The sequence below is a fragment of the Sapajus apella genome, unplaced genomic scaffold, assembly GCF_009761245.1.
Source record: "Sapajus apella isolate SASKATOON/1434 unplaced genomic scaffold, GSC_monkey_1.0 scaffold2, whole genome shotgun sequence".
In the NCBI taxonomy this organism is placed as follows: Eukaryota; Metazoa; Chordata; class Mammalia; order Primates; family Cebidae; genus Sapajus; species Sapajus apella.
This window is the reverse complement of record NW_022436942.1, coordinates 21,792,704-21,863,910: the sequence shown is the minus strand read 5'-3', so window position 1 is coordinate 21,863,910 and position 71,207 is coordinate 21,792,704. Positions and strand designations below refer to the sequence as shown.

The 71,207-nt window shown below is 43.4% G+C and overlaps 2 protein-coding genes across 2 annotated transcripts; both read right to left on the bottom strand.

The window, feature by feature from the left end:
• Window positions 1-21,030: 21,030 nt before the first annotated feature.
• Window positions 21,031-24,829, bottom strand: LACRT (lacritin). The gene is made up of 5 exons (XM_032291697.1): window positions 24,708-24,829; window positions 23,414-23,467; window positions 22,466-22,603; window positions 21,961-22,062; window positions 21,031-21,173 (listed from the first exon to the last, which is right to left on the bottom strand). The coding sequence occupies exons 1-5, from the start codon at window positions 24,763-24,765 to the stop codon at window positions 21,112-21,114; spliced, it is 414 nt and encodes a 137-aa protein (XP_032147588.1). The 5' UTR covers window positions 24,766-24,829; the 3' UTR covers window positions 21,031-21,111.
• A 9,106-nt stretch (window positions 24,830-33,935) lies between these two features.
• On the bottom strand, window positions 33,936-37,605 carry DCD (dermcidin). The gene is made up of 4 exons (XM_032244565.1): window positions 36,946-37,605; window positions 36,083-36,121; window positions 34,571-34,672; window positions 33,936-34,210 (listed from the first exon to the last, which is right to left on the bottom strand). The coding sequence occupies exons 1-4, from the start codon at window positions 37,094-37,096 to the stop codon at window positions 33,936-33,938; spliced, it is 567 nt and encodes a 188-aa protein (XP_032100456.1). The 5' UTR covers window positions 37,097-37,605.
• Window positions 37,606-71,207: the final 33,602 nt, after the last annotated feature.

The window sequence follows — 71,207 nt, the reverse complement described above, 5'->3', positions numbered from 1 at the left end:
GAGGGGAGCACTACACACTGGGGTCAGTGGGGGGGAAATAGGGGAGGGATGGTGGGGGGTGGGGAGTTGGGGAGAGATAGTAAGGGGAGAGATGCCAGATGTAGGTGATGGGGAGGAGGGCAGCAAATCACACTGCCATGTGTGTACCTATGCAACAATCTTGCATGTTCTTCACATGTACCCCGAAACCTAAAATGCAATAAAATAAATAAATGGAAAAAAAAAAAAAAGAAGCAGGCGAGGCTTTCCACATCCATCCTCCCTGATCTGTCCCTCCCAGAGCGCAGTCTCATCTTGGGTACTCAGTTATGGGAACCATGTCCTGGAGAGGTGACCACTTGTCTGCCACACCTATACCTCCCTTCTGAGAAATGAGGTCACGGTGGTTCTTTGGACACAAGATGCCAGACTTTGGGTCTGGTGTCTTTGTTACCCTAACCACTTCTATTTGTGAGGAAGTCTGGGCTTTATTCAGAGGTAACAATCGACAGTCTGGACACAAGGGAGTCCATGGCCACTCAGGAGGCCTGGGTGAGACCTGCCCATTTCTGGGGCTTTCTACTGGATGGTTCCTAACCAAGCTGATGAGGGGCTTCTCAGTGACATTTGAGCCAGAGAGACAGAAAGAAAACTCAGAGATATAAAAACAGTAACAGAAGAGAGAGACCAGGGTAGAGGCAGGGAGAGGTGAAGACTCCTGTCTAAGGGAGCCCATGGGCCTGAAGCTATGACAAAGTGACTGTCCTCAGAGCGGCTGGAGGGGCTCACAGCCCAGCTGGTCTCTGCTTGGTACTCTGTGAGGCCTGCTGAGATGGCTTCCTGATCTTCCTTCCTTCCTTCTGTCACTTAATGGAACCTGAGTGAGTCTTGTAAACTTGAAAAAGCCTATTTTAAGCTCCACCCACCCTACCTCAAGCATCATTAGCTTTTAGTCAGGACACCTGGGTCCAAGATTCAGCTCTGCCAGGGACTCACTCTGTGGTCTTCAATCAGCAACCCCTGCCCCTCCCCTTCCTGGCCACCCCTCTGGGCCTCATCCTTTTTCTCAGCCGGGAGAGGGAGAGTCCAGATGGATCTCCAAGGATCTCTAGGACTCCTGTTCCAGGAGCTGACACCCTCTTGGAACAGAGTTGGAAAACTTCTTGGGAGATTTTTATTTCAAGAAGAACAGCATCAGGCTGCTTGTTCTCAAACTTCACAACCAGCTGGGGAGTGCATTTGAATCCCCTTTCCTCTCCGTTTAGTAGGCCTGGGATGCAGCCCAGGAACCCACATTTAAAACCAGCATCCAGGGCAGTTCCGATGCAGAGGTGCCAAGAACAGGACTACCCTAGGCAGACAGAATGGCTTCTACACAAAAGCTCAAACTTCTTTGCTGGTAAGGATTTTGGGAGGTAGAGAGTCTACCGTTTTGCTTGTGTGAGTGTGTGAGTGTATGTGTGTATGTGTGTGTGTGTCTGTGAGTGTGTGTGAGTGTGAGAGTGTGTGACAGAGTGAGAGAGAGAAAGATGGGGGGACATCACCATGGAGGCTCCTGCCCTAGGGCAGTGGGGCTGGAGAAGAGAAGGGGAAAAAGGAGACCAACATCCTGTGATGTCTGACTTTGAGCCAGGTGCCGGATTATTTAATTCTCATAATAATCTACAGGGTAGTATTGATAGTCTCTGACAGATTGGGAAAACTGAGGCTCAGAAAGGTTAAGTAAATTTACCAGTGACATAATGGCAACTGGCATGGCTGGGATTTGAACCTGGAACTACTTGGCTTTGATTCCCATGTTCTTCCCATAATGTCCCACCCACACCAAGCATCACTAGAGTCAACGTCACAGTACAGCAGCCATAAAATCCTTGGCGTCCCGGTGGAACTCCATTTCACACATTCTGTGCAGTTTCCCACATAGCCATTGACTATTCTAGGAAATCAATGTTTCTGCCTCCAACCACTTCCCAAACTTCATTTCATCCCGTTACTAGAATAGGGAGGAAAAAAAGCCATCAACAGGGGAGCTCAGTAGGTAACACAGCCAGAGGGAGCAGGTCCACATTAGACATGGAAGAGTCATTAGAGAAGGGGGTCAGGAGAGAGCCAGCAGAGGGGAGATAACTGCAGAGAGGTTCCACTGCCGTGGGACCCTGGTGCAGGTGGGGAGGGCAAGCAGCTTCTGTCTTGTTCCCAGTCCGGATCTAGTAGTTCTGAGTGAGTCTCTCTTCCCTTCTTCAGGGTCCATTGCTGTCATGTCCGTTCCAGCTATATTCAGTTTCTCTGAAGGAAGCTCTGAGCCAGACTTGGCTCAGCCTGGATAGTCTGTGGAAACACTCTCTCCATCTGGAAGATGGGGCCTTGGGAGTGTTACCCACGTGGGCCGGCTGCTCAGTGTCCCACATACAGCCCCGTGAGCCGGTTGGAAGTGGGTGAGTGGCCGTGGGTATGGAGCTGGATGGGCTGCAGTTCCTGGCATTCCTCATGATCACTCACCCATCCATGGGTAGGCTTTTTCCTTTCCTCTTAAAGCCCTTAGGAGCCACCCGTCAAATTACATAAGCAATTCTCAAATTGAATGCTTTGTGTCAAGAGCTAGCTCTGGTCTGCGGGGTTATATTCCAGTGTGAGGACTGCAAGCTGTGAGAAGGGGCCACAGAAAATCAGGATGGTTGGATGGTAGACACCCTGAAGGTCAAGGCGCCGTCCTTCCCACTTGCACATCAGGAGATGAAATGCAAATGGCAGACACACAGTCAGAGTTTGGAGGTTGTTCTTGGGGAAGACTGGAGATCAAAACATTTTGGAATTCTGAATCTGGAAGGAATCATGTGACTTGCGAATCCACAGAGAGGACTCTAAGTAAGGGAAAACCATTACAGGTTGTGGTTGTGAGCCATCATGGTCACATCTATGTGTTAGGGAGACTTGTATTCCCACGAATTCTCTCGTGGGGGTGGAGAGGAGGGTTTAACACTGGGGGCCCTTGTTTAGGGATGTACTGACTTCATAACATAGATTTCAAATGCAACCCAGAGCACCCAGTTTCCTACATAGCCTCAGGTAGGATGCTTTTACTTGGGAATAATGAACCATCCAATTCAGTTGGCTCAAACAATAAAAAAGGCATTATCTCATGATGGAAGAACATTAGAGGCAGGCTTGGTTAATGCAGCAGCTCAATGAATTCCCAAAGGATTTAGATTCTTTCCATTTCTCCATCTTACTCTTCTCTGTCCAAGAGCCTGTTCTTCTGGCTACCTCTCTTCAGGTAGCAAGCTGGCTGCTGCCACACCAGGTATCACATCCACACAATCTCCAGAGGCAGAAAAATGACCCTTCTCCTCCTGTGTGTGTTACCTTTTAAGATCCAGGGAGTCCTTTCTTGGGAGTCTTGATAGTATACTCTCTCTGTCTCATTAGCCAGAATAGCATCAAGTGTCTTTGCATGACATGTCAACTAGGCTTTGGCAAAGGCAGTGGGACCACTTTGATTGGCTCTGGCTGATTGTGATTCATCTCCTGATGGGGCCTCCCTGCCCAGAAACACACGGCCATGAGAAAGGGGCATAGGGAATAAAATCAATCTGTCCACAAGGAGGAAGGGAGGTGTGGTTGTTAAAAAGGCCAACCAACAGCGCTTAATGGGCATATTCAACAATCTGAACCCTGGCTTCAAATATGTAGTGGTTTTATTTTCCTTTAATTTCTGCCTTAAAAATGCTCCAGGGAACCTCCCTTTCTAATCCTTTGATAATATCTCAGGTATATTCTATGGGTAAGTCCAATTTAACATTTCAATTTCACATCCAATTCAACACTCACTTTCTCCACTTCCTTTTTCTTCCTTCTGGTCCATTCTCTGCTCCTCTCAGCATGTTTAAGTAAGGAGAGACAATCAATAAAAAGAAATAAACATCCTTATCTGATTGCTCTCAGACTCCTCTCGGCTTGCTTCTCAGGCCAAGACTGGCTGATCACGTCCTCTGTGTGGCAAGAGGCCAAATGATGGCCATCTCAAGGAAAGGGTGCATATGTGAGTTTTTGGGGCAACTGTGGTACCTCCCTACTGAACAGTTTTCTCTTTCAACGACCCTAAAAGGCCATTTGGCAGTCCACCCTATATCTTCTCAAATCAGGGGTCCACTTGTCAAACGACTGCCTCTTTTGGGTGGGATGCCAACAAGATGGCTGAAGCCACAAGATCCGTTTAATCTGAAGGAAGCTCCTACCTGCTTTCCATACCAACCGGTATGAAAGGCTGCTCATCACGCTCCCTGCCCCCCTCTAGTTCTCTGTATTTTCCCTCTGTTCCAGCAGGCACAGAGGGCAGATCAGCAAGTCTGCTGTGCAAGCAGGTGTTGAATTTGGAATGAGATTTCATTCTTCCTTTTGGCAGGCACCAAGCCCTTGCTACTTGGCTTGAGGGTGGAGGGAAGGCATGACAACTCATGACCCTGATAAATCTCCTATGTTTTCATCCTCATTCCTGTTCTTAAAACATGCTGGGGAGTAGGAGGATGGTGACAGGACCAATTCTATGACTTCTGAATCAATCCTGGGTGATGCCTCTGGTGTCTCCTTGTTGGCTTTCTGTAGGTTACAGAGCACTCAGCACTTACTGTTTGCAACTTGTAGCTATAATTACAACAGCGATTTTATTCAGCATATTTCCAAGTCACTCCCCCACCCCAGCCTTTCAAGTAGCTGGGAATAAAGGTGTATACCACCATGCCTAACTAATTAAAAACATGTTTTTTGGGGGTAGCGACAGGTTTCTTCATGTTTTCCAGGCTGGTCTTGAACTCCCAAAAACACATGGCCATGAGGCCTCCAGCTACCCTCTCACCTTGGCCTCCCAAAGCATTGGGATTAGAAGTGTGATGCCTATGCCTGGCTTCATTCAGCATCTTATTTTAGGTGTCTGCTACAGTTTCACTTTTGGCTGTCCATCATTTATAAACACTGTTCATCACATATACATATTTAAAATTTTTTGTGCTAGATAAAACACATTGCCTCCTTCTCTAAAAGAAGATACCCAAAGCTTCTCATCTATTTGCTGTGCCTAATTGCAGATCCAATCTCAAGTCGAGTTGTAATTCCTCGATGTCCTATGACCTATGTTTAAAAGATTCTGAAACATCCAGTATACAATAGTGGAGAAGGAAGACTGTAACTAATTGAAAAGTTCCATCAAAAAAGGAATGATGGGAAATTTCTCCAGTAGCCAGTGATTCAAATAGATATTCTGCTGGGCAGAAATAGTAAGGATGCCCTGCCTGGCATTGAATTAGTACCCTTCGTTGGCCAATTTGGCAGCCCTCATCTGTTTTCTGGGAGGATCTACTTTGTCTATTGTCCTTGAGGGCCCTTATCTCTAGGGTGGACATTGAACAGAATGCCTTTAAGGAGACTTACTTCACTTTACAGCCAAGCCTATTAAAGGATTGGTTGGATTTGTTTAGGCCAATTCCTACCAAACTCACTCTATCTAAATCAGGCTTTCACCTAAGCCATCCCACGGAAATTGCTCTTGTCAAGATAGCCATATTGCTAATTCTACTAGTCAGTCCTTAGATCTCTTTACCTATCGGGAGCATTTGACACAGTTCATCACCTCATCTCCTTGGAAATACATTTTTTCCCTTTGGCTTCAAGGATACCACATTTTTCTGGCTTTCTACATCACCGGCTGCTGTTGCTTTGCTGTTTTTTTTTTTTTTTTTTTTCTGACTTTCTCCAACCTCTAGGTATTGAAGGAAACATTGTTCTCTTTCTATTTATAGTTCTTTGAACATTTCATTCAATTTCATAACTTTAAATCCTACCTGTGTATTAATTGGTCTTAAATGTGTAACTTCCAGCCTAAACCTCTCCCTTCAACACCAGCAAAGCAAGTGGAAAAAATTGCTGAAATACTGGTGGGAATGCCCCATATCTGTCTTTCTTCTCTAAAAAGACAAGCACCTCATGTTGCTGTGTCCCTTTGGTATTCTTCCTCCACATCTTGTCATGTTAATATTTTCTAGAATTTTAGTTTTGTGATGTTATAGATTTAGTTCAATGATATTCTCTTCTTCCTTTTTCCTTTCTTTCATTTTTTAGATAATTATTATTGTCATTTCCCATATCTTTTGAGGCATCTTTCTAGATTGATTTATCTGAATACTTCTATGGTTGTTTTTTAAGAAAAACTTTTTGTGGCAAACTTTTTGAGTGTGGTTTTATTACCACTACCATTTAAATGATAATATCATCTTTAAAAATATGAATGTTGAATTATTGCCAAAGTCCTTTGGAGCATTGTGAGGATATAACATATGCTTTTTATTTGCTAAATATATATGCACACACATACACACACACACACACATATATAATGTGCATACACATATATATTTGTTAACCATATATATAGTATATACAATTATATTTATACATTTCCTAATAACAAACTGTTCCTTCACTCCTGGCATGGATTCTACTTGCTGCTAGATTTTATTGATAGTATCTCATTTAGAATTTTGCCTTAGTGTTTGATCTGTTGACTTCAATATGTATTTGGAAGGGTTCCTCCCCTCTGTATTCTGGAACAGTTTAGTGAAATTGGGTTCCTTAAAGGGACAGAGAATTCACTTGTAAAATTCTCTGAGTCTGTTACTTTCTGGTGTGATAGTGCTTGATATTTTCTGTGTCTTGTATCGTAACTTACCTGTTTGTAGTTTATCTTGTCCAGGGTCAGTTTTCTTGGATATTTTTTCTAGAAAATAATTCAATTCACACATGCTTAAAAATTGACTTACTCAAGTTTAAGCAAAATAATCTTTTCATTATTTGAATTTCCTTTTTACCTTTGTAATGTCCCCGTTCTCAGTTCTTACCCTGGTTTCTCCCATGCCTACCTTTTTTAGCTGTTTTTTAAAGTTAGATAATAGCTTTTACTTTACATAAATAATTAGCTCTGGATATTTTAAATTTAGATTCTATAATTTTCCTGTTTAGTTATTTTCTGCTTTCACTAATTTATTGTTTATGATTTTATTAAATTTAGTTCATTCTTTTGAGTTGGGTGTTTAAGTAATTTTTAAACTTTTTTGATTAATGTTAATATTTAAGACTGAAATTTCTTATGCACATTGTTTTAGCTGTATCTCATAGATTTTAATACATAGTATTTTCATTATTGCTATATTTTAGATAGCAATTTCGGTTTTGTTTTTTTCTTTGAATCAATAATTAAGAAGGTTATAAATTCTCACGTGGATAAGATTTTAAAATTACCTAGTTCTGCTCTTAATTTCTAGTTTTATTGTGTTATTATTGGGGAATGTTCATTTGTATCACTTTTGCACTTTTGAGTTTATTCAAGTATTAGTTGAGAGTGTAGACTCTGGATATAGACTGCCTGTGTTCAAATCCTGGTTTTACCATGTATCAGCTGCACGACCTCAGGCATCTTGTTCAACCTCTCTGTGTCTCAAGTTTTATCGTGGGGTTGTTATGGGGATTAAAAGAATTAAGATCTACAAAGTACTTATGAATAGTACCTGGTACATTTTAAAGTTTCATAGATATGTTAACCATTATTCTTATAGTTGTTTATCATATAATTTTTGATGCATTTTTCACAAGTTTCTGAAATGAAAGGATATTCTTGTTTTTCAGGAGTATTAAATTAATTCTATTTTGCTGTTTAGGTTACTGGGATACTCTGCAGTCAAACTTTTCTTGTTTATTTGACCGTTATGGCCTGAGACAGGTGAATTAGAGCCTGTCCATCTATGAATCTCTTTGCATTTCCTGAAGTTTTGGTGCTCTTTAAAAGGTGCAGAAATCTTTGTGTCTGTTTTTAGTGTGGAGTGCAACCTTTATTCTTATAAATACTCTTCCTCATCTCATGTAATATGTTTACTCTGAAATAAATATTGACTGATATTAAGATCAATATTCTGCTTTTTTCATTTGCTTAGTGGGTTTTTGCTCATCTTTTGACTTTTAATCTTTCTGAGTTACTTAAATATTCTTTTTCTATTGACTTTTTTGGTAATTCCTACCAACAAGGAGATTTCATCATAACCTCAATGCAATCATTAGAATTAGGAAATTAATATTTGATACACTACTGATACCTTATAACCATCTCAATCACACACTCCATTTAGCTAGTTCCCGTTGTTTCAATAATGACCCCATGACAGAAGGATCCAGTCCCAGGTTATGCATAGCATTTAGTTGTCACAGTTCCTCAGTCTTTCCATGATTTTCATGACATTGCCACTTTTGAGGATTATAGACCAGTTATTGTGTAGAGTGTCCCCAATTTGGGTTCGTGTTATGTTCCTCAGGATTAAATTTCAGGGTCTTCACTTTTGGAGGGAATATCAAGAAGCCATGCTGCATTCTCCGCATTACATTCTGTCACGTGATGCATGATTTTGATTTATCCAGTTTCTGTGCTGTTACTGACTAAGGCGATGTCTGCCAGGTGTCTCCACTGTGATGTTACTCTTTTTCTTCTAGTGTAATTAATAAATATTTTGTGGAAAGTTACTTTGAAACTATGTGAGTATCCTTTTCCTTATCAAATTTTTACCAATTAGTTTTAGTGCTCATTGATACTTCCTGGTTGAATTATTACCCTGATGGTTGCTGAATTGTGATTTTCCACTTCAATCATTCCTTCTGAATTCATTAGTTTCCATTCTACTGTAAGAAAAACCTTTCTCACATTCCCATTTATTTATCCATTCATTTTTGTTTAATCAATATGGACTCATGGCTTCCTATTTATTCAATGATTTATAATCTTCCTTTCTTTTCCTTCCTTTTTTCTTTTCCTTTTTTCCTCCTTTTTCTTTTCCTCTCTCCCTCTCCTCTCCTCTCCTCTCCTCTCCTCTCCTCTCCTCTCCTCTCCTCTCCTCTTCTCTCCTCGCCTCTCCTCTCCTCTCCTCTCCCCTCCTCTCCTTCTCTCTCTCTCTCTCTCTTCTGTTATGATCTTTTTCCTTCCCACTGAATTTTGTTAGCCTGGGATAATTCAATATTGGGATTAAGGTAAACCTTCTATTAGATTTTGTATTCTTTTGATATGTCTCCATCATTTTCGGAGCATTTTATTACTTTCTGGCACAACAAGTTGTTCCAGCCTTATCATGTACTTTCTCTGCCCTACCCCTGGTATTAGCCATTTCTCCAAAGATCCCTGTTCTCTTAATAGTTTTTGGAAAAGAAGATATAGGCTCTACATATGCTCATTGTTCTTAGGCTGTTACTGCTTCCAGGTCTCCCAGTGGTCAAGCTAGGAAATATATCTATGTATTTATATATGTATGTATGTATGTATGTATCTATGTATCTATGTATCTATGTGCATTCCTATGAATAAATTATATATGTCCATTTACATTTATATGTATTTCTACATCTATTTATATATCAAAGGCCATGAGTTCTTACCATTACCTCCAGTTCCAATATAGCACCACATTGTTCAGGCTCAGTCAACCTACACCACCAAGACCCCCTCACCCTGTTTGAGCTGCAACCCCCATATCAGGCTGGATGAGTGCCCTTCTCATCCTGCTCAGGCCCTGACGCCCCATGCCAGGTCACCACTCCCTTTCACCCCCTGTGCCCCTGGTAGATGCCCTCCTCATCTCCTGTTCCAGCACCCTGTTCTGGCTTCCCTGTAATCCCCTACTCCCTGCTCATGCAGATGCCTGCCTTGCTCAGCTCTGCCTACTGGCTTTTAAGCTGAATTATTCAAAAAGTAAGGCAAGAATATAGGCAGGCAGGAAGGGAGGCAAAGTAAAGCAGTTCCATTGTTCTTGGTGTATAATATTTTTGAATCCATTGTTTATAGTTTGGTTTTGCTTTATGATCTGATCTGAGACTCTTGCTTTTTATGACATGAATCTGTCCTGTTTTTGTTTGTTCATATGAAAGGCATGTTTGTACTAGTTACATCTTCTTAATGCCATCCTTTTATTTTAACAATTTGAAGTTTATATTTTGGTATATGATATGTGTTTTTTTCTTTTTATATATAGTTCTGATAATATGAAAGATTTATAGTTTGTTTATAGTCCTATTGATTATATTCATAGTCATAACTTCAAATTATGTACGCAAATCTTTATTTATTCAGAGTGGACTCCTTCTACTACCAACTATTAAAATAGTAAACTTCTACTTTCTCCTTTCCCTCTCCTTTTCATCTGGTTTTCATGGATTATATTATTATGAATTCTTCTAGTGATATACTTTATGTATTGATTATTTGATTTAGCACATTAAAATATTTTTTGATCCTTCAACTATAAAAGTTGTAAAGTCTACCTATTTATATGAATTCCCTCTTTCTCTTCCATTTGTATGCTGATTTTTTGTTACATTCTCATAGTTTATAACATTTACCCCCTGCTCTGTAACCATAATTTCTGCAGCAGTTTTAGCTTTGTCCTGCATTAAAATGGATTTAGCAGTCATCGCTAATACTTTTACCTCATTTTCTCCATTTATCTCTTGGCTGGCTGAAGTTTATCTTCTAATGGTTTTTAAAAAGGGCTCATAGAATGGCGTTTCTTCAATTGCTGCATGCTTGAAAGTATCTGTCTATTGTCTTAGCCTGGCAAAATAGTTTGACTTAAGACAAAATGCTTGGATATCACCTTTCTTTTACCAGAGGGCTCTGTGGGAATTTCTCCATGGTCTTTTGATGTTGAAGTCAGAAGCCAGCCTGATTTAATTTTTTTTTTCCTTCAATCCGTGTGTTGATAGTTTTGCCTGGTTGCCCAGGTGATTCTTTCTTTATCTTTGAAGATCAGGAACTCTATTAGGCCAGTTCTTACAACTGATCTTTTTGAATCAGTCTTTTCTTCCAATCGGCAGATTCAAGTTATTTTTTTAAATTAAAATTTTTGGTTGTGGTAAAATACACATAACAGAAAATCTAGCAGCTTAACCATTAAGTGTACAGTTCAATGGTGTTAAATATAATCATGTTGTTGTATAACCAATCTCCAGAACTTTTGCATCCTGAAAAACTGAAATTACATTTATTAAACAGTAAGTGTTTAATAAATGTAATTTATTAAATTACATTTTTTCCTTGTAAAAAAATGGATGTTTTTTCCTTGTTTTCCCCTGCCCTTTGCTAGATTCAAGTTTTCTTCCATCTCTTTCCCTCCCTCCTTCCCTTCTTCCCTTCCTTCCTTCCCCCCCTCCCTCCCCCTTCCTTCTTTCCATCCATCTTTCCTTCCTTCCTTTTCTTTTTCTTTCTTTCTATTGAAACAGAGTCACACTATGTGCAGGCTGGTATCGAACTCCTGGACTGAAGCGATCCTCCTGCCTCAGCCTTCAGAGTCGCTGGGATTACAGGCGTGTGCCACTGCTTCTGTCTAAAATTTTATTTTTAAGGAATCTTTTTTTGCTTAAGTTCCCTGTTCCGTGAGTTTAGTTCTTTTTCAGAGGAGTCATTATACATATGGTTGCTCTGGTTACAAACAAGGTGACCTTGCTTTTGGTCTGCTGGGTGTGTCATGTACTTTAGAGAAGTCTGCGTATTGCCAGTTCTGCCCATGGTCTGTTATTATGGGATACTGTGTCAGCATCCTCCCTCCACTGGGTTCCAGTTTCACTGGAATTGGCAGAATTTCTTCAAAGAAAGTGTTATTTGGGGTTGTAAGGGCTTTCTATTTTCATCTAAGATGGAATTTACATATCTGCATTTATTTTCCTTGTAAATTCAGTTGGTTTCAGAGATAAAAAAAATTAGTAGATATATCTTTATTTCTTTAACTTACATTTAGAACTGTGTTACTGAATGTTTTCCATATTAATTTGTATATAATTTATTTAGAATGTCATCGATATCTGAATGTTAAAACTTCCGTAACCTCAGAAAGCAGGAAAACAACTGTGAACCCAGAATTAGCCCGTTTTTCATTAAATCAGTATTTTCAGTCATTTCATGAAACATTGAGTGGGAAGGGAGGTAGAAGGCTGTGCTCAGCCTTCCATCTGGTACAGATGTGTTTGTGTATGCCTTGAGTAGTTCATTCCAGTGTCCACCCTCTCCTCACAATAAAGTCACACAGTCTACAGGCCTGTGCCACAAGGGGGAGCTATCTGCTCCTTGTTTCTCATAGGCCCTTTGGATTGCTCCCATTGTCCCTGGTGTGGGAAGGGATTTCACTGGGACCGGGGTTTTCTCTGAAACAGTAGCTGAGGTTAGCTCTTGCCCCTTCATCAGGCTTTGTCATAATCACTGTGTGTCCAAAGTTACCGATTTGTGAATGTGAGATGGTTGAAGTTTTCTTTCCTTTGAGGAGGATGGACCTGGGGAATGTTGAGGGTGCTGTAGGCAGGTAATACCAGAGCCTGCATCTCCTTCATTCAGTACACAGACAACTTGTTAACCTCCTGTTACCTGCCAAGTGGTAGGCATTCTGAGATGAATTCCACCTGGACCTACTTCTGAAGCGTTGCTCTCTGGCGAAGTATTATAGCAGACATGCAGATGCATATTCTGAGAACAGAGAGGATGGAAACATTCATCTCACAGAACACAAATGAAGAGGTGGGTGGAAGTGAGTGAAGTCATTCAACATTGAACCAATGTTTCTTGGGTGCCTTCTATGTTCCAGGCACTATTCTAGGCACTGGGGATACAGAAGTAAACAAACAGACAGAAATCCCTTCAGATTTCCCCACCCAATCTCATTTTGAATTTCCGCTTGTTGTGGGAGGGGCCCGGTGGGAGGTAATTCTATCATAGGGGCAGGCCTTTCCTGTGCTGTTCTGATAATAGTGAATAAATCTTATGACATCTGAGGGTTTTAAAAAGGGAAGTTTCCCTGCACAAGCTGTCTTCTCTTCTCTGCCACCATGTGAGATGTGCCTTTCACCTCCTGCCATGATTGTTAGGCCTTCCCAGCCAAGTGGAGCTGTAAGTCCAATAAACCTCTTTCTTTTGTAAATTGCCCAGTCTCAGGTATCTCTTTAACAGCATCATGAAAATGAACCAATACAGTAAGTTGGTACTGTATTAGCACTGATTAATGCAGTAGAGTGGGGTGTTGCTGAAAAAGATACCTGAAAATGTGGAAGTGACTTTGGAACTGGGTAGCAGACAGAGGTTGGCTGTCCTGCTGGTTTTCAGACTTGCGTGTGGCCTGTAGTCCCTTTGTTTTGGCCAGTATCTCCCATTTGGAATGGCTGTATTTACCCAATGCCTGTACCCACACTGTATCTAGCAAGTAACTAACTTGCTTTTGATTTTACAAACTCATAGGTGGAAGGGACTTGCCTTGTCTCGGTTGAGACCCTGGATTGTGGACTTTTGAGTTAATGCTGAAATGAGTTAAGACTTTGGGGGACTGTTGGGGAGGCATGATTTGTTTTGAAATGCAAGGACATGAGATTTGGGAGGGGCCAGGGGCAGAATGATGTGGCTTGGTTGTGTCCCCACCCAAATCTCATCCTGAATTCCCATATGTTGTGGGAGGGACCCGGTGGGATGTAATTCAATCATGGGGGCAGATTTTTCCTGCACTGTTCTCATGATCATGAATAAATCTCATGAGATCTGATGGTTTTAAAAAGGGGAGCTTCCCCGTACAAGCTCTCTTCTCTTGTCTGCCACCATGTGAGACATGCCTTTTACCTTCTACCATGATTGTGGGGTCTTCCCAGCCATGTGGAATTGTAAGTCAAATAAACATCTTTTTATTTTTTGTAAATTGTCCAGTCTCAGGTATGTCTTTATCAGCAGTGTGAAAATGGACTAATACACCTGCCTTCCTGGCACATGCCTTCTAGTGAAGAAAACAGGCAATAAATAGTAAATTACATAGTGTATCGCATAGTGGGAAATGCTAATGATGAAAATAAAGCAGGAAAAATGCAGAGGGAAGTTGTAATTTTTGAAAGGCTGACCAGGAAAGGCCTCCCTGAAAAGGTGGCATTTGAGCAAAGATCCGAAGGAAGTGAAGGAATGAGCCATATCATTACCTGGGGAAGAGTGTTCCAGGAAGGAAAAACAAAGTCCCTGAGGCAGGAACACAACTAATGTGTTTAAGGAACAGCAAGGAGACTAGTGCAAATGGAGCAGAGTGAAAGGGGACAGTACTGGGGAGGGGTCCAGAGAAGAAATGGTAGGTAGATTCAAGAGGGTCTTGCAGGTCATGGTAAAGACCATCTTTTTCTCTGAGTGACATGGGAAGCCTTTGGAGGGTTCTCAGCAGAGTGGGGTTATGAAGTAACATGAACTGTCATTTTATAAGGGCTGCTGTGTTGGGAAGAGACTGGGGGGAGGGGCACGGATGGAGGCAGGGAGGCTGGGTAAGAGGAAATTACAGAAATCCAGGTGGAAGGTGATGGTGGCTTGGGTGAGCGGGGAATGGTAAAGAGCAGGAGGGAGAGTACACTTCAGAAAAGGTGAGGAAGGTGGAAGGGTTATTCCAGGGTGGGAAGTACCAGTAACAACCAGGAGAGGAAACTATTGTGAAACAGGAAATTGTTCATTGTGACTTGTGGAGAGGGTGCATGAAGGGAACAGGACAAAGGAATTTAGAAAGCAGATTGGGGCCGGGCGCAGTGGCTCAGGTTTGTAATCCCAGCACTTTGGGAGGCTGAGGTGGGTGGATCACAAGGTCAAGAGATTGAGTCTACCCTGGCTAACATGGTGAAAACCCATCTCTACTAAAAATACAAAAATTAGCTGGGCGTGGTGGCGCATGTCTGTAGTCCCAGCTACTTGGGAGGCTGAGGCAGGAGAATTGCTTGAACCCAGGAGGTAGAGGTTGCAGTGAGCCAAGATCACACCACTGCACTCCAGCCTCGGGACAGAATGAGACTCCATCTCAAAAAAAAAAAAAAAGAAAAAAGAAAGCAGACTGGAGCAGGTCATTTGGAATGCAGTTGCCTACGAGGTTTATTCCTAATTCTTAGCTCATGAGATCTTTACATGCCTGAGATAGGATGAGCACTTCCTAATTTTACCTCCCAGTTCACTTCATTCATTAGGAACTTTCTTACCAGCATTCCTATTGGCCCTTCCCTCATAGTCCAGGCATTTATTACCGAAATGTTCTTTACTGTCTGGTCCTGGATCCTCTCTGCTCCATACTTCCCTGTCTTGGAAATCCCCTAAATCCTGTTCCCTTTGTAATTTGTCTTTTTTTTTTTTTCACTCCCTTCTCCTATTCCAGCCTCTGCAGCTAAGCTCTTCCCTCTGGTGTTCAGGAAGGAGGGAGTGAAGGATGCGTGGTCCACAGGCTCCAGGCAGGAGCAGCCTCTGTGGGTCATGGAAACTATCTTCTACAAAGAAGACACAGATACCAAGTCATGAAGTGGGGTAGAGAGATGCTGGGTTCATACGGGGCTCCCCAGGAAATGCTGGAGCTCAACGCCTCAGCTCTGGTGGAGCCAACGGGAGCTGCAGTTGGGAGTGTCCCCTGCTGGTACCCAGGCAGCCACTCCTCACATGCCCTCCTTGGTCCCAGGATTGCCCATCCCATCTGCTTTACTTAAAGGTGGGTCTGATGTCAGGTAGAGTGAGAGGACTGCAGCCTTTAGATGGCTTTCTTGATCCGGATGGATTTCTGTTTCCTGAGCTTTACTTATCTATCCTTCTGCCTTGGAGCAGATCCTGTGTCTGTCAAATTGATTGGAGGGCTTAGAGCACTTTCCCAGAGTGGCCTGAGCCCAGCCCAGGAAACTCTGCTCCCTCGAGATATGAGAGATTCTTGTTCTTTGCAGTGGGATTATTGTCTTCTGTTGGGGCTCAGAAACCGGTGCCCCAGAATATGACACTCTGACACGCTGAACTGAAGAAGCCTCAAGGACTCCCTGACCTCCCCTGTGCCCCCTGCTCCACCCAGCGCCTTCTGTCTCTCAATCTTCTGTCTTTCCTAAAGCACAGGATGAAGTTGTTCTTTGAAGCTCCTTATCTGCCTAAAGTCTGGACCAGCCAAAGGAGAAAACAGTGACCTATGGCCCCTTCTCTGTCTTTCTTCTTGAGATATGAATTTAGTAACTGAATTCCTATCTCAGGAAGAAAGACTGAAGTCTGTCAGTACAGCCAGACAGACTTTTGCCACAAACCACTGTCTGCTTTGCTTAACAGACTTTGTCCCAGGCCACATTGTATGTTACCCAAGCCCATTGAATTTCCCTAAAAATCATTTATTACTCCCCTAAAATTATCTATACTTTCCCATCTCCTTTTCCTTTAAGAAAAAGGTTATATAAGCATCTCTATTCCATTGGGTTGGAGGGAAATCACTTCCCCCCTGCACATGTTACTAAAAATTTGTTTTTTCTCCTATGAATTTGCCTTTTGTCAGTTGATTTTCAGCTAACCTTCAACGAGTGAAGGGGAAGTTTTCTCTCTACCCGTACACTGAGAAATGTCTGGTCCAGCCAGTGCTAAAGGGAGTCTGGTGTTCCTGAGCCCACGTAAACTGGGAATTAGGAGAAGCCGTAGTTTGCTGAGAAAGTGAATTTGGGAGTGAGGAGGGTTATTAGTTTCTTGGGGCTACCATAACAAAGCACCACAAACTGGGTGGCTTAAAACAGCATAAACATATCCTGTCACAGTTCTAGAGGCTAGAAGTCCAAAATCCAGGTGTCAGCAGGCCATTTCTTCCTGAAGCCTACAGACGAGAATGCTTCCTTGCATCTTTTAGCTTCTTCTGTTTGCTGGAAGTTCTTGGCATTCCTCGTTTTATAGATGTGTCATTTCAGTCTCTGCCTCTATGGTCATGTGGCAATCTATCCTTGTGAATCTTCATATTTTCTCCCCTCTGTGTCTTTGTGTCCAAATGTTTCTCTTTTTGTAAAGATAACAGTTATATTGAATCAGGGGCTTACACTACTCCAGTTAGATCTCAACTAATTACATACGCAATGACCCTATTTTCAAACAAGGTCACATTTTGAGGTACTGGGGATTAGGATGTCAGCATACCTTTTTGGGGGACAAAATCCAACCCATAGCAGTGTGAATATGAAATGTGCTCTTTACTCAGTACTGACTATGATCTGTGCTCGGAAGGGATTTGTTCCTGAGAGTTCCTTTTGTTTCCTTGGCACTGTTCTCAGAAATGGAGACGTGGTGGAGGTGGTGGGAGGTAAGTAGGGATATCATTCTTCATTCATTTAAAACAGAGTCCAGACTGAAAGCTCCCCACACCCAGGATAGGGGAGAGGAATCAGATGGGATGTGCTGTGGTTCGAATGTTTGTTCCCTCCAAAACTCATCTTAAAACTTAATCCCCAATGAGCCAGTATTGAAAAGTGGGGCCCTTAAGAGGTGATTGGTACTAGGACTGGGGCTGTTGCTGATAACAAATACCTGAAAATATGAAAGTGGCTTTGGAACTGGGTGATGGAGAGGCTGGAAGAATTCTGAGGAGCAGGCTAGAAAAAGACTAGATACTGGTGAGGGCCTAGAAATCAAAAAAACTATGGAAAGTTTGAAACTCCTTAGAGATTAGTGAAGTGATTGTGACCAGAATTCTAGTTGAAATATGGAGCATAAGGCCATTCTGATGAGATTGCAGATGCAACTGAGGAATAAGATATTGGAAACTGGAATAAAGACCATTCTTGTTGTAAATTGTCAAGAACTTGGCTGAACCGTGCCTACGCTCGAGGGCTTTGTGGAAGGCCAAACTTGAGAGTGACAAGCTAGAGTATCTGAAGAAGAAATTTCCAAGCAAAATGTACAAGGAGATGCATGCTTACTTTTGGCCACTTATGCTGAGATTTGGGAGCAAAGAAATAATTCAAAGACAGTTATAAAGAAAATTTACATTACTAGGAAAGCAGAGTGTAAGGATTTGGAAAACTGTCAGCATGGCCACATGAAGAATGAAAAGTGCATTCAGAAGAGGAATGTGGCCAAGAAGATTAGCACAGATGGAAGGGAGCCAGGTGCTATCCCTCAAGACAATGAAGAAAGACCCCAGATGCATTTCAGAGATCTTTGAGGGTGCCCCTCCTATTATAGGCCCAGAGGTCTAGAAGGGCAGAAGGGTGTCTTGGGGCTCTGTTCCTGGAGCCCCAGTGCAGAGCTTCACGGTTGCCCTAGCCAAGCCTCAAGTGACCCTAGTCGTAGCTTGTGCTGCAGTCGTGGAAGGTACAAGCCATAAACCTTGGCAGTGTCCAGGTGGTGCTGATTCTACAGGCTTGTAGACAGCAAAAGCTGTGGCAGCTTGGCAGCCTCCACTCAGATTTCCGAGGATATCATCAAGAGTCTAGGGGCCCAGGCAAAGATTTGTCACAGGGGCAGAGCCACTGCAGAGTCCTTACCTAGTGGAGCCATGAAAGTGATGCCACCATAGAGAGTCTCCATTAGGGTAATTCCTAGTGGAGCTGTGGGAGTGGGACCACTGCTGGGACCCCAGAAGTGTGCAGTCACTGGCAGCATGCAACACCCACCTGGGAAAGCTTCAGGCACCAGACTCCAACCCCTCCGAGCAGTCACATGGGCTATACCCAGCAAAGCCATAAGGGATAGGCTGCCTGAAGTTTTGGGGGCCCAGCCCACACCCCTTTGTGGGTGGGAGGCCACACACAGAGTCAAAAGAGGTTATTTTCCAGCTTTAAGATTTAGTGTCTGCCCTACTGGGTTTCAGATGTGCTGAAAGGGACCTGTTACTCCTTTCTTTTTGCCTATTTCTCCATTTCAAAATGGGAGTGTCTGTTTTGTGCTTCTACCACAACTGTATCTTAGCAGTAGGTAACTTGTTTGTATTTCACAGGCTCACAGATGAGACTCTGGACTCTGGACCTGTGAGTTGGTGCTGGAGTGAGCTAAGATTTTAGGGCTATGGAGTTGGAATGAATATGTTTATATTTAAGCAGGACATGAGTTTCAGAGGGCCAGGAGTAGAATGCTATAGTTTGAGTGTTTGTCGCCTCCAAAACTTATGTTGAAACTTAATCCCTAAAGTAACAATATTGAAAGGCAGGGCTATTAGAAGTGACTGGGTTATGCTGGGTGACTGGGTTACACCTGTAATCCCAGCACTCTGGGAGGCTGACGGGGAGTGGATTGCCTGAGCTCAGGATTTCGAGACCAGCCTGGCCAACATGGTGAAATCCCATCTCTACTAAAAATACAAAAAATTATCCAGGTGTGGTGGCAGGTGCCTGTAATTCCAGCTACTTGGGAGGCTGAGGCAGGAGAATTGCTTGAACCTGGGAGGCAGAGGTTATAGTGTGATATTGTGCTGACCTGGAGCCAGAACCTGAGCAACGCCGTTTTATAAGATAAAGCTGTGTTTGGCTTCTGTAAATAAAGCTGCTAGCTTGCTCTGAAAAATGCCCACTATGTAAAGCTGCTTAAACTTTGCTTATCGGTAACTGCTCTCTGTGGCCCTAATGTGACAGGCAAGCAGTCCTAACCCATGCCATCTTGGCTCCTGTGACTTGTAATAAGTAACTAAGATCTGTGACTTCCACCAGTATCCAGACAATGTGTAAACTAACTTCTATAAGCCACTTAGGTAACAATCGAAGTGACAACATGTCCTCTAGCCCTTGGAATGTCTGGAGACCCCGACCCTCATCTCTGTCCAGGAGGTGATTTACAGAATCCACTAGCCCTCGGAATGTCTGAAGCCTTTTCATCCCCATCCTCGCTCCTTACCCCCACTCCCAAGGTGGTTTTTTGGGTATAAAAAGTCTTGGCACCCTCCTTTCGACGCCACAGGTTGGAGAGACGTGAGTCCTCTGTGGTGGCCAGCATAATAAATGACCCTGCAATCTGGCATACTTTTGTCTTGGTGCTAACTTTCTACGCTTGGTCCAGTATAACAATAGCGAGCTGAGATTGAGCCATTGCACTCCAGCCTGGGTGACAGAGCAAGACTCTGCCTCAAAAAAAAGAAAAAAAAATGATTGGGTCATGAAGTCTTTGCCCTTATGAATCGATTAATCCATTCATAGATTAACGAATTAGTGGGTTAATGGATTTAACCCACAGGAGTGAGACTGGGGGCTTTCTAAGAAGAGGAAGAGAGACCTGAGCTAGCATGGACAGCCACCTCACTATGCGATTCCCTGTTCCAGCTTGGGACCCTGCAGAGATTCCCTGCCAGCAAGAAAGCTCTTGCCAGATGTGCTCCCTTGACTTTGGACTTCCCAGCTCTAGAACTGTAAGAAATACATTTTGCTTCTTATAAATTATCCAGTTTTAGATATTCTGTTATAAGCAGCAGAAAATAAACTAAGACGGGGTGGGAAGCACAGTCTAGAATCAATGACTTCGGGCATGTTAAACAGCAGAAGACCGTGTGCCTGCCCTGGGGAGGGGTCTGGCAGGAGATCTGATTGCTTTCTTTGCTCCTCAAAGTCATGAGTGATGTTCCCTCGTTCATCTGTGTGCTGTGGTGGAGGGAAACAAAGGATGCAAGTGGAGGAAGAGGTGACCGAGACCCCTTGGAGAGACTTTAGTCCTTTGGGGAAGATAATTCACACATCTAAAACACAGTCGGTCATAAGTGGTTTCTATGCATCGCATCACAAGAATAATGGATTCAATTGGTCTTTTTAGTCAAGTGCCAGTTATCACTGTAGTGGCTCATTGCTTTATTGTCTGACCTAATTAGCCATTTCCAGCCACTGTGGCCCAATGTAGAATGTACGAATAGAAGGCAGGAGAGATGAGTTTCTAATAAAGGTACCAGAAGGTGGCTTTAGTATCAATGGCTCAGGCTTTATTTTCAAGGTGATAAATCCTGGTTCTTTGGAAGTCGATTTAATTTTTGGAAATGCTCAAATGTCACTAGGAGTAATGTGTGAAGAATAAGAGGTGGACGAGAACTGGAGTGACATTTGGACTCAAAGGAGGCTGAGCACATGTGGATGTGGCTCAATGTGAATAAAAGGGCTTGTTAGAGGTTCCGCCTTCTAGGCAGGCTGTGACTGGCCACGGACCCGGGCCAGAACATCCTGTGCCTTGTGTTGGTCCAGGGAGGGCTTTTCTCCCTGCCCTTCCTCAAGGGCCCATCCCACAGAGCACAGGCACACAGCAAGTTGGATGCTTTCATTTTAATAGCTCTGGGCTACAAGGGTATTTAAAGCTTTAAGTCCAGTGATCGCATTCTTTTCAGCTTCTCAGTTCCACAGTTTTGTTAGACCAAATCTCTTCAGCAATTTTTGTGCAGCTTCACTTCCACCTGGAAAGAAAGATGAGATAAATGAGGCTTTTAGGGCTGCAGGCTCCAGCTCCACCACTTCCATTTCTCCTCAACTCCATCTTCTGTATTACAAACTTACTGAGACCCTGGAGAGGCTTACACAGAAGTTGGAGGGATAGAGGTTAGACTAACCAGAGCCTGAAGGACCTACCCTTTTCCCCACCTTGGCAGCGGCAGGGAGCAGGAAGACTAGAAACAAGCAGGCTCCACTGTGGGGAGGCTGGGGGTTAGACGCCAAGGGAATCAATATCAGACAACATGGCACATTGAATTTGTTCTTTTTCTTTTTGAGACAGGGTCTCGCTCTGTCACCCAGGATAGAGTGGAGTGGCATGATCTTGGCTCACTGCAACCTCTGCCTCCTGGGCTCAGGTGATCCTCCTGTCTTAGCCTCCCAAGTAGCTGGCACTAAAGGCATATGCCATCAGGCCTGACTAATTTTTGTATTTTTTTGTAGAGATGGAGCATTGCCATGTTGCCCAGATGGTCTTGAACTCCTGGGCTCAAGCAATCCACTTGCTTTGGCCTCCCAAAGTGCTGGGATTACAGGTGTGAACCACTATACCCAGCGGGCAATTTGAACCTGCATGAGAAATTGGAAACATATGAAAGCACAAAGTGAGGGGGTCTTCAACAGCAGGGACCGTGGCAATTCCAAGTCTCATATGGGAGGGCGGAAATGGGGGCAGGCTCTCTCCCATCTCCCACTCCTGGATGGTGGGTGGTATTCTCATTCCCACAAAGCCTTGCCTTGGGATGCACTCACCTTCAAAGAATTGTTTTCCACTTTCCACGCCTCCATGCACTCCTTTTCCTGCTCTTTGAAAGGCTTGTTCTGTTAGTAAGAGACTTTTCTCCACTAAGGATTCTAATTTTGGAGCAGAACAATCACATTAGCAGAAAAGTCACCTCATTTAAAGAGAACTCTGCACCACCCCACCTGCCACCCGCCCCCACTCCACCCCCCGCAACAGGACATCATCCCTATACAAAGTCCTAAAGTGCAGAAGTTTTGCTGAGGGCCTCAGCACTTCTCTCATAGGCAGGTGTGTGAGCCAGGACAGAAACCATGTATAGTGCAGGCCGCAACATCTGCTGTTGCAGAAGCCTTGTGTGTGGGCGCAGTCTGCAGTCCCATTTGTGCCTTTGTGTTCAGGTGTTTGAGTCTATCTGCTTCTTACCAGGCTTATCGCTGTGTGTGGAGGTGTAATATGGACCTGCAGCCAGAGACTTCTCTAGGTTGTTGATATGGCATAGAGACAGAGACTTACTTAGGCGGTTTAGTCCCTGGCTGTTTGAGGTGACCTTGGCTGTCCCCTGAACTGCTGCCGAAGTCTCCTGGGCTGCTGTGGTTATCTCTTGGGGTGAAGCAGATTGTGATGGATCTGAGGTCTCCTTATCAGGCTTAGCTATGAATGCACAAATTGACTGATTTTAGCAAAGTTGAATTGTGTCTTTGTTTTGGAGTGGGTAGCAGGGCCCCAGGGTACCTAATGTGTGCTGGGTGCCAGGATACAGAAATGATATGGCTTAAACCCTGCCCTTTTAAAGGAGACAGGATTTCTGCACACTGTGTGTCTCTTGGAAGGCAGTGGGCAGGGTTGGGGAAGGATTTGGGCCAGGGGATGTTGAGAATCTGGGAGCACTTCATAGAGAAACTGATCTTGAAGGCGGGACGTTAACAGGAGAGGATGTTCCAAAGGGGCTTCCCTGGGGGCAGGCAGTGAGTGAATAAGAGCTCGGGCGGAGGCATGTGTGGGATAGGTGTGGGGAGTGGAAGCAAGTTCAGTTTAGCGGATGTTGGTGGGACATAAAAGAAAGTCATGGAAAATGGGGTTGGAAAATGAGGTTAGAGGCCAGATAATGGGTACCTTGCTAAGGAATTGGGAGTAATGGGAGGTGTTTGCGGGTGAAGGTATGAATGCCATGTGAGACCTTGCCCTTACCATTTAGCATCCTGTTTCTCTCCCTTTTATTCACAACAACCTTTCCCCCATGCTCCCTACTGGCCTTGCTGTCTGGGTCATCCTCTTTTGTCCTTAGCCTTGTGCCATTCCAACCCATGCTACCTTGTTTATAACATTACCTGCCCCTCCCCATTATCACCAAGCACAAAATCCAGATCTCCTCCCACTGGCTTCTTCTCCAGCCTCCACTCACACCCCTAACTGTTAAACCCTCCCAAGGAGGGCTGGAGAAGGTGGGAGAGGAGCACTCACAGGTCCCAGCTTCCTGTGCAGGATCAACATCTGTCGAGTCAGAGGAGGCATCTTCTGCAATGGAGGAAACATGCCAGATGAGAGCAAGGACTGAACCAGACCCGCCCAAGCCACCCTCCCCTCCCATTCCCAAAGCTTAGCTATCAGGAATGCTCATGGATAGAAGGGAATCAATTTCCCTTTTGGTTGGACATGCTCTTCCACCATATCAGTGGGTCTACCCGGGCACTCTCTCTGATGTTTAACTCCTGCGGCTTTTGAAACAGGTTCTTCTCTGAGAAGTGTAATGTCTCTTGGAACACTGCCTTCCTCCTGACTTGCCCCTGGCTTGGGAGGCTTCCTGAGATGTCTGTCATGGAGCTGGCCATGGTCACAGGGGCTCAAGCTCCTCTGTGGTGGAGGAGGACAGTGTGTGGGGGCCATGGAGGCACATTTCGAGTGATTTCTGGGGTTGAGACCCCAGCTTTTATTCCCTTTATTCTTTCAATACAAAATTTAGGCAAAGCCCTGTGCTAAGAGATGGAGGTGCAGTGCTGAAGAGGGCAGACAAGACCCTTGCCCTGACAGAGCTTACATCTGTCATTTTACGTAATTATTGAATGACTGGTGTGACAGCGCTGGAAGGGAACGTGCAGCCTGGTGTGAGAAGGGCACATGGGATCTGATTTGTTCCGCATGTGCCTGGAAGGCCTTTTTGGGGAATTATATATCTAAACTGAGATTTTGTAGATGAAAAATCATTGGCCAGGTGACATTAGAGTTGGTTGGGGGAAGACCCAGGGAGAGGGAAAGCATTCCAGATGAGGAGAGAGCAAGAAGGAAGGTCCTGATGTTCACGGAACAGCAGGATCATCATGGCCCAAATAGTGCTTTTGTGTGATTAAAAAAGGCATCCCCTCCCTCTAAGAGACACAGCCAGAGGCCAGGCTCTCTGCTTGGCAAGTGGAGTGTGGACCAGATTTTAGCTTCTACCACCCCGTGCCTGGGCACCCTTGTGCATGGGACACCCTGCTCAACTATATGCAGTGGCCCAGGGGAACTGCAAGAAGCCAGTGTAGCTGGGGCATAGTGGGTAAACGATGGGGTGTGAGGAGATGAGCTGGGAGGGCAGGCAGGGGCCAGAGAGTTTCAGGTTCCCCTGGCCAGTGGGGTGCAGAGGCTATGTGCGGAGAACTGGGAGAGGAGTCACTTGCAGAGGTAAGGAAGCCAGAATAGCACAGAGAGAGGAGCAGAGGGGTGAAGGCAGGCGTGAGGGCATCCTTGTGGGGTGGGGCAGAGGAAAGGCCATACTCACCAGCATAGACCAGGGTCCCAGCCAGAGCTGCCAAGAGGAGGAGAGTGGTGAATTTCATTCTTTGGGGTGAGGAGTGACTATAACCACAGAATCCACAGAGGGTCCAGGGAATAAGGATGCTGAAACTGCTGGGCCCTTTTAAGGATATCAAGGGCCAATGAGAACCAAGCTTGGAGGGGTGTGACTTCCGCATCCTCCTCCTCTTCTTCGCCGGACTGTCACCTGCTAAGTCAACAAGGGCTAGCTGGGGCTGGCTGTTACCTGGAATCCTTACAGGCAGGTCCTGGATAGGAGCCTTTCTCTAGTAACTCCCAGCCATCCCTTCCTTTCTCTTTCCTCCTTTCCCCACTGCACCTGCCCTCTGGGTTCACATCCCTGGGATCTTAGGGATGATAGGTAGGGCACATCTCCCTTGGGTAGATTCTGGGATGTGTCTGTTGAGGGTTCTGGTAGTCATCTCTTCAGGAGGAGATGGAGGGCCCAGGAGATTACATTGTCCACCTTCTGTCCCACGTAATTCTGTCCCAGTCTACAGTCTACATAGGACTATAGACTGTACTTCTGTCCCAGTCTACATAGGACTCAGTAGAGTGTTTGAAGGTTTCCCCAGGCTACACAGGACTCAGTGCAGGGTTTGAAGGTTTTCCCTGGGAAAGGGGCTCACTTGAGGCCTGAGTTCCTGGCTGCTTTCTCCCCTTGAGGGGATGGGTTTGAAGGTGTGTGTACCTTCTCTGGAGTTGTTCCCTGTTCTTGACATTATCCAGCCCCTAAAAAGAACTCCTCCAGTCCCACATAGGCCTATCAATCTCTGTCTTCAGGTGTAATCATTGGGACCCCACATTGCTGACAGAATCTCCTCGTTAAAGCGTGATGGTGGTTCACTGAAATTGGAGCTTGGTTCTCACTTCAAGTAGGGAGCTGACCCATGGTGTGAATAATCCAGAAAAACAGATTATTCTGAAGAAGCTTCTCTTTGATTTGGGGTTTCTTTCTCTCCTGATCTGGGACTCGAGAGGTCTGGGTTTTGAGTTCTGACTTTGTCATGTGAAAATGTTAGGCTGTGAAAAGTGTTAGGCTTTTTAATTTGTTGTCTAGGAGCTGTGGTTCCTCTGTACAGTGTAGTGGTGGAGGTTAAGTGAGATAATATACGGCAAAGAATTTTTTTAGATGGCAAAGTTCTATGGAGTTGTGTGGGGTTCTTGTACCATCTTTCCAGGTAGGTTTTTGTCCAGGCTGGTGCGAAATACTAGATATTAATAGAATGGGCAGAGGAGAAGCAGGAGCCAGCTGGGGGGCTGAAGGGTGGAGAACAAGGACCTGAATGCCAGTTTGTGACTCTCCCTTGCTTGGTGTTGGCATTCACCCAGCCCCACGCGGGCTGGCTCCAGAGGCTTCTCTGCCTCATGGCGACTCTGAAGACAAGTGTGAGAAGCGGGCATTGGGGAGTTTTTGACATGAGTGTTTTGGGTGCCAGGGTTTAGAGCATTAATCTTTTCAGGAGATAAAGGAAGATAAAATTAATGGGGTGGGACATTAAAGCCTTAGCAATTACTACCTGCCTGAGGGTCTGGGCCTGGGAGCCTCGCAGATGGTGGCCTTACCTGGAATGGGAAGGCTGAGGAACAAGAGAAAGTTTTGATGGCACCAGTGCCCTGGGTATGTGCACATACATGTGTGCACGTATGTGTACACTGCAGAAGAAGTCTTGCAGGTCCCAAACAAATCTAGATCCCAAACAGGCGCCATGAGCACATTAAAAGAGTCAACAGGAGCAAATTACGCTATTTGCACAAGGCTTTTCTAAGAGGAAATAGGAACTTTGGTGTCAACACTAGAACTGTCACAGAGCAGGGTCTTTCCAAATGTCACTGCATAGCCCTTTCCTCTCCCACATCTTCCTCCTGGCCTGAGTAATTAAAGAGGCAAGTATTACATAAATAGGGATGAGGTGAAATGTAGGGACATTTGTTGGCCGGATGTAGTGGCTCATGCCTGTAATGCCTGTCCCTTGAGGGGCCGAGGCAGGCAAATCATGAGGTCGGGAGTTTGAGACCAACCTGGCCAACATGGTGAAACCCTGTCCCTACTTAAAATACAAAAAATTAGCTAGGCATGGTGGCAGACACCTGTAATCCCAGCTACTCGGGAGGCCGAGGCAGGAGAATAGGTTGAACCTGGGAGGTGGAGGTTGCAGTGAGCCAGTATCACGCCACTGCACTCCAGCCTGGGAGACAGTGTGAGACTGTCTCAAAAAAAAAAAAAAATTACTCTATGACAGGGTCCAGGAGGAATGTTACCCCAAATTATAGAGCCTGGAAAAGAATTGGATGCATAGATTAGAGGAAAGAGACAGACCTCATGGATATGGGTGAGGGGCAGCTCTGTGCGATGTCTTGTCTTCTAGGGTATCTGACCTCCATGATGACTGTCAGCTCGCTGATCTGTGTCTTGTCTCATGTGCTGCTCGTTGTACCTCTCTCCCCTGTGCCTCAGTCTATTCTCTTTCGTCTCTGCACTGGTCTGGAAGGACGCCTAGGGACTGTATCTCTTGGGCTCCCATGCCCTCTAGCTTCGAGTTGAGTTTGGCCAACAAGAGACACAGGTGGGAGATGGGAGGATGGGAAGAGGGAGAGGTCAAGGCATTTGTTCCTCCTGCTCCCTTCCTTGCTTTGGTATGTGTGGTAGGATGACTTCAGAGATAGCTCCTCGTGATGCCCACGTCTTGGCATTGGTGCCCTGCTGTAATTTCCTCTGCTTAACTGGGCTGGGTCTTGAGATTCACTCCTAACAAATAGAAGATGGTGAAGTAATGAGGTAGTCACTTCTGAGACTATGTGGCGCAATCTCGGCTCACCACAACTTCTACCTCCCAGATTTAAGCGATTCTCCTGTCTCAGCCTCCCGAGTAGCTGGAACTACAGGCACCCGCCACCATGCCCAGCTAGTTTTTTTTTTTTTTTTTTTTTTAATCTCTAGTAGAGACAGGGTTTCACTATGTTGGCCAAGCTGGTCTCAAACCCATGACCTTGTGATCTGCCTGCCTTGGCCTTTCAAAGTGCTGGGATTATAGGTATGAGCCATTGCGCCTGGCCATCTTTAGTCTTGTTTACACACACTATGTCTCTAGATCTTCTCAGCTTGCTCTGATGAAGCGAGTGGCCGTGGTCTGCAGCGTCCGGTGGAGAGGCCGACATGGCAAGAAACCGAGGGCAGCCCCCAGCCCGTAGCCAGTGAGGGACTGAGGCCCTCAGTTCAATTATCTGTGAGGAATTGAACCCTGCCAGCTACCATGTGATGGAGCTTGGAAGTGGATCCTTCCTCAGCTGAGTTTTGAGGTGACAGCAGTCTCGATGATACCTTGACTGTAGCCTCAGCAGAGATTCTGAGTCTGAGGGCACATCTGTACCTGGACTGCTGACCCACAGCAACTGTGGCTAAGAAATAATGTGTGAAGCCACCAAATGTTTGAATAATTTTTGCAGCCACAGATACTTAATGCAGCATGGTGTGGTGATAGCTGTGTTTCTCTCTGACTGCAGCTTCTGTCTGGTTCTTGTTGCAGAGCGCCATCTCTTGGTGTCAGGTAACATTATTCCCCCACCCCCCAGCCACCCTGCTGCTTCAGGCTTCCTGCTGTTGCTAGTCCTTACTTGAATCTCTATAAATAATAGATATATTTTTCTTTAAGGAGTCTTTTTAAAAAGCCCTCCTGAGTGTGCTGTTTTCTGCCAGCACTCCTCCACTGATACACCAGTTCCCGTCTGACCCATGATGAATATCTTTTCCTCATTCCCCTCCTTGTGTGTTAAGCCCTGTTCTGGGGGCTGGTGGGGAAGCAGACTCCAAAGGGAGGAAGTGACATAGACTGTTTCGGGTAGACAGCTCCTACATTGAAGACACAGGCATATGCTGATCTCGGAGGACCACTCTGGCTGCTGTGCTCGACATGGCTGGCCTTCTCTGCCAAGCCCTGTGGCCTGCACAAGCTCTGCCACACTCCTCTCATGCCCCTGATCTTCCATCTTGGCCACTGGGGAGGTGTAAAGACAAAGCAATAGAGTGAAATTTTTAAAAATGCGAATTCTGATTCTTTAACATACATACAGCATGTAGCATGTGCCAAGCACTATTCTCAGAGCTTTATACATTTTAATCTCATTTAATCCGCCTAACAACCCAATGAGATGAAGTACTATGAATACTCTTACTTTCTAGATAAGCAGACTAAGGCAAAGGCAGCTGAAGACGCTGGCCCACGATGACACAGCTAGTGAGTGGCAGGGTTGGATTTCAACGTGGGCTTCCTAGCTTCAGAGTCTCTGCTGGCAACCACAACTCCTAGCTGGAATATTAAATTCCATTTTAAAATAAATATGAAGCCTCTGTAACATTAAGTTTCTCTAGTTTTAACTAATCAGCACCTGTATTCGTTAGGGTTCTCCAAGGAAATAGTACCAATTGGATATGTGTGTATTTGTATCTATGTGTATTTATATATTTAGTATCAATAGTAATATATAAATAGTATATCAATATAAAATATATAGTATGAATATTTATAGACACACAGGCACACACACACACACATATATAGAGAGATTGAGACAGAGAGAGAGAAAGAGAGATTGAGACACAGAGAGAAAGAGAGAGAGAGGGGTGATTTATTTTAAAAAATTAGTTCATGTGACGATGGAGGCAGGCAAGTCCAAAATCTGTAGTTCAGGTCTGAAGGAGGTCGGGCTGAAGACCCAGGAAATAGCTGATGCTGTGGTTCAAGTCTGAAGGCCACCTGCTGGCAGAAGGTTTTCTTGCTCAGGGGAGGTCAATCTTTTGTTCTATTCAGGCCCCAATTGATTGGATGAGGCCCACCCACAGTTATGAAGGGCAATCTGCCTTACTCAAGGTCTACCAATTTAAACGTTAATCTCTTCCAAGAACACTCTCACAAAAACATCAGAATAATGTTTGACCATATATCTGGGCATTGTGGTCCAGCCAAGTTGACATATAAAATTAACTAGGACAGTACCCTTTAGCATTTTGATTTTGGAAGGGTTGGTGGACACCAACTGGGCCCAGAGAAGAAGAAGACATGTTATATGCAGAAAAGAAAAGCTTCTTCTTCTTTTTTTTTTTTTTTTTTTAAATAAAAGAAAGCTTTTACTAGACCTTAAGGTGAAGGATTTCTTTTCTGTCTTGGTTTCACAGGTGAAGGGGTAAGATTCAGGAAGCTGTGGAACGGTCCACAAAGCAGACATGAACGGGCCCTCTTCCTGCCTGTGGTCTAAGCAAAAAGGATTCTCATGACTCACATGGGGTCTAGCTACGTCATCTGGCAATATCTAGAAAGGGACTTGGAGTCAAAGGCCAGGGCTAGGGATTGCAAATTTCAACGCTTACAGGAATCAAGCAGGGACCATTAATGAGCGAGGCAGTCCAGGTACAAGGCAAACAGCAGCACAGGTGCGATGATAAGTAGTAATTGTCCTTCCCTTTCAGGTGGAGGAAATCAGGAGGGAGTGGCAGAGCTGGAGCAGATTGGAGTGTGCCCGCCCTTTGTAAAGTGGCCAGCTGCTCCTGCCTTGAGCTGATGGCTGCCAAGGAAAATTAGAAATCTGGATTTTCTTGTGAAATCTGATTTTCTATTTCTAAACATTTTGTGTAATATTTTTATTATTTTAAAATTAATTAAAAGTTGACAAATGAAAATTGTATATATTTATCATGTACAATGTGATGTTTTGAAATATGTGTGCATTGTGGAATGGCTAAATCCAGCTAATTAACATATTTATTACCTACTTTTTGTTTTGAAATAACTTCAGACTTACAAAGGATTTGTAAAAGTCGTACAAAGAATTTTTACATCCTCTTTCTAGATCCACTGGGGACTCGAGCTCCCAAATGTCAACATTTAATCTCTCTTGCTTTATCATGCTCTGCCTTTGTTTCTGTTTCTCTCTTTGCTTTTTCCTTAACATCTTGAGAATTAGATTTGAAATTTTAGTTTACATAACAGAAGACCCCTTTAGAAATGGCTGTCCTTTTTTTTGAAATAGAGTCTTGCTCTGTTACCCAGTCTGGAGTGCAATGGAGCAATCTCCGCTCACTGCAACCTCCACCTCCCAGGTTCAAGCAATTCTCCTGCCTCAGTCTCCTGAGTAGCTGGGATTACAGGCATGTGGCACCATGCCCGGCTAATTTTTTTTTGGTATTTTTAGTAGAGACGGGGTTTCAGCATGTTGGCCAGGCTGATCTCAAACTCCTGAGCTCAGGCAATCCACCTGCCTCGGCCTCCCACAGTGCTGGGATTACAGGCGTGAGCCACCGTGCTTGGCCCCTTGATCATCGTTATGACAAATCCTGATGCTTGTGGGTTTATTTTTAGAAATAATCATTTCTTGAATAGGCAGGACTTGGTGGAGTGTGTTTTTCCTCAAACAATGCTCCCAAATACAGATAGTCCCTGACTTACAATTTTTTGACTTTATGTCAGTGAGAAAACAACACACATTCAGTAGAACCCATACTTCTAGTACCCATAAAAGCATTCTGTTTTCTACTGTCATTATGGTGTTCAATAAATAACATGAGCTATTCAACACTAAAAAATAAAATAGGGTTTTATTATATAAATAGGGTTTGTGTTAGATGATTTTGCCCAGTTTTAGGTGTATGTAACTGTTTTGAGCACATGTAAGATAGCCAACACTAGGCTATGATGTTCAGTAGCTTAGGTACATTAAATTTACTTTTAACTTACATTTTCAACTTACAACGGGCTTATCAGGATGTAACCCCAACCTAAAGTGAGGGGCATCTTGTATGTGTTGTCAAATCTCCCTTTTCCATTTTTTCATGACATGTTGAGAGGATTCCATGCGTCCTAGTTCCTTGTGGTTGTTGAGAGTCCATCCAGCTTAAAATCTTACCTCCTTTCCCCTCCCTAGCATATGCTTCACTGGAGAGACATGAAAAGGGGTCAGGTCTGGTTCTGGATCTCAGGGGAGGTGGGACGAGGCAGACAGAGATCTTTCAAGGTCACTGGTCACAGTCAATGAGGGAGAAATCCTGATCTCTTCTCGGCTTGGTCTCCATTCTTCTGCTTCTCTGGAGGCCTCCACAGAAGCAGGCTGTGATGGTCACCAGATAGGTGGTGGTTAGCTTCACCACAGCCCTGCCATTGTGTGGAGCCCCTCAAAGAGTGGCAGTTCCCTTAGGCCAGTGGCCCACACTGTCAACCCTCTCACCAAGTGCTGCCTCCTCCCATCCAGCCTGGAAGCCCCTCATGCTGGTTCTTGTCTGTTGACCCTCTTTAAATGTACTCATGAGAGCAATGGGAATCCTAAGTTCTCTTCCTTGCCCTTCAGTGGCCTCAGGAGCCTGGGAAAAGAGTGTCTTCTTGCATCTCTTCCATGGGCTACCATGAAAAACTTCTTGCCTCTAGAAATGTCAGATGATAAACAGGTACCTGCTTTTTTGTTCACTTTGCCCTGTGGCAGAAGTTGCTATAGGGACACAAACATTCACTCTGATCATCTTCCTGCTAGGCATTTCCAGTCCTTGCAGTTAGGTGTGGCCACTGGGAGTGGGCTCTTGTATTACTTGCTGGTATAGCTCATACACACCTCCAAGAAATCTGTTCCATGCTCCTCCCTGCTTCTGTGATTGGAAAGGTGATGAAGATGATAGAATGATCTTGAAGCCAGGTATTGAAGATGGCAGGGCTATTGACATCCTTGTATCCTTAAATGACTTTGTGGAGAAGACAGACTATTGCCTCTTGCCCCCAAATCTGGAGCAAACCAACTTGACTTGTACATGAGCTGGTGTTTGTGCAATTGTATCTTGGATCGCTGTTTATAGTAGGTTAGCCTTCCCTAGTTAATATACTCTTGATGCCTGGGGACATGGCTTTCTCAAGAGCTGACCTACTGTGCTCCAGTCTGGGCAGCTTCAGGTCAGTCTAGAGGGTGCATTCATCTGGGGGGTGGGAGGTTGGAGGGGAGATGCCTGTCTCCTCCTGGACGGGAACCTTCAATCTTGGAGTGATTTCCACAGCCCTTCACCTGAAGGGTAGAAGAAGCATCTCCCTCCCTTCTTCCATGGAGCTGTTCGGGAAAAATCTCTTTGCCATGAACACTGCATTCACCACAGAGCCAGTGACCCGGATGATTCCATTTTTTTATCCTTCTCCACAGGGCAGAGAATGATAATCCTGTGGCTGATTGGGGTTGGGCTGGCTTTTCTAGCTCCAAGAAAGTCCCAGGATGGTGGGCAGGCTCCAGATGTCAGTTCTTCATGGAATGTGGGGTGCTTGGGGGTCTATGATTCTAGCTGTGGGTCCTAGAGCCAATTCCAGGGCAATGGGAAAAGTCCCCCTCAACACTGATGCAGGGTAAAACACTGTTGGGCAGGCAGAGTGAGGGATAAGGAGGCCACCGGTTTGGGACTTGAGGCTTAGCCCTTGCAAATATGGGTGAGAGGCTGGGTATGAATCAAAGAACTTGCTGCAGCTTTGCTCTCTGGGAAGGTTGGGTCTGGAAGCTGTGGTTCAGGAAGCTGTAAGGGCCAGGGTGCCAACTGAAGCCTCATGGGGTGCTCCTCCAGCCTCGTGGGCTCCTGGCCAAGTTTCTTACCCCACCTCTTCTTAAGGAAAACACACACATACTCCAAGTATTACAGATGCTTTCAATTTAATAGCTGTTTAAAATTTTTTTTTTTTTTTTTAGGTTTTGGGCTGAAGACTTAAAGCCCGCTGCTCCTGGGCATCATTTCTCAGCTTCTCCTTACAGCCGTAGTGCTGAGTCAAGGATGTCTTTAGCATCATGAATAGTTTCTAGGACAGCCATAGAAAAAATGGGGGAAAGAGGTAGGAAGACAAAAGGAAGGGAAAGAGAGCAAGGGAGTTGGGGAAGGAGAGGGAGGGGGAAGGGAAGGGAGAAAGGGGAAGGGGGAGGAGGAAAGGCGGAAGGGGAAGGGAAGGGAGAGAGGGTTGGGGGTAGGGGGAAGGAAGAGAATATGAGTAAGGATTCCAGGGTCCCAGGTGCCAGCTCCACCCCTTCCATTCCTCCTCAACTCTGTCTTTTGCTTTCCAAACTCACTGAGGCCTGGAAGGGCTTACACAGAAGTCAGAGGGATGGAGGTTAGATTCAATGGAGCCCCAAGGACCCACCCTCTTCCCCGCGTTAGCAGGGACAGGGGGTAAGAGCAATAAAATGAAGCAAGTTAGATCGCAGGGAGAATCAATATCAGACAAGAATGGCCATTTAAATCCGCATGAGATATTGGAGACATTTGAAAGCACAGTGAGGGGTCTTCAGTGTCAATGGCGGGGGCTGTGGCAGTTTCAGGTCTCATGCAAGGGGTGGAGGCTGAGGCTGGTCCTGAGGGAGCAGTGGGGACGTACTTACCTTTACCTATATTTTCTAGATCGTCAACTGCGTCTTTTGCTAGGTTTTCAACTCCTCCCAAAGCTTTTTTTGCTGCCTCTAGGCCTTTTTCTAGGGTGGATTCAGAAAAGAAGAGGTCATGCAAGCAGAAAAACTGCTTCCTTTATAGGAGAACTACCTTCCCTTCTACCTTCCTAGGCAACACGGTCACCCCTAGGGTGAAGTGACTTTGCTGAGGGAACCAACTTCTCTGTCATGGGAAGGTTGGTGGTCCAGTATAAGCTGCAAAACCTATGGCCCAGAAACTCTGTGTGTAGAAGCAGGTGTGCACCCCCCAACCCCTCCCTAGGAGTATAGATGTAGCTGTGTCCCTGTGCTTGACTTGTGCCTGTGAGTGCAGACTGGCCCCCAGATAGATCCTGCTGTTGCATGCATCAGAATTCTATGCCAGGCATTGGCAAAGAGGCTTACCCAGAAGGCTGGATCTCTGCCTCCTTAGCTTTGGTGGCTGTCTGGCTAACCTTGGGTCTTCACCTGCATTTTCCTCTTGAGCTGCTGATACCTTATGGGAAGCTGCAAGGGGGAGGGGTGAGAGGAATGATAGCTCCCTCCGCTCTTCCCCGGGGGCACGGGTGGTGCTTACTCCCTCAAGGTCTGGCTTGAGGGTAGCTCCTTGTCTTCAATTCCTCTAGAGCTTGACTTTCACGATGTGCTAGGTTTTTTAGCATCCCTCAAGCTTTTTTCCTGCTGTCTCCAGGACTTTTCCTGCTCTTCCAGGGCCTTTTTCTAGAGTGGATTATGGCTTAGGGAAAGTAAAGTCATGTTGGCAGAAAGATCACCTTAAAGAGACTCCCCCTAGTTTTCATCCCTTATACCAGCCTCTTAGTGTGCAGAGGTTTTGCAGAGGGCACTAGCTTCTCTCTTCTGGGCAGGCTGGTGGATGAGGACAGAAATTTGACAGTCTCTGAAGGGGGCTTCTGCAGCTATAAACAATCCATTTGTTTATGTGGAGAATCAAAACTTCTCTTATCGCATTGGTGTGAGACATACCAGGGGCGTCTGAGAAGAGATCAAGGTGCCCGGTGTTCCCTCTGGGTTGTGTGTGAGAAGGCGGGGGGGAGTGCAGGTGTGTGCTGTGGTTGGGGCTCACAGTGCAGTGAAGGTGTAAGGAAATACAGTTTATCTTTCTGCTGTTAAGTATCCTGAGTGTGTACACGGCTGGGGAAGCAGAAATGAATGAGAATTAGATCCCTCTCTCAAGGGTTTATTGTCTAGGAAAGGAGACAAAACTGCTACATATGGAAAGCCCAGAGGAGGGAGGGATGAAAGGAGAGATGGGGACAGAAAGAGGCACCACACCCACCGGGCAGGGAAGGCCTCAGAGAGCAGCTGGGGCTTGAAGCTTGATAGAGCATGGACAGGGAGGGGTTGAAAGGCGCCTGGGGAGGAGGAATGTTGGGTAATAGAAAGTTACTCATTTTGCCGGATGAGACAAATGTGTAACATTTGATGTGGGGAATACAAGCAGTGGAGTCTGGGGAAATTATATTTGAAAAGTATCCTGGATCTAGGTCATGAATACCCTCACTGTCAGACTAGGAGGTAAGAGTTTTGTGATGGGAAATGGGGAACCACATGAAAGGTTTTTGAATTGAAATTGGTGGTGAGGGTGGGACATGATGAAAACTTCTGAACCTATCTAGTGTTAAGTTCCTCCTCTTGCTCAAGGCAAGTTTTCCTTTCTTTCCCTTTTTTCTTACTCAACTTCTACATCCATACAGGGCTACCCGTTCCCCCGGGCTCTGTCCTTCTCCCATGTGTGAGTCTCGCAGGAAGTCTCCCTTTTCAGTATCTCCAAAAAGCCAGCCTCCCAACTCTCCTTCCTCTGGACCCCTCTTCTGCTTCTATGACTTCCTCCACTCATACACCCCGTCATTAGCCCTCCCACCCAGGACTGGGGCAGGAGGAAGAGGAAGGACTCACGGTTCCCTGCTCCTGGGGCAGAGGCAGCCTCTTCGTCATCTGCAAAGGAGGAAACAGTGACCATGTCAATTAGGGTGCAGTTGCATGAACCATATCCAGCCAGGGCTGCCTAGAGTCCCCATTTCTTTATTCTTCCAACAGGATGAATGAAGCACACATTATCACCAGACAAGTTAGCCAGAGTATGAAGTCAGTTCCCAGTTTGCCCTTCAGATAGGGGTGGGAAGCCAGTGGTGTTAGAGGCTGGAGATACAGCTATGAGGAAGACAGATAGCGTTTGCTCAGGGAAGCTGACAGTCAGTGGGGGATTTGGAGGAATTAACATAATTACACAAACAATTATTTAATTACATTTGTGATAGTGCTAGGAAGGAAAAATACAGGAGGCAATAAAATGAAAAACAGGGACCTAAATGATTCTGGGGCTTCAGTAAGGCTTCTGTGAGGAAATACATGGAGACAGAGAACCAGAGGGGCAGACTTGGAAGTTGAATAGGAGGGAGGTTGACATGAGTGGGTGAAAGAATGGGCAGGGGGAAAGACAGAGGTTGTGCAGAAGTCTTGGCGGTAGGAAATGGCATGGTTCATTGAGGGGAAAAAGAGTGCCCGAGTGGCTGGAGCAGAGGGCCGACCACAGACTGAGAGGAGAGGCGTGCAGAGCTGTGTTGGGGCCAGGGGGCTCCCGGCTTCCTCTGACCAGTGGGCACAGGGCCTCTGTGTGGAGAACCCAGTGGGAGGCAAGAGTGGGCTACAGAGACAGACATGGGAGAACTGCCTCTGCCGACGAGGGGAAGGGAAAATGAAGGCAGGGGCCAGTCTTCCGGGGACGATATGGTTGGGTGTAGGGGAAGAGCCATACTCACAGGCACAGACCAGGGCTTCTGCCAGAGCTGCCAGGAAGAGGAGAGTCATGAACCTCATGCCTCTGTGTGCTGGAGTGGGTATGCCACCAAATCCTTGGAGATCCTGGGATCTGAGGTGTCCAGACTGCCTCTCTGGGCCTCTTTTAAGCATGACAGGGACCAATGGGAACCAGTTTTCCAGTGGTGTGTTCTCCTCCTCCTCTTCTCCCACCTCAGAGCCACCTGTTAAGTCAACAATGGCTGGTTGGGGCCGGCTGGTACCCGCCTTCCCTGCAGGTAGGTCCTGGACAGCAGCTCCAGAGCTGGCACTGTCCTGACTGGCATCCTTTGCCTGCCTCTCCCTTCCCCAACTTACTTGTCCCTGGGCTCCCAAATCTGATCACATCTGGGGTCCTGGGGAGACTGTGAGAGGTTTCTGGAGAGGGCCCTGGCAGGGAGCTGTGCCCAGAAAGCTCTCCTTCCACCTGGAAACAGGAGGGGGGTCCAAGACATCAGGAGAGAGTGGGGGTGGCTGAGGCTTCCCTTGAGTGGGCTAAGCCCATCCCAGGAGGCTGCCCTCATAGCATTTGGGGACCCCTCCTGACTAAGGTCCAGAGAGGTTGCTGTCCTCTCTGTGGTTCTCCGTATGGTAAGCAGAGCTCCCCAGCCTCAGTAGGCCCTGACTAAGGTGTCTTCAGTCCCAGCTAATGATCCCCTACCACAGAAAGTTCTGGTAAGTTAGCCAGAGTATGAAGTCAGTTCCCAGTTTGCCCTTCGGATAGGAGAGGGAGGCCAGCGGTGTGGATAATCCAGATAAGTGGAATATCCAAAGGTGCTTCTCTCTGCCTCAGCAACCCTTCCTGCAGACTTGTGTTTGCTTTGAAATGGCAGAAACAGTCCTGGAGATATGGGTTTGTAACTCGATTTTGCTGTTTACTAGCTGTGTGGCCTTCAGAGAGGCAATCCGCTCGTCCACTTCAATTGTTTTACTTTCTTCTTTTATTTTATGGTAATATCTAAGGTGTAACATGGTGTTTTGATACACACGTAGATAGTGAAATGGTTACTATAGTCAAACAAATGAACATCTCCATCATTTCGCATAATTAGCCGTGTGTGTGTGTGTGTGTGTGTGTGTGTGTGTGTGTATGAGAGCACCTAAAATCTAGTCTTCCAGCAAAAATCCCAAATTCAATACCGTATTATTGATTCCAGCTCTCATGTTACACTTCAGCTGTTTTGCATTTGATGGTGGGAAATGATCATTCTTTTTTTTTTGAGATGGAGTTTCGCTCTTGTTGCCCAGGCTGTTGTGCAATGGCTGGGAATACAGGCATGCGCTACCATGTCCGGCTAATTTCATATTTTTAGTAGAGACAGGGTTTCTCCATGTTGGTCAGGCTGGTCTCAAACTGTCAACCTCAGGTGATCTGCCCACCTCGGCCTCCCAAAGCACTGGGATTACAGGCGTGAGCCACTGCGCCTGACCTGAGAAATGATCGTTCTTATCCTACAGGTTTTGTGTAGGAATACATGTGTCAAAATTGGTCAATTTCCTCCGTCTATTCCATACCCAAGGTGGGGAGCTGAGGATAACTTGGAATCTGGGTTTCTGCTCCTGACTAAGCTGGTTACTTCCCTGAGATGTCTTCTCTCCATGGAGTGGAGCCTGCCCTTGCCCTGTTCCTGGAAACTTTGTGAAAACAGACTGAGATTTGTTTCCTGAGGTGCTCTTTCTGTGCCAGGCACCGTGCTGGGCCCAGACAGATAAAGATGAGTAGACTGTGGTCTTTCTTTGAGAAGGTACACAGTGGACAAGGATCTCAGACAGATGAAGGGACAATCGGTGGTAGCAGGGGACTCCACCCTGGAAGAGAAACCATGCTCCTCCTAGCCTATGGGACTGAAGCAAAGTTCTGCTCCACCAGTTAGAGGCTGAGTGATTTTGGGCATGCCACGTAATCTCTCTGACTCTCGTCTCTGCAGTGTGACCAGGATACTTATAAAATTCGAGCAGGAAAAGCACAGATCCACTTTCTGGGGCTCTTCCCTGTGCTCTGGGTGTCTTCCTCCACCTCCACAGGACCTCAGTCCATCTGAGCTCCCGCCGTCTCTCCTGTTGTGTGCTTCATTGTGAGCCCCTCTTGGCTTTTTCCCTTCAACATATAGACATCTTAAAAACAAGCAAAATGTTCCCTTTATACTATCCCTGTCCAGCTTCTTTCCAATCCTGCAACCGAGCTTTTTGAAAACAACTCCATTTTTTTTGGCCTCAACATCCGTGTTTTGCTTTGCGTTCTTACCATCCTGTGGTGTTTTCACCACCATCCCTGGAACGGAGACACTTCCTTGCCAAGGTGCTCAGATACAGTCACCACTTTCCAGCCTTAATCTGATCTGATCTCTGTGGGCTCTGACACTGTTAGAACCACTCATCTTTGGAGGTGCTGGGGTTTTCTTTCTTTCTCTCGCTCTCCTTTTTTTGACCACCCTTCAGCCCCACTTTCACGCACCTCACCTGCCCCTTCCATATTCTCCGGTGTTCTATTCTTAGCCCTTTTCTTCTCTCCTCTTACACACTGTCCTGTGTGACTCATTCTTGGAGTCACATTGCTGACTCCCACATTTTCATTCCAGCCCAGACCCCTCTCCCGAACACTGATATCCACTGACGGATGGGCAGTAACAGGGTGAACCCTAGGGGTCGAAACTGGCCTCACCTACCTTCCCCGCATCTTCCCCATCACCTGCTGCTCCTCCTGCACCATTTTCTGTTCTTATTAACAGTACTGGCCTTCACCCAGTTATCTAAACAGAAATCTGAGGGTAATTTCACATTTTTCCTTCTCCTGGCCCCCTATGTACAAGGACACTGGGGTTTATCAAGTGTCAACCCCACGGCTCTAGCTCAGAAGCCTCTGCCTGGGGGCCTTGCCATTTTTTATGTCCACTGAAGAAACAGCTTCACAACTGGTTTTCCCTCTGACAGTCTCAAGTTCCATCTCCCAGCTGTCTAAGTGATTTCTAGTAGGCAAACTATGTGCAGAGCACACACTGTCTTTCATGAGCTGGTGTCTGTCTACCCCTTCAGTTTCAACCCTTCTCACTCCCTCATTGAGACTGCCTCAGTCACATTAAATTTCTTTTAGTTTCTTACATAGATTTAGTTTTTTCTTGCCTCTGGCTCTTCACATGTTTTCTTCTGTGTATTGTCTTTAATGCCCTCCTACGATTAGATGACAGGGCTTCTTCCTACTCATCCTTCAAGATTCAGATCAGAAATACCTTCTTCCTGGAAGATTTAATTTTTTTTTTTTTTTGAGATGGAATCTCACTCTGTCACCAGGCTGGAGTGCAATGGCACCATCTCTGCTCACTGCAGTCTCTGCCTCCTGGGTTCAAGCGATTCTCCTGTCTCAGCCTCCTGAGTAGTTGGGACTACAGGCATGTGCCACCATGCCCAGCTAATTTTTGTATTTTTAGTAGAGACGAGGCTTCAGTATATTGGCCAGTATGGTCTTGAGCTTTTGACCTTGTGGTCTACCCAACTCGGCCTCCCAAAGTGCTGAGGTTACAGGTGTAAGTGACTGTGCCCAGCTCCTGGAAGATTTTCTTGGCATTCTTCTTGTACTCCTTCCTCTCCCCACCAAAGTGAGAGCAGAGTTCTGGGCTAGGCACTTCCACCATCCCCTTGTTCTTCTCTTTATCTGTGCATCACTCAGGTGGTACTGGGATTGTCTGTTCAGTGCTTGGTTTTCTACACTAGACTTGAGCTGTGCAGTGAAGGACCATGTTTAATTTGTTTGTGCACCCCAGCCCCAGTGAAGATGCCAGACACACAGTTAGAATGCAGTAACTTGGTGAAGTGCAGCTAGAAACCTACAAGTGAGCAGGGCTAGAAACCTTCAGAGTTTGGGCAAGAGACAAGAACTGGCGGATAAAGCTTAGATTACACTAATGACATTAATCTGTTGGAAACAGGTATACCAAGCTGCTTTAAAAATATTTAATATTTGTTTATAGTTTTTTCTTTGAGATGAAACTTACATACAATGAAATATACATATTAACTGTATTTTTTGGTCTTGACAAATGCTTCTACTGATGTAATCCAGACTCCAATCAAGATATGAAGAAAGTTTCCTCCTGCCTTTTCCCAGGTGATACCTGCCCCAGCTCCTAGAGGCAAACTGAACTGTTTTTAAATACATTCTGTTTTCTTTTAATTTTAAGAGACAGGCTCTTGCTCTGTCACCCAGGCTGGAGTACAGAAATGCCATCATTACTCACTGCATCCTCAAACTTCCGGCCTCCAGCGATTTGCTCACTGCAGCCTCTCAATTTAATGCACTCCTTGCTGGAATATCTGTGGGGTTTATTCAATCCTAGCTTGACAGCCTTCTTTCTCTGTCTTGTCATGGGGGCTTATGCCTGTAGAAACCTGACAATTCCAGCCATAGAAGCATCCTTGGGTCACGAAAGAGAGCTTGCATGCTTTCAAAGGTGTGGAGAGTCTCTCTGGTGTTCCATGGTGAAAAGGGTCAGCACTGGGCCTTAAATTTTCATGCAGTTCATGGTGTGATTCCCCAGGAAGGGCCCAGAAGACAGGTTAAAATATGGGGAATACTTGGCTCTGGACAGAATCAGTTTCTGTTTAACCGATGGCTTCCAGCAGGGTCCTCAGAAGAAAAGGTCAGGTAGTTTCAGAAGTCCAGTGTGGGAATAATGTGGTTAAGAACTGGGAGTCAGGAGGTGAGTTAAGTCTAATATCAAAGGCAGGTGGTACTTGTGCAGGGCAAGGAGAATTCAGAGAAAGGTTGGCAGGGGCTTCATTCCTTTTGCAGGAGCTGAGTACTGGCATCCGAGGGATAAGTATGAGTTGGTATCCACCATCATGGAGTTCGTAATCTAGGCTTGGTGATAAAGTTATGTTAAACAATTCTATATTAATATGGCCGGTAAAGGAGAACCTAGAAGGGAAAAATGAAGGTCTGAAGTAGTTCAGGGATGTTGAGAGGAGAAGAGGGGAAACTTAGAGGAAGCACTCAGAGGCATTATGGTCAGGAGAGTGAGGGAGAGGAAGGGCTCCATTCCTGAAGATCTGAAACCAAGTGAGTGATAGGGCCGGTGATGGGGAGGCCTGAGTATGGGGAGCACACACACACATGTGTGTGTGTGTGTGCGTGCATGTTGTGTGCGTGTGTGTGTGCACAGCGATGGGGAGGCCTGAGTATGGGGAGCACACACACGTGTGTGTGTGTGTGTGTGTGTGTGCGTGTTGTATGCGTGTGTGTGTGCACACATTTGAGTGGGAGGTATGTGTAGGCAGAGGGTGATGCTCCCTTCTCAGTCAGAAGGTCATCTCGGACAGATCGTTACACAGCCCTCAGGAACAGTTCTTGCTATTTGCACAAGTCTTTTCCAGGAGGAGATTATCCCTCAGGGTTCTGGAGTCAGCACTGCCAAGGAGCAGCCTCTCTGCACTCCTCCTTGCCTCCCTTCCCTACCTGGGCCTCAGGAATGAAAGGAGCAGGTACTTCCAGGAGTTGTGGGGAGGGAGCAGAGGCCTGTAAGGTAAATGCCTTCCCCGCCCCCAACACTTAAAAAAGATGTTTTTCATGAATTTAAAACAAGTGTGTGATATTCATTACCAAGCTTAGCCAGTTACTCATTATGGAGAGGGAGGCCTGGGATGGGAATGGGGCAGGGATGCCCAGAAGGCTGCAATTTCTTTCCCCCTGAATGTGGTCAAAGAAAAACACCCCAGTTCTCTGGGTTCCTTGAGGGAGCAATTGTCCGTGGACATCTGGTTGAAGACCCTGGTGCTTGCTGGCATGCTAGTCTGCCCCTTCTTCTGTTCTGCACATTCTTTCCTTGTTCTTCATTCTTCTCTATCTGGGTATGGAGTCCTATCGTAGACAGTGGGGTAGGGAATGTGGGATACAGAGGGAGGAGGTGAACTTGCCTTTACAAGGATGGGAGGTTGATTCCTGCATTTGGGACATGGACATAAGGGCCTTTACCTGATCATCTCATGTTGATCCTAACTGATTTCACTGCTCTTTCTGTTACGCACCCATTGGCACTATAGTAATGCGTTGTTTCTCTGAGCTGGTAGACACTAACCAGTCATCTTTGTCAAGTGCATTAGTTATGACCGAAAGGTAAACTGCCTCAATTTTATAGGCAATTGCCAGAAAAACACCCCAGAATCAATGTCCCTGGCTTTGAATAATCTCCAGGTGACACATCATGCACCTCTAAAAATCAAATTAATATTTAGAAATGGTCATTAAGGACTGAGATTGAGGAATAAGGTAGAGAGATGTTTGGGTTCAAAACTCGACTTGGTTATTTCATCATAAGGCTCCCTTCCTTGTCTGGCTCCTAAACATGTTCTGAAAATCAGTTCAAAAGGGGAGATAGTTTTGGAGCAATGAAAGCCCATTTGGGGTGAGTATGGCTTCCCAAAGGGACTAGTTTGAAGAAGGTTGTTCTCATTTAGATATAGACATTCTGGTTTATTTGTGACAAATCAGTTCTCCTCTCCTTATTATCAAGTTTGAACTTGGCCTTAGCAAGGTCTTTGGTACACTAAAGACATTCTAAATTTCTTTATCCCAAGGGTATGGAGAATTGAGGAGTCATCAGACCTTAGGAAGCTACTGGGGATTAATCTGGGGAGACTTCCAGACCAAGAAGACTGTGGAGAGAGATGGAAGTGAGAGCCTTCAGTGCTGGGGGCTGGTTAGCACAAGAATAACAGTGCCGTCCTTGGATGTAGAATTGGGCATATGAACTGAGTGGAATTGACTTTGGAAACCCTTAAAATAAGGGCATAACAGAGCTGAGGGTGGTAGTTGGTACAAGGCTAAGATAAATTGTTAAAATGGAGTTTTAAACAGGAGGAAAAGAATGTCATCTTGGTCATCCGCCATTCCTGCCTCTGGATAACTGGAGTCGATTCTAAAGTTCGAATAGGGCCTGAGTAGGGTCTGGTACTCTCCAACTTTGTGATGCCTTCTCTTAATCCCTAGAGGTGGCAGGGGGTCAGGCCCTGCTGCATGGAGAGCCAATTGCTTCATGGAGATGACTTAGACAAATAGGACTTTTATGTTCTTGTTAATTCATGTGTGAGCCTGGGGCACTGTTGGAATGGAGCTGAGGAAAAGGGTTGCCAGTGAGGTTTGCAGGAGGCAACTGGCTTTGTTCTCTGTGGAGACTCTAGGTACTCCGGGAGGTTGCTTTCCTCAAATGCCCTTAACTGGCCATAAGCCCTGGCTGCCTTTGGCCCTCTGGCTCTCTTCCGGGTAGAATTCTGACCTCTCCCCTGCTTCCTGTTCTGAGCTAATGACCGGGAAAGAAGCTGCTGAGTAGGTGGAAACGTATAAACTCTTCAGATACTTAGAGACTCTTCAAGGGGGAGGACTGAGAGAGAAGTCATTCCGTCCATCTCTGTCAGACTGGCAGAGAGAAGGGAAGCAACTGATCTAGATTGAGGGTATAAAGGAGACTGCGAGAGATGAATTCCTTCTCTTTGGTTCCGCCATTTACTCTGTATAGTTCTTGCTATATCATGTTTTCTCTGTTTTATGCATTTGCAGTCCAGCTTTCTCAATGTGGGGACAGTGGAGAAAGCTTCTAGATCTATCTGCCTTACCTAATGCTTTTATTTATTTATGTATTTATTTATTTTTAGAGGCAGTGTCTTGCTGTGTCACCCAGGAGTACCATGGTGTGGTCATAACTCACTGTAACCTGAAACTCTTGGGCTCAAAATAATTAATTAGCTCAGAATCTAAGGCTAATTCTCTGACTAGCCTCTGAGTTGCTGGGACTGCAGGCATGCCCACCATGCCCAGCTAATTAAAAAAAAATTTTTCAGTGTATGGAGATGGGGTCTCACTATATTGCCCAGGCTGGTCTTGAACTCCTGGGTTCCAATAATCCTTTCTCCTTGGTCTCTCAAAGGGTTGGGATTCTAGGCATGAGGCACTGTGCCAGGCCTTCTAATACTTATTTTTAATACATGTTGAATAGACTTAACCCTCCATCCCACTGGGAGATATTCAACTCCCTTGTCAGCATCTGTGTAGATTCTCAGAAGCTTCAGCTCTTAAAATCACTGCGCCCTATGATTTTCTCTAATTAATTGTCAGTATCATTTGTGCCTTGATTCCTTCAGCTGTTCTGTTCCCTGAATCCCTCCAAATATGGGCACAGCTCCTTTCTCTGAATTTCTCTGGGCACCACCAACATAAGGTTTTTGTCTTTGCTGAAAATTCCACCACAAAAACACCTTAACGATGCATTTCAATCATCCATGTCCTAAATTTAATTGGCCCTGGGGAACTTGAGCCATTGACGTTCACTGCCATAGGGAGCCTCACACCATCTCTCCTTAGACCTTAAGTCTCTCCTGGTCATTCTGTTTCCTAGCACTCCATACCCATTTACTTAACTTGATTCTTCATTTGTCCACTCAATACATGTTTATTGATTGCCTATCGTGTGCCAAATACTGCATTAGTCACTGATATGTTTAAGCAGTTAAATCGTCTTTGTCTCCTACCATCCAGGGGAACTTCGTCTTTCTCCACTGAGAATGCAGAATGGACACTGGGTATGCCCACGTTTTGACTAATTGTGTACATCACATCCCCACATGCCTTGGAGAAAAAGCTTTGCATCCTGTGGTGAACCACAGCAAACTCTGTCGAGCATTAGTCCTCCAAACAAATAAAGCCTTGACCCTTTTTTCTGTGAGTTGCTGACTCCCTAGTGAGGTGAAACTTATCTCTGACTTACAGTATTGATGCCTGCAGATGATATAGTAACCTTTGCAGATACGGTAATCATGTGAGGAACTGCCACTTTTATAACAGTGAACTAAGAAACGGACCAACTGCTATTTTGCTGTTTTCCTTTGCCTTCTGGGTATGTGACTCGGGGAGCCCAGTTCTGAAAGACGTCCTTGCAAACACTGAAAAGAAACATATTTTAAATGTTCACAGTTTCCTCTTTCTGGCTTTCTTTTAGCATCACCCAAAGGTCGTTTCTTTAGATGTTACCCGAAGCTCACTGAAATATTTTCTTATGTAAAGAACCACATACATCTGGATAGATTATGCCATTATTTTTGGAGGGCAGGAGATCTACAGTCAGTTATTTTTAAAAATAAGTTATTCTGTAATAGGAATGATGCATTTTGGTTTGTATGTATGAAGGGGGCCTGGGAACAATGCGAAGACTGTCTCCCCAGGAGGTCTACAGTCAGTTATTTTTGTTACAAATTATTCTATAATAAGAATGATGCAATTGGTTTGTAGACATAAGGAGGGCCTGGGCAGAGGAGGAGAGTCCCACCGGAAGGGTGAGGTCATCCCCTGGGCTGTGGTTGACGTTGACCTCAGGACCTTGCTGGTTCTGACATACGGATCTTGGTTTCCGGGATACTCTCTGCCTTTCCTCTGTACCCACAAACTCCTCTCTCCAGGTTTGCTTGCACTCCTCAGCTTCCTGGCTGACTGCCATAAAGAAAACAGAGCTGGCATGGGAGACGGGGCTGCCTGTGAGCCCTGCAGGGAGCACTCCCTGGTAGGGTTAGAATTCGGTTGGCCAGGCTGTAAGAATTTGGTTTTGGTTTTTTAAAATTCCATCTTTATTTTCCTTAAATAAAGTCATGCTAAACATTCCAGACCACTTCTGCTGGGTTAAATGTGTTAATCTAATGGTATTTTTCCACACACAGAGCTGGGGAGGATTTCAGGGGCCAGAGTGTGGTGGCACAGCAGTGACATTCTCCAGAATGATTCACGGGGACGATTCTGGCTTCCTGGCCTAGCTGTCTCCCCCGTCTCTTCCAGGACAAAACTCTTAGCATCTTTGAGTTTCCAGGACCCATTTATCAGTTTTCAAAGAGGATCAGGGGCATGGGAATGGCCAGCCTCATCTGAAGAGAGCATCTGAGTGAGAGGATTGATGAAGGGCCCCATGGCAGGATGGTTTCTGTCACAACTCCGGACATATTCTGGGTCCAGGTTGGTGGCTGTAGGGATAACACAGCCAGCCTGGGTTCCTTATATGTTGAGCAGAGGCACCTGGCAGTACCTTCTCTCATTGATCTTAGAATGGTTTTCAGTTTTGCTGTATACAATGCTTAGAAGCTGTGCATCTCCAGCCACAGCTGACAGCCCATCCACAGAAAGCATCCTACCACACGCGTCTGGTTCACCTTTGTCTGTGAATGCCATCTCCGGGGAACTTCACTGAGTGGCTGAGAGAACCTGGGTTCTTCTCACAGCTCTGACACTAGCTCACTGGGTATTCTTGGAAAGCCACTACCCCTCTCTGGGCCCCTGTCTCCTCCTGTGCAAAACAAGTTGGCTTCCCTAGATCTCTCTAAGTCTCCTGCCAGTTCTGACAGTTCTAGTGTGTGGGCTGAGCCCTTGCAGCTCTCCCAGCGCTCCTGGGCTGACACAGGACCGCCTGAGACTCAGGGGCTGGAGCCCCGCGTGGGTGGGCAGTTCAGCTTTCCAGAGAGTGTTCGGAGTATACACCCTGGGCTGATGGTCTTCACCCTCCTCCCTCCCCACACTTCCCCCCAACCCCAATACACTTTTGCTTTGGAAAAACACTGGGTTAACAGTTTTTCCAGCTTTGTAGGTTTTCTGCTTCTTTCCAGTCCCAAGATCCATTCTCAGCATGGGGAGGCTGCAGCTGCGTGAGTGAGGATAAAAATGTGTGGGGGTGAGGGGCGGGCGCAGTGGTTCAGGCTTGTAATCCCAGCACTTCGGGTGGCTGACGCGGGTGGGTAACGAGGTCAGGAGTTCGAGACCAGTCTGGCCAACAGAGTGAAATCACGTCTTTACTGAAAATACAAACATTAGCTGGGCGTGGTGGCACACACCTGTAATCCCAGCTACTTGGGAGGCTGAGGCAGGAGAATCGCTTGAACCCAGGAGGTGGAGGTTGCAGTGAGCCAAGATTGTGCCACTGCACTCCAGTCTGGGTGACAGAGTGAGACTCCATCTCAAAAAAAAAAAAAAAAAATAGTGCTTGGGGGTAGCCGCCTCCCAGGCTTTTCCCCTAGGTCTCCAGGATCAGGAGCTCTGTCCTAACAGCCATAGTGAATCCGGGCCAGCAGAGGGCACTATGGAAACAGCCTGAAGCTCTGAGAGCCTCTATACCTGCAGAAGGCATCTTTCCTTCTCATAGTCCAGGCCAGCCCCTATCTTTTTCAGTTTTGTAATTCCCACAGCACAGTGTACACAGAGGGCACATTGCACAGAAACATACTTGGTGCATATTTGGCACAGGAAGAAATAGATGAAAGAAACAAGTCTCTTCTGAGTTTCTACCTTCTAGGACAAAGGAGAGATGCCCTTATCTCAGCCGCTCCCTGCACCTCCCTAGCCTTGCTGGCTGACGGAGGACTCACTCCAAGGGTGTTGCTTCCAAGTGGCTGGAGACCGCAGAAGAAGGCAGTGTTGAGTCCTGAGCAGCAGTCTTGGGTCTCTGGTTATGTGTAGGCTCTGTTCAATATTTGACTAAATCCACGGGAGCTCCATCCAACTTCAAAAATATTCCTGAGAGAGAGACAGACAGAGGGTCAAAGAGCATCAGTCCCTGCCCATTCCCTGGAAGGAAGGTGGGGGCTGCTCTCCTGCAGCTTTCTGCCTGATGGGAGTCTCATGGTGGGAATAGCTAAGAAACTAAGGCCCTGGAAGACATGGACATGGGCAGCATGTCCACCCCTTCCTCCTGTGTAGGTGGTTCTGGTGCTCAGCATTGTGGTGAGGCCTGGGGCGAAGGTGGGTGGGGTTCTGGCTTGAGTGCTGCAGTCTGGTCCCTTGGGGAGAAACACAGGCTGCTCGGGCCTTGGGTTGTTGTTTTCTTTGAGCACCTGCATGGTGCCAGGCAATACACCATGGAATGTTGTGGGCTTCCAGGGAGCTTAGAGGAAATGGAGGATGCCTCAGAAGTGATTGAGATCTATTGAATATAGACTCCAGGAGCGAGAAAGGAAGGAGATCAGCAGGAGTGAAGAGGCTTCATGGAGGTTATACTGTAGCTAACTCAAAGAGGAGGAGGCAGGGAATTCCTGGGATTGGGAGTTGAGAGTGGGGATTAGTGGGACTGGTGGTGGTGGTGGTGGTGCTGGTGAGATGTCACCCCAGTGTACAGGAGGGATATGCTTGAGAACAGTTGGAGAAGAATCTGGAGGACTCCCTCCTTACTGTAATGAGTTCTTGTTCTATTAGTTGCTAGGAGAGCCGGTTTTTAAGAGAAGCCTGGCACCTCCCCACTTTTTTGCTTCCTCTCTTACCATGTGAACTCCACACACTCTTCCCTTCGCCTTCTGTGGTGAGTGGAAGCAGTCTGAGGGCATCACCAGCTGCGGGTGCTGGTGCCATGCTTCTTGTATAGCTTGCAGAAGCATGAGCCAAATAAACCTCTTTTTAAAAAAATTATTTATTTATTTTTTTATTATACTTTAAGATCTGGGATACATGTGCAGGACGAGCAGGTTTGTTATATAGGTATACATGTGCCATCGTGGTTTGTTGCACCTGTCAACCCATCATCAACATTAGGTATTTCTCCTAATGCTATCCTTCTTGCAGCCCCCCAACCCCCGATAGGCCATGGTATGTGATGTTCCCCTCCCTGTGTCCATGTGTTCTCATTGTTCCACTCCCACTTCTGAGTGAGAACATGCAGTGTTTGGTTTTCTGTTCCTGTGTTAGTTTGCTGAGAATGCTGGTTTCCAGTTTCATCCATGTCCCTGCAAAGAACATGAACCCATCCTTTTTTATGGCTGCATAGTATTCCACAGTGTATATGTGCCACATTTTCTTTATCCAGTCTATCATTAATGGGCATTTGGATTGGTTCCAGGTTTTTGCTATTGTGAACAGTGCTGCAATAAACATATGTGTGCATGGGTCTTTATAGTAGAATGATTTATAATCCTTTGGGCATATACCCAGTAATGGGATTGCTGGGTCAAATGATATTTCTATTTGTAGATCCTTGAGAAATCACCACACTGTCTTCCACGATGGTTAAACTAATCTACACTCCCAGTGTAAAAGTGTTCCTTTTTTTCCACATCCTCTCCAGCATCTGCTATTTCCTGACTTTTTAATAATTGTTATTCTAACTGGTGTGAGATGGTTTCTCATTGTGGTTTTGATTTGCATTTCTCTAATGACCATGATGATGAACTTTTTTTCATATGTTTGTTGGTTGCATAAATGTCTTCTTTTGAAGAAGTGTCTGTTCATATCCTTTGCCCACTTTTTGGTGGGGCTGTTTGTTTTTTTCTTGTAAACTTGTTTAAGTTCCATGTAGATTCTGGATATTAGCCCTTTGTCAGAGGGATGGATTGCAAAAATTTTCTCCCATTCTGTAGGCTGCCTGTTCACTCTGATGATAGGTTCTTTTGCTGTGCAGAAGCTCTTTAGTTTAATTAGATCCCATTTGTCAATTTTGGCTTTTGTTGACATTGGTTTTCGTGTTTTAGTCATGAAGTCTTTGCCCATGCCTGTGTCCTGAATAGTATTGCAAGGTTTTCTTCTAGGGTTTTTTATTTTTATTTTTTATAGTTTTAGGTCTTATATTTAAGTCTTTAATCCATCTTGAGTTAATTTTTATATTAGATGTAAGGAAGGGGTCCACTTTCAGTTTTCTGCATATGGCTAGCCAGTTTTCCCAACACTATTTATTAAATAGAGAATCCTTTCTCCATTGCTGTTTTTGTCAGATTTGTCAAAGATCAGATGGATGTAGATGTATGGAACTTTTTCTCAAGCATCTGTTCTGTTCCATTGGTCTATATATCTGTTTTGTTTCCAGTACCATGCTGTTTTGGTTACTGTAGCCTTGTAGTATAGTTTGAAGTCAGGTAGTGTGATGCCTGCAACTTTGTTTTGCTTAGGATTGTCTTGGCTATACTGGCTCTTTTTGGTTTCTATATGAAATTTAAAGTAGTTTTTTTTTTTTTTCTAATTCTGTGAAGAAAGTCAGTGGTGTCTTGATGGGGATAGCATTGAATCTATAAATTACTTTGGGCGGTATGGCCATTTTCACAATATTGATTCTTCCTATCCATGAGCATGGAGTGTTTTTTCATTTGTTTGTGTCCTCTCTTATTTCCTTGAGTTTGCTCATGATTTGGCTCTCTGTTTGTCTGTTACTGGTGTACAGGAATGCTTGTGATTTCTGCACATTGATTTTGTATCTGGAGACTTTGCTGAAGTTGCTTATCAGCTTAAGGAGATTTTGGGCTGAGATGTTGGGGTCTTCTAAATATACAATCATGTCGTCTGCAAGTAGAGACAATTTGACTTCCTCTTTTCCTATATGTATACCCTTTGTTTCTTTTTCTTGCCTGATAGCTCTGGCTAGAGCTTCCAATACTGTATTGAATAGGAATGGTGAGAGACGGCATCCTTGTCAATTGCCAGTTTTCAAAGTGAGTGCTTCCAGTTTTTGAGTTCTTTTCATTATGATGTTAGGCTGTCAATTTTAGATCTTTCCTGCTTTCTCCTATGGGCATTTAGTGCTATAAATTTTCTTCTAAACAGTGCTTTAGCTGTGTCCTAGAGATTCTGGTACATTGTGTCTTTTTGTTCTCATTGGTTTCAAATAACTTGTTCATTTCTGCCCTAATTTTGTTATTTACCCAGTAGTTGTTCAGGAGCAGGTTGTTCTGTTTCCATGTAGTTGTGTGGCTTTGAGTGAGTTTCTTAATCCTGAGTTCTAATTTGATTGCACTGTGGTCTGAGAGACTGTTTGTCATGATTTCTGTTCTTTTGCATTTGCTGAGGAGTGTTTTACTTTCAATTATGTGGCCAATTTTAGAATAAGTGCGATGTGGTGCTGAGAAGAATGTGTATTCTGTTGATTTTGGGTGAAGAGTTCTGTAGATGTCTATTAGTTTTGCTTGGTTCAGAGCTGAGTTCAAGTTCTGATTATCTTTGTTAATTTTCTGTCTCATTGATCTGTCAAATATTGATAGTGGGGTAAGTCTCCCACTGTTATTGTGTGGGAGTCTAAGTCTCTTTGTAGGTCTCTAAAAACTTGCTTTATGAATCTGGGTGCTCCTGTATTGGGTGCATATATATTTAGGATATTTATTTCTTCTTGTTGCAGTGATCCCTTTGCCATTCTTTAATGCCCTTCTTTGTCTTTTTTGATCTTTGTTGGCTTAAATTCTGTTTTATCAGAAGCTAGGATTGCAACCCCTGCTTTTTATTGCTTTCCATTTGCTTGGCAAATATTCCTCCATCCCTCTATTTTGAGCCTATGTGTGTCTTTGCATGTGAGAAGGGTCTCCTGAATACAGCACACTTATGGGTTTTGACTCTTTATCCAATTTGTCAGTCTGTGTCTTTTAATTGGGGCATTTAGCCTATTTACATTTAAGGTTAAAATTGTTATGTGCGAATTTGATCCTGTCATTATGATGCTAGCTGGTTATTTTGCCCATTAGCTGATGCAGTTTCTTCATGCAGTGTTGATAGTCTTTACAATTTGGTATGTTGATAGTACCAGTGGCTGGTACTGTTTTTTCCTTTCCATATTTAGTGCTTCCTTCAGGAGCTCTTGTAAGGCAGGCCTAGTGGTGACAAAATCTGTCAGCATTTGCTTGTCCATGAAGGATTTTATTTCTCCTTTTCTTATGAAGCTTAGTTTGGCTGGATATGAAATTCTGGGTTGAAAATTCTTTTCTGTAAGAATGCTGAATATTGGCTCCTACTCTTTTCTGGCTTGTAGGGTTTCTGCAGAGAGATCTGCTGTTAGTCTGATGGGCTTCCCTTTATGGGTAACCCGACCTTTCTGGCTGCCCTTAACATTTTTTCGTTTATTTCAACCTTGGTGAATCAGATGATTATGTGTCTTGCAATTGCTCTTCTTGAGGAGTATCTTAGTGGTGTTCTCTGTATTTCCTGAATTTGAATGTTGGCCTGTCTTTCTAGGTTGGGGAAGTTCTTCTGGATAATATCCTGAAGAGTGTTTTTCACCTTTGTTCCATTCTCCCTATAACTTTCAGGTACACCAATCAAATGTAGGTTTGGTCTTTTCACATAATCCCATATTTCTGGGAGGCTTTGTTCATTCCTTTTCATTTTTTTTTTCTAATCTTGTCTTTACACTTTATTTAATTAAGTTGATTTTCAGTCTCTTATATCCTTTCTTCCACTTGATTGATTCATCTATTGATACTTGTGTATGCTTCATGAAGTTCTTGTGCTGTGTTTTTCAGCTCCTTTGGTCATTTATATTCTTTTCTAAACTGGTTATTCTAGTTAGCAATTCCTCTAACCTTTTTTCAAGGTTCTTAGCTTCCTTGCATTGTGTTAGAATATGCTCCTTTAGCTCAGAGCAGTTTGTTATTACCTACCTTCTGAAGCCTTCTTCTGTCAATTTGTCAAACTCGTTCTCCATCCAGTTTTGTTCCATTGCTGACAAGGAGTTGTGGTCCTTTGGAGGAGAAGAGGTGTTCTGGTTTTTGGAATTTTCAGCCTTTTTGTGCTGTTTTTTCCCTATCTTCACAGATTTATTTACCTTTGCTCTTTAATGTTGGTGACCTTCAGATGGGGTTTCTGTGTGGACATCCTTTTGTTGGGGTTGATGCTGTTCCTTTCTGTTTGTTAGTTTTTCTTCTAACAGTCTGACCCTTCTGCTGCAGGTCTGCTGGAGTTTGCTGGAGGTCCACTGCAGACCCTGCTTGCCTGGGTATTGCCAGTGGAGGCTGCAGAACAGCAAAGATTGCTGCCTGTTTCTTCCTCTGGAAGTTCATCCCAGAGAGGCACCTGCCAGATGCCAGCTGGAGCTCTCCTGTATGAGGTGTCTGTTGTCCCCTGCTGGGAGGAGTCTCCTAGTCAGGAGGCACAGGGGTCAGGGACCCATTTGAGGAGGCAGTCTGTCCCTTAGCAGAACTCGAGTGCTGTGCCGGGAGAGCTGCTGCTCTTTTCAGAGCTGGCAGGCAGGAACATTTGTCTGCTGAAGCTGTGCCCACAGCTGTCCCTTCCCCTAGGTGCTCTGTCCTAGAAAGATGGGAGTTTTATCTATAAGCCCCTGTCTGGGGCTGCTGCCTTTCTTTCAGAGATGCCCTACCCAGAGAGGAGGAATCTAGAAGCAGTCTGGCTATAGGGGCTATGTGGAGCTGTGGTGGGCTCTGTCCAGTCCGAACTTTCTGGTGGCTTTGTTTACACAGTCAAGGGAAAACCACCTCCTCAAGCCTCAGTAGTGGTGAATACCCCTCCCTGCACCAAGCTTGAGTATCCCAGGTTGACTTCACACTGCTGTGCTGGCAGTGAGAGTTTCAAGCCAGTGGATATTAGCTTGCTGGGCTCATGGGTGTGGGATCTGCTGAGCAAGACCACCTGGCTCCCTGGCTTCAGCTCCCTTTTCAGGGGAATGAATAGTTCTGTCTCTCTGGCGTTCCAGATGCCACTGGGGTATGAAAAAAAATCCTGCAGGTAGCTCAGTGTCTGCTCAAACAGCTGCCCAGGTTTGTGCTTGAAACCTAGGGTCCTGGTGGTGAAAGACTCAGGGCCCTGGGTTGCAAAGACCATGGGAAAAGTGTAGCGTCTGCACCAGAGTGCACCGTTCCTCACGGCACAGTCCCTCATGGCTTCCCTTGGCTAGGGGAGGGAGTTCCCTGACCCCTTGCACTTCCTGGGTGAGGTGACGCCCCACCCTGCTTCGGCTGACCCTTCGTTGGCTACACCCACTGTCTAACCAGTCCCAGTGAGATGAGCCGGGTACCTCAGTTGGAAATGCAGAAATCACCTGCCCTCTGTGTTGATCTCACTGGAAGCTGCAGACCGAAGCTGTTCCTATTCAGCCATCTTGACAATTATTTAAACCTCTTTTCTTTATAAACTACCTGCAATACTACCCAGAATAGTCAGGTACTTTTTTTTTCTTTTTGACAGAGTTTCACTCAGCTCAGCTCACTGCAACCTCCACCTCCCAGGTTTAAGTGATTCTCCTGCTTAAGCCTCCCATACTAGGATTACAGGTGCCTGCCACCACGCCCGGCTAATTTTTGTATTTTTAGTTGAGACGGGATTTCACCATGTTGGCCAGGCTGGTCTCAAACTTCTGATCTCAAGTGATCCACTTGCTTCAGCCTCTGAAAATGCCTGGGTTACAGGCGTGAGCTACTGTGCCCAGCCTCAGGTGTTCTTTTAAAGCAATGCAAATGGACTAAGGTAGAAAACAAATAGAAGATGAGGGATGTGTCTCTCAATAAATGCATTCTAACTAATACATAAAAAAGAAATGTTCAAGTATCACCACTTTACATCCCCCAATTAATTAGCAGATTTAGGTACTGGACATTAATAACTGCTAGCATTATACACAAAGAAGATAATTAGTTATTATTTGCCTGCTGGTGAAAGGACACACCACCATATAGAAAGTGTTATCAAAAGGGATGGACATCATGTCTGACTCAGCCTCTGGATCCAGCTGTCAGTTTGTTAAAAATACAGAAAAGAGAGAGACATATTGCACTTAATCATGAATATGGAATTGACAAAATCCAGACTATAAAAACTGTAAAGGTCAAATGTTTATCTACAGGTCAAAGGTCTATCTTCAATAAAGTCATTAAAAGGAAAAGAAAGGAATGCGCGTGCCTGTAATCCCAGCTACTCAGGAGGCTGAGGCAGGAGAATTGCCTGAACCCAGGAGGCGGAGGTTGCGGTGAGCCAAGATCGCGCCATTGCACTCCAGCCTGGGTAACAAGAGCGAAACTCTGTCCCAAAAAAAAAAAAAAAAAAGAGAGACTTAAAAATTACAAATGAAAAAAGGAATTCTGAACTCTGGTGTCCAGGGATGCAACACCAGGATAAAATAAACGCAAAGAAAAGAGTGTTACAAACATCAGGGAGCGGTCACTTTTGATGGGAGGAAGGGAGTTGCTGGGATGAGGCAGTAGGTGGGCTTCTGAAGTGGCCAGCAAAGTTCTGTGACACGTGTTGGGGGGGTATGGCTGTTTGCCTTAGAATAGCTCATTAATTTTGCATAGTTTTCTGTATCTATGTTTTATTTTACAATAAAAAGGTAAAATAAGGCTAACCCCCTTTTCCTTTCTATACCTGAGTGCCCTGCACCTCTTTGATTTCTCCACTCTGAGCACTCATGGCTCCTCACATAGTGTTTTTTGTGAATGACAGGCCAGTGCTCTGTCCCCAACTCCATGACTATTCCATGGCTGCTCCTTTCACCTTTCCAAGGTTGGCACTGTACCCCTGCCTGGCTGATTCCTAGTCTTGGCTCTTCCTAGGTTTCGCTTTCCCTGGTTTCAGTTACCTGCTGTCAGCCATGGTCTGAAAATATTACATGGAAAATTTCAGAAATAAACAATTTGTGTGTGAGTAGTGTGATGAAATTTAATGCTTTCCTGCTCCATCCCACCCAGGATGTGAATCATTCCTTCATCCAGCATATCCATGCTGTCATGCCACCTGCCTATTGTCCCTTGGTAGCCTTCTTGGTTATCAGATGACTGTTGCACTACTGCAGTGCTTGTGTTCATGTAACCCTTGTTTTACTTAATAGGGGTCCCAAGCACACGAGTAGCGATGGTGGCAATTTGAATGTGTCAAAGACAGCCATAAAGTGCTTCCTTTAAGTGAAAAGATTAAAGTTCTTGACTTAATAAGAAAAGAGAAATTGTATGCTGAGGTTGCTAAGGTCTATGGTAGGATCAATCTATCTACAAAATTGTGAACAGGATATTGTTCTATTGTTGTATTTTATTATTAGTTATTGTTGTTAACTTTTTACTGTGTTTAATTTATAAATTAACTGTATCATATGTATGTATAGGAAAAAACATAGTGTGTAGAGGGTTCTAGCTGCAGTTTCAGGCATCCACTGGGGGCCTTGGAACATATCCCCACTTAGGGGGGACTACTGTATAGTACCCAGTTCCTCATTCATAATTCAAACCAATTCGGAAATCTGCCATCATCTAGCTGTTACCATCTCTCAGGTGTAAGTCACCTGGGCTTGCTACATGCTAAGGGAGACTGGAGGGTCTCTCATTACCTGCTTAGTTCTTGGAGACCCCCATCTTCTTTCAGTGCCTGTGGTGTTGGAACTTAAGGCTGTTCCCTGTACAATTTCCCTGTGAGTTTATAGTCTTTGGCACAGCTCACGTTCCTCTTGGCAACCTGAGCTGCTTTAATCTTCTTAGTCTTAACTTTAGCAAGGACACACTGTATGTATTTTGGCCTCTGTTTTAGTCGTTAGGCCACACATTTAGCAGTTGGGAAGGCTGGTGAATCCAAGAGAAGGAAGGCTGTAAGTTCTTGCATCAGAGAGGCAGCCAGTGTGGTGATGGGGAGGAGCCAGCAGAGGGTAATGCCAAGGATCAAGGTCATGGCTCTTTTATTTTCCTTTTTAAAAATTAACAGAAAAAAATTGTGTGTATTTATAATGTACAAAATGATGTTTTAAAGGTCATGGATCTTTTATTTTCTTTAAAAAAATTAACAGATATAATTGTGTGTATTTACCATGTACAAAATGATGTTTTGAAGTAAGTTTACATCGCGGAATGACTAAATCTAGCTAAGTAACATGTGCATTGCCTCACATGGTTATTTTTGTGGTGAGCACACTTGACATGCACTCTCTTAGCATTTGTCAAAAACATGGTCATGGTTCTTTCATTGATCTCATACCTTGTCTTCATCCCCAAAACTCAATACCAGACCAGGGTTGCTGGCTTTTTTTTGATCAGAGTCACATGTTGGGTTGGAATTAGCTCTCCCAATATCCTAACCTGGGCCTTGTATAGGGAAATCCTTTTTGGAGACCTCTGGTACCCTTTTCTATCAAAGACCATTGGAATAACCTCAGTCAAGGAGAAGGGCGTGTGCTACTAATCGCAGGCGAGAAGGGGTCAGTGTCTTGATTCCTTTCCTCACCGATGCCTTGTTTGGCTTCTGTGCATATTTGACCACTTTCTCCAGGGATCTCTTGTAGTTAGTGAGGGCCATAAATCAACTAGCCAGTCCAGCCACATATAAAAGGTCTGAGGACACCATTTCCTCAGGAGAATGAGTACTTATCCACCTTGAAATGGCATAATTAAATGATTCCTACCATACAAATGATAATAAAAATCTGCTCAGAGGTGACTCTTTTCTCTGCAGACTTAATAGGGGCTGGTGAAATCCTAAGTTCTATATTACGAACCTCCCCATTTTATAAAAATAATACATTTTATATTTGTATTAATTAAGACACTTACAACTTGTTTGGCATGAGCTAATTAAGGTGGCACATTGATTTCATGTGATTTAAATAAAAGGAGGGATATTTTATATTCTTTCTATGCAACCTTATTAGTTACATGTGCACTATTAGAATTGTTGAAAGATGGCAAATAGGAGACCCACACTGTCATCTTCATGGACCAGTGAAGATCTGGTAGTTTTGTTTTATATGATAGGAAAACTTTGTTTCATATTATACAGACATAGAATATATTCCAGCTCAGGACTTCCTAAAAGGATGCTCCACTGGGCCTGAAAAGATGCATGCCCTGCTCTGCTTGCTTGCTTGTGTCTGTCATAGGCTCTGCTGAGGCTTTCTTACTGGATACACTAGCCAGAGAGAGAGAGAGAGAGAGAATGTGTGTGTGCGTGTGTGTGTGTATGTGTGTGTGTATACGTGTGTAGTATACAATTCAGCATGAATATATGTATTTGTATTGCAGGAAGTTCATGGGAAAAGTAAAATAATAACTAATATTTGCAAAGTAATTTAGAATTTCGAAGTCAACATGCTTTCACATATTATTTAAAATATCTCTGAGATATTTAAAGTATCTCTGAGAACAAAACAACATTCTGTACATGTATGAATATTTTTGAAGATAAACTCTTAATTGCTGGTTTAATTTTCTATGTATCCTTCCAAATCTTTTCCCACCAATTTACAAACATGTGTGACTAAAGGTGAGGTCCTTAAGCGCTCAAGAAACAGAGAACGTGCATTAACTTCATCCCCGTTATACTGGTTTCACCTTAGGCTATTCTCAATATCATGAGACTCAAAGTAGATACATAATCATAAATAATGGCAGGGAAAATAATGGCACTGTATGATCACAGAGAAAAAGACTGGCCATAAAGTCTGTACCTCAATCAGACTTCAAGGCCTGAAATTTTCTAGGATTCATGTCAGGCTTCTAGAACAGGGAGAAATGCCCTAACTATGCATGTGTGTGTGTGTGCACATGCATGTGTGTATGTCCACACACACCAGAGGGCTTATTGAGAAGGAAATTATCCACATGGTCAAGGTAGTAGAGATAATAAAAGATCCGCCTGAGACCAAGAGGCAGGTGGTTGAAGATTCCTTCCTTCCTTTTGAATTGTTGAGATTCTACCAAGAAGTGTCTTGACCTTGGGGATTCAGAAAGTAAAAGAGTCTCAATTCTTGACTTCAAGAGTCACAGTGTTGTGGTGGAGATAAGAAAACCCGCGATGATAGTACTGCTCAAGAGATTGGTGGTAAGCTGACGGAGTCTGGCTATCACGAAGGTTTGAATACTGGCTCTTCTCTATAAGCAGCTCTTTTAATTTTCTATGTAGTCTTCCAAATCTTTTCCCACCAATTTATAAATTATGTATGATTTAGAAATGCAAAACAGGATTATAATTATATAATTATAATGCTAATATATTATAATTTAATTATAATTTTATAATTAAAAAATAAGATTAGATTTCTATCTAAAGCTCTATGTGTGAATAGTTATACTTTTTCTCTTGTATATCTTTCTTATTTTATTAGTACATATAGCTGTATCTCATTCTTTTAAAACTATAGCCCAATATTTCAAACGATGAATATACTCATTTAGCTACTTCCCTATTGATGGATTTGTTAGGTTGTCTCCAATTTTCCCCTGTTATAAATAATGCTGAAATGGAATAGTGCTGCTTTATGTGCACGTATGAATAGTTTTGAAGGACAGACTCTTAGGGATTGAGTTGCTGGTTCAAAGAACATGTTTATTTAGAATCTTGACAGATATTTGACAGTGTCTTCCTTGAAGTTGTTCAAGTTATACCTTCACCAATAGTGTGTGACAGTGTCTGTTTCCCATATCCTCATCACCACTAGATACTGTCAATATTTAAAATGTTGGCCAACTTGTTGGGTAAAAGATAATATTTTGTTGTATGTTAATTTGCATTTCCCTGCTTACCAGTGAGTTTGATAGGATTAGTAGTCTTTTGTATTTTCTCTCCTGTGCATCATCTATGTCCTTTGTTGTTTTTTTTTTTTTCCTATTTTTTTAAAAAAACTATTTCTCTGCTATAGCACCTTAAGTACTTTGATTGCTAACCTTTTGTTTGTTGTATATTGTTAGAAGAGGGACCAGCTTTGCTTCATTCCAAGTGTTCCCATGTTGAGGAAACTTTATGTGTAACAGTTGAGGTTTCTCTTTACCTCTAAGTAAGAGTGACTTAAAATAAGTGTGGAGTTTGGAAGAAGAGATGAGACAGGTGCGGCCAGCAGAGGGCCTTGTTCTCCTCCTTCCTTTGGGACCCAGACTGCTCCGGGGAGCACGTGTTCTGCTGTTTGCCTACATGCTAGGAGCCTCCTGTGGGAGGAGGTCTATGGTGGTCCAGAACTATCTGCTGGTAATTGTGTTAAAGGAATTTCACTTCTATATATGAGCCTTATTCTCCACTGTTGCCTGTATCGTAGGGAAGACGACATCTTGATCCTCCTTTGCAGTATTTTTAAAAAGAGGTCAACTTTTTATTATTACTTTTATATAATTATTATTGTTATTATTTGAGACAGAGTCTTGCTCTGTTGCCCAGAGCCCAGGCTGTGTGCAGTGGTGCAACCTCGGCTCACTGCAACTTCTGCCTCCTGGGTTCAAGTGATTCTCCTGCCTCAGCCTGCTGGTATGTGTGGACATACACACATGCACGTGCATACACATGCACATGCACAGTTAGGGCATTTCTCCCTGTTCTAGAAGCCTGATCTGAATGCTGGAAAATCTCAGGCCTTGGGGTTGAAGTCTGATTGAAGTACAGACTTTATGGTCAGTCTTTTGCTCTGCGATCAAACAGTGCCATTTTCCCCGCCGCTATTCATGATTATGTATCTACTTTGAGACTCACGATATTGAGAATAGCCTAAGGTGAAGCCAGTATATGAAGATGAACTTAATATACATTCTCTGTTTTTTGAGAACGTATTTTTTTTACAGGCATGTGCCACCACGACCGGCTAATTTTCGTATTTTTGATAGAGACAGGGTTTCACCATGTTGGCCAGGCTGGTCTGGAACTCCCGACTTCAAGTGATCCACCCACCTCCGCTTCCCAAAATGCTGGAATTACAGGTGTGAGCCACCATGCCTGGCAGCTTTTTATTTTTGAATACTTTAAAACTCCAAGAAAAGTTACACGGGTAAATAAACTGCTGAATACACTTCACTCAGATTGCCCAATTATTAATTGATCACATGTACCTCATCATTCTCTTACTTATTTTTACTATTAATTTCAGTCAGTTGAGATGTGATTCCCATTACCCTTAAATAAACTGTGTATTTCCTAAAAATAAGAACATTTTTGTAAATAATCATAGTATATCCATTAAAATCAGGAAACTAATAATACAAAACTACCAACTAATCCACATTCAAATGATGTCAGTTATCCCAATACTATCCCTTGTAGCAAAGCAAACAAACAAAACAACATCAACCAAAATTTCTTCTTTTCTGCCTTGACTTTTTTTCCAGGACTGAATCTAGGATAATGCATGCTATTTGGTTTTCTTATCTCTTTGTTATTAAAAATGAAAAAAAATCACTGCTGTATCTCTAGGGCCAAGAAAAGAAACCCAATAAATATTTGGTGAATAAATGGACACTGAATATTTTTCTAATTAAAAAGCTAAGAGAGAAAGAAAGCTTTTGGTATCAGATGATGGAGAAACTTAAGCAAAAAGAAAAACAGGAGAGAGCTGCTGCAGAGATGAGACCTGCTCTTTCCCAAGGAACCCTGGAGAAAGTTGAAGCCAGGAATCAATAAGATCAAGGTGAAACTGGCCCAGGGGTTAATCATAAAGGTAAATAAGCAAATGACCTTTCCTGGAACAGCCATTTCCGTTCCATTCAGTTTTAGGAACGGTCATTTGCTTATTTACCACTCTCCTTCCCTCCCCTTTTTGTATTTACAGAGTGACTGGTTGAAGGGTTTGCCCTGGAGTGAGCAAAGGGAGGAAGGAGTAGAGCGAGACCTGTGGTAGCTCTGGGCCTTCAGATGGTCACAGAGGAAGAAAGGAAAAGAAAGGAGGAATGTTCTTTCCAATGAGGCACCAGATTGCCTGTTGGCTCCACTTCCGTATATCCGCCACCTATCTAACCTTAGTGGGAATCCTTTCTGTCAGTCTCCTCATCCTATTCACTCCTTACACCTTCTATGAGAGAGGAGGAGGGAGAGAGAGAGAGAGAGAGAGAGAGAGAGAGAGAGAGAGAGAGAGAGGGACTCATCATGGAAACAGACATATGGAAACCTATGCCAGATATCTATAGCATTCCAAAGGACCAAGAGAGGAAGAACCAAAGGTACCACATTTAAAACAAAGAATTACTAAATATTGAAGAAAAATGAATGGTTTTGAAAAAGAAGAATCTCCATGGTAGTCTAGTGGTTAGGAAAAATAAAAATAAAAAAAGAAAAAGAAAAGAAGAACCAAGATGAATAAACAGGATAACTGATCAACAATGAAGCAAACCTTTTCATATCAGATAAAATGCTAATTACTTAAAAAAAATTAGGTGGATATGAAATCAATAAAGCCAAGTTAGAGTCCACGAAGAAGAGCCAATCATTAAAGAAGAAAGACTTATGATTTTAAAAGATGATTATAAAAAGAAAGCAATTAATAGAAGGGCTGAGTAACTGAAAGTATGTGGCTGAAGAATAAATAATTGATTTAAAAATTAATTTTTTTTTTTTTTTTTTTTTTTTTTTTTTTTGGTAATGTGAAGGCAGAAAGACAATAGAAATTATGGGACTAATGTTAAGAGATGTGGATGATATGCCCAGGGGAACAAACACTCATTTAAGAGAATAACAGGGAAGAAAACAGGGGGGAGAGACAAAGTCAAAGGAATAATAGAAGTTGCTTCCCTGACAGCAAGATATCCTCAAGACTTTAGATCTAAAGCATATACTAAGTGCTAGATAGGAGTCCTGAAAGACACCCACACCTAAATTCATCTGGGTGAAATTTCTGGATTTCAAGGGTTAAAAGAATCTTACTAATTTTCAGAGAGGAGAAGTCACTCACAAAGGAACGCAAATCAGATTAGCGCCAGGCTTCTGGCCTGCTCCAGAAAATGAGTGGACAATGAATCAGAGCTTGCCAAGTTGGAGTTAGAATTACACAGCCATTCAAATATCAGGCCAAAATAAAGAGCTATGAAAAGATAACACTCATGCTCCTTTCTGGAAAATCTGGTCTACAAACAATACAATTTCAAGAAAGGAGAACATGATATATAAGAAAGAGTAGTAAACAGAGAAACTAATAGAATGTGTAGTTTAAAAAATTCTTATTTCATTGTCTTTAATACCATTGCTAAGAAATCCTAAAATAAAAATACATCTATAAATAATTATATTATTTATATAATGTATATATCTGATTATATAGAAAATAATATATAACATGATACAGTTACATGTTATATTAATAATAAAAATTAACAATATCTGAAATAAAACTATAGAGATTATTAAAGTCTTACAAGATGGTGAGGGAAAGAGGGGTAAATTATACAGGATACAGACCTCATTTTTTGAGGAAGGTAAAGTCTAGTTATTAGTTGTTGATACTGATACAAGCCTTGATTTAAATAAGTTTGTTAGAAATTTAAAAATATTATAGAATGGGTATAGCATGTAGATGGTGATAGTGATGTTACTGGCCTACTCAGTATCCATTCTGGCTTTCTAAACAATAGAATTCTAATTTCTAGTTATGGGGGTAATGTATGTAGTTAAAAGATAACATTCCCAGCCACACGTGCAGTTAGCAGTGGCCACTTGATTGAAAGTAAATGGAAGTACTGTGTGAAATATCAGCAAATATTTCTTAAAAGGAGCCAACTCAGTGTTTTTGTGCCAATTTCCCTTCTTTCTTCCCACCATTTGGATGTTGGACAGGCTGGCTGGAGCCATCACAGCTGCCTTATGGCCCTGAGACTAGAAGTTGTGTCCTCATGTCCTTGAGAATGATGGGGCAGAAAGAAAAAAGGTGGCTGGATTCCTGAGGACAGCGGGGCCTCCATACCAGGAGTCCTAGGCTGCCTTTCTCTAGACTTCTTTTACTTAGGGGCTGGGGAGAAGCTTTTGTCTTTAAGCTGCTTATTTTGGAGTTTCTATTCCATGCAGCTGAACTGAATTCTAACTGATTTATAAACCTTTTAAAGTGGCAAAGTAAAAAAGAACAACAACAAAGAACTTGGTCAATCCAGCAAAGATTCAGAAGGCAAGAAAGAACAAGAAAAGAATAAATAAATGGCAGGGTTAGAAGGTGAACTGCAGGCATAGATTTCTTTTATAATAGGCACACCAGAAATAAAGCGACACACAAAGGTTGAAAATAAAGAGATGGAGAGAGAACAGTTAGGTAAATGGAATAGCAACATTATCTGGCAAAACAGAACTCAAGGCCAAAATAATTAAAGAGAATATGAGGTGCTGTTTTAAATGGCATAGGTTTAAAAAAGGTAAAAACCACTGAGAAGATACAATAGTTACAAACTTTTATGAATCACGCTTGCATTGAAACAAAGCAAAAACTGTGAGGACTATGAGGACTACCTGACAGAACCACAACCTCTGTAGGAGACATCGATCTGTAAGTCTCGGGAAGTGATGGGTAGTCCTCATATGTGGACAAAATACAATTTTGTATATAGAGAATTTGAGAACACAATCAACAAACTTCCTTGAATGTTATATCCAACAAAAAGAATAAACATTTTTTCAACACCTGCATGATTTTACAAAATTGATTAAATACTAGGTAACAAAGAATGCCTCAATCCATTCTCCAAAGAAGAAACTGTAACGGCCACTTTTTCTTACCACCATATAATGCAAGTTAGAAATTAAATATTAAAGGTAAATCAAAATAATTTAAAAAATGAGTCCTTGGGGAAAAAGAACAATCTTTCTTAGGTTAGAAAGAAAACAGAGCCTTAAGTGATGATTGTTTTGGAAATGGATATGTGAACACTGTGCATGTTTACTCTGCAGCCAACTGTTCTTAGAGGAAACCTAGTGTTTAGTATTTTGTGAGAAGTGAATATGTAGCAAAAATAAATTCAAGTTTAGAAATAGAAAGTGTCTAATCAAACAACGTGAAAAATAAAAGCAGAAATCAACTAAGTTAAACAATGTAGTCTCAACAGGAAAACATGGTTCTCCCTGAGTCCCCTTTTAAGTGCAGCCCACTCATTTCCATAGTCACGCTTCTCAGGTTGGATGGCGGAATTCACAGACATGTGGATCACCCTAGACTCCACTGCAGTGTCCATCCCGTCCTGTCACTAACAGCTCCTACTTGGAGGAGTCTTGGGGTCTCTGGCTACCCCTCCTCATTGTTTCACCTGCTGGGCTTTCAGTCACTATCCTTCATGGAAGACTGACTCCCGAGTGGTGGACTTCCTTTTTGTTTTGAGCTTCTGGACAACTTCATTTGATCATGACCATGACTTACCCAGAAGTCTGGGTTCTAGGGAGCCAAGATAGTGGGGTGAAAGGAATTGACCTTATCATGACTTTCACCCCAACTCCAGTGGTCAATCTGTGGCCCTGGTCATTCTCTAGAGCTACTCCGCTTCTGAAAACACCCACATTCTCACCACATACCTCCTATCCTTCTAACTCTTTCATTTTGATACTTTCTTTATATTTATCTTTCAAACTTCAATTCCCTGACCATTTTATATTCTCTTTTTCTGTTTGCCTACACCAGTCTTCACGTTCTTTCCTTTCTAGGTTAAATTACATGGTCTACCACTTAGAGAAGTTTTTTTGCCAATCTGTGTGACTTCCTGGCCCCATTTTTACAAAGTTTGGCAAATTCTGAGCCTTGATGAATCTAGTTATCTACTGTCCCTGTCCTATTCCAGGGCTATTAAGAACTTTTAGGAAAAAAAGGATAGAAAACCATAAAGGTTATACATTATAAACTTCTGGTTTGTAACCTCAACTAGGCCCTTAACTCTTTCCAAGCAAATCTACAATGCTTCCCTAGTTAGTGCTGTTTCTTCTTCTCCATGGAAACAATTTCGGGCCTTCTAGCTCCATATACCATCTATCCCACTACATCCGGTCTCACACACACCTAGTGTCCTTATCAGCTGCACAGAGAAAATAGAAGTATTTTGGCACAAATTCCCTTATTTCCTACCAATAAATCTACAACCTTATATGTACTTGTGTCCACCTTTTCTTTCCTTTTTTACGTAACTATGTGAGAGTTTTTCTTTCTCTTGCCTAAAACTTAACCCTTCATGTAAGATCTGACTCCCGTCTCCTGCCTTCTCAGAAATGTTGATCTGTTGATTAGTGCTACTCTTCCTTGCACTTTAATTTCTTCTGGGTCTTTAAAAAGTATCAGTTAAACAAGACTTTCGAGGCCTTTCATCATCTGGCCTCTTCCTATCACCTCTTCCGCATCTCACCTCTTAGTCTATGTTCCAGCCATGCATTTTTCTTTTAGTTCCTTGAGCACATGTTGTTTGCACTTATCTCTGGGATTTTGCACATGCTGGTCCTTTTTCTGAAACATTATTTTCCCTTTCTCCTCCAACACTCATATTTGAGTAATTTTTCATCTTATATCACTTTCTCTGGGAAATCTATCTTGAAAGTGTTGATTAGGCATAGTTCTGATAGACTTCATTGCACCCTCTAATAGACTATCATAGAACTTATCATTCTAAGATGTACTAAGAAATTAACTTTTCTGACCTTTCTCACTCTTGTTTCCTCCAACAAGACCAAGATTGTCTTGTTCAATGCTGATTTCCTGGCATCTGGAACATGTCCAGCATAAGAAACATTAAATATGTTTTTTGTTGGATTGATTAAATTCTTTGTCTGAATCTTTGGTCCTAAAGCATAGCACAGAACTTTAGGAAGCATTAAGCTTCCAATGGGAAGCTTCCCTATGGACCATATGGAAAACACATTTTGTGTGTTTTAGAGTCCTAAATGGTGCCATTTGTTAAGCTCATGATTAAATCTTGGAACTTGCCACTCAGGAAAGTTGAAATTCGCACCATCAGTGTCAAAGGAAAATGAATCATAGAGAGGTTTTCATGTACACAGGAACATTTATTCTGCCCTGGCCCTCAACTAGAAAACATGGCGTAATGATGGTCTAGAATCTGACCAATCAACCAACCAATTTCCCCCTCCTTGAAAAAGAGTGAAGAGGAAGCTTCTTCCTCTAGAGACCAATATAATGGTACAACTCAGTGGAGAAGATTAATCAGTGAAACTGAGGACTAATATTTGAGCTCTGCTAATGTAATCTTGCTTGGGCATCTTACTCGCTTTGGATATATTCTTAACAAATACCCCCTAATTGAATAGTATTTTTAAGATTTGGGGAATTTGTAAATTTTTATATTTCACGTGGTGAGAGCAGGCAGTATAAAATATTTAACATGGATATTGAGTAGGGTGGCCATGCGTCCCGTTTTGCATGGGACAGTCCCAGTTTAAGGTTGTTTTTCCCCCACAGTGTCTAGTCTGGGTAAGCATGTGACCTGGATTTTTATATTTTAACTAAGTATTATTACTATTAATGGTCATGTAAAAATAAACTGAAATGTTTTGGTAGACGAATTTTCCTTTGAATTCCTGCCATAGTCTGGTCGTATAGTGAGAACTACTTTCACACGTAGTTAAATTTGGAATACAACTAGAGATAACTTTCCTTTCTTCTTCCTGTCTTTTCCAGGTGCAACTTGACTACTATCCCCTTTCACGGACAGCATGCAGGGTACTCCCTGATAAAAACAGTGTACATATTGGGATGGTTAGAGATGGTGTTCACCTTCAGGTCTTGCAGGTGGTGGGAGAGGTATTTGATATTGTTCCCCTGCCACCCACTTGGTGTGGCTTCCAGTTGTTCAATGGGCTGTGAAGTGAGCTGAGAAATGTGTAATATATCAGGGCATAGGTTGATAGAGCCAGCGGGAAACTTGGGAAATTATGTGAGATATATGTAAAAAACAGGCTGATCCGGTACATGGTAGACCTACAGAAAATCGCCTGATCGCCCTTGCTACAGTAGTTTTGTCATCTATTATGTGGTACAAATTTCTTATTTATTTTATTGTTTGGTATTGCTTTTTAAATTGTGAACACTTTTGGCAGCAATGAACTAAAACAAAAATAAACAAAAATTAAGTACTCAATATTCATTTTTTAGAGAAAGCTGTTGATGAATATAAAACTTGTACAAAATGTTGATTTTTACCCTCCACTGTGGAGACCATAGTGCTACCACTGATCACATGAAAGACAGAAAGCACAAGTTTGCTAAAGAAGTATTAGCATCTACTTTCAGTTAGTAGTTATTTGAGAAGACAACAATGATTTAATGCTTACAACTGTAGAAGCCACATTTTTGTGTTACTCTACAGAAGCACAACTCTTTGCTCAGATCAGATGGATATTCTAAATCAGTTTTACAATTTTGAATTTCTAAGTTTTTTTGAACATGTATGAAATGTGAACTTATAGCTGTTAATTTATTTGCTCCATTAATAAATGAACTTTGCAATTAGTTAAAAGACAATTTCATATCAGTGTCCTCAGGTGTTTCAAGTAGAAAATCAGTTAATTCTATTAATGATTCTTATTTTTTGGACATTGTTGTTAATGCTATTGTAAATTTGGTTAAAAGGTTTAATTTTGGAGATAAAATTATTTGTTTTTGTGGTGATAATATGAACAAGGTTTTTGGTATACCATAATATGTGGTAATTTTTTTAGAATAAAAAAATCAATGGAGTAGAAAGGACCTGTGGTGTGTACTTGTGGTATGCATGTAATTTAGAATTTAGGCCAAGTAAATAATATTCTACCAATCCAAACATAGAGTGATAATTATCAAAATTTATAAATCTACGCATATAATATGTATGCATATATTATATATACATGTTTGTAAAATGTGTATATTTTATATGTTTTGCATATATGCATGTGTGTGTGTGTATATGTAATTTGTGAGGAAGCTGGTATCAGTCAACCTAAGTGGTTTGCAATGATATGAGAGTTAAAACAAATAACCAGAATCATTATTGTTATATATTCATGGACATTAATCTGAATTGTTGAGTGTATTTTGTTTAAGAATCATTGCAAATCTTTAATCAAAATATTCAAATGAAGTGCTGAAAACTTAACCACTGGAATCTTTCAGCAAATTTTAATGATTGAAAACAAAGCTTGGAAACAAAAAGGACAGTGAACTTTTTCTGCACAAAAGCAAGTGAACAACTGAACAAATTCAATGAGTACTCGAATAACGTACAAGGTTTAATCTTGAGATTTTAGACTATCTCAACCTCGTGGGAAGAATCTTTTGATAGAGCTTCTGTATTTAAATGAATATACTGATATTCTATTCTGGAACTGGATGAAATTGAGGCCTGTGATTTTTCAGCATCTAAATCTGGTGAAACTTTCAAAGAACCATAAACAAAGATAACTTACCAATTCATCTTGTCTTTTAAAATATTTGTTAAGCAATGCTACTCTGAATGGGATAGAAAGATAGTACCTGTGAAAATACCTGGGCTAAAATCTTTACACATTTCAATGAGAAAAACTTAGACGAGAATATTCTTTCTGGCAGAATTTTTTGTTTACCATGTACTTCAACAACAATGTCCAGAGTGTTTTCTCACCTAAAATATTATGGTCTACAGAAAAGAGTTAATTGACAAGGTCAAAAAGTTTACATTTTAAATCATAAAACACAACTTTGGCAAAGGTTATTGGCAATTTTAATAAAATATAAGACCAGGTGCAGTGGCTCATGCCTGTAATCTCAGCATTTTGGGAAGCTGAGGCAGAAAGATTACTTGAGCCCAGGAGTTTGAGACCAGCCTTGACAAGATGGCAAGACCCCTGTCTCTACAAAAAATTAAAAGACTTTCCTAGTGCAGGGGTGTGTTATCTATAGTCCTAGATACTCAGTGGGAAGATCCCTCGAGACCAGGAATTCGAGGTGGGACAGTGAGCTAAGATTGTGCCACTGCACTCCAGCCTGGGTGACAGAGTAAGACCATGTTACTTAAAGTAAAAAAAAAAAAAAGAAAATAACGCTCTTCAGAATAAAACTGGTGACATGGTGTTAGAAACAGATATGACTGAGAAACAGATTACAATCTGTGAATATATGTTCAGAGTAATTAGCCTCTGGATGTTATTTTCTAATGGATGATTTTGAAGCATGATGTGTGTAATATATTACATTCTAGAAATTTTGACGTTTGTACTTGAACTATATTGAAATTTACTAAAATACATTAAGTGATCATTATTCTGTTACTTTCTGTATTTTCTCTCTGAAATTGTTGGGAATTAATGGTCTTCTAGAAATAGTCCACCTTGAACTCCTTAGGTGAGAGATGTTTAATCACATTGCCTGACAATTTCTGGGACCTCTAGGATATTATCAGGTCATCAGAATCAACTTATCATAATGTTTAATTCTTTGAAATGATTCTTTGTCAGAGATAGTCCACCCAGGACCCTAAAACTACAGCACTTAGAGCTGGCCTTATTGCATCAGGGCATGGCCATCTGAATCTTACTGTTTAGAAAAGGAGGAAAACATCAGCGAAACTTCCAGTGACAGAAGCATCCCTTCATTGTCAGGTCTTACCCCTCTAAAGAGGCAGAAGTCAAGGCAGAATTTTTGGAACTTCCGTTGCCAGAATCCATGCTTTATAGAAATCAAAAGGGATGGAATATTCAGAAACAAAGCTTCATTGCTCTGTTTCACAAAGCATCGAGCAATAATCTCAGCCTTTCCTGATTTTTTTGAGTTTTTGGATCATAGTTTGAATCATTTACTAATCTTTCAGTGGACTCAAATATTTAAAATATTTGACTTATTTTTTAAGAATGATTAACTGTCATACAAATTGTTAA

Coding starts and splice junctions, on each gene's coding strand:
- DCD (XM_032244565.1), bottom strand. CDS start 37,096: ATGCTTAAAAGAGGCCCAGAGAGGCAGTCTGGACACCTCAGATCCCAG. Junction 36,122..36,945: donor AGAAGCCCTGGTCTGTGCCT/GTGAGTATGGCT, acceptor CCTCCTTTGCAG/ATGACGAAGAGGCTGCCTCT. Junction 34,673..36,082: donor TGCCCCAGGAGCAGGGAACC/GTGAGTCCTTCC, acceptor TCCCCCTTGCAG/CTTCCCATAAGGTATCAGCA.
- LACRT (XM_032291697.1), bottom strand. CDS start 24,765: ATGAAATTCACCACTCTCCTCCTCTTGGCAGCTCTGGCTGGGACCCTG. Junction 22,604..23,413: donor TGCACAGGAAGCTGGGACCT/GTGAGTGCTCCT, acceptor GTGCATTCATAG/CTAAGCCTGATAAGGAGACC. Junction 21,174..21,960: donor TGGAAAACAATTCTTTGAAG/GTGAGTGCATCC, acceptor CTTTCTTTCCAG/GTGGAAGTGAAGCTGCACAA.